The sequence below is a fragment of the Amblyomma maculatum genome, chromosome 1, assembly GCF_055883805.1.
Source record: "Amblyomma maculatum isolate TAMU_Amacu chromosome 1, ASM5588380v1, whole genome shotgun sequence".
Classification (NCBI taxonomy): Eukaryota; Metazoa; Arthropoda; class Arachnida; order Ixodida; family Ixodidae; genus Amblyomma; species Amblyomma maculatum.
Genome location: NC_139344.1, coordinates 255729917 through 255796418, shown reverse-complemented (window position 1 = coordinate 255796418; position 66502 = coordinate 255729917). Strand labels below are relative to the sequence as shown.

At 46.8% G+C, this 66502-nt stretch overlaps 1 protein-coding gene across 1 annotated transcript; it reads right to left on the bottom strand.

The window, feature by feature from the left end:
• Positions 1-10533: 10533 nt before the first annotated feature.
• On the bottom strand, positions 10534-43671 carry LOC146206273 (uncharacterized). The gene is made up of 9 exons (XM_084608689.1): positions 43467-43671; positions 38046-38105; positions 33203-33297; positions 29652-29787; positions 24062-24251; positions 22201-22255; positions 18019-18127; positions 10999-11018; positions 10534-10674 (listed from the first exon to the last, which is right to left on the bottom strand). Exons 2-9 carry the CDS (start codon positions 38080-38082, stop codon positions 10534-10536), a joined length of 783 nt encoding a protein of 260 aa, XP_084464815.1. The 5' UTR covers positions 38083-38105; positions 43467-43671.
• Positions 43672-66502: the final 22831 nt, after the last annotated feature.

Below are 66502 nucleotides of genomic sequence, written 5' to 3'. Positions count from 1 at the left end.
AATTCATAAGGGTTTTTGTACTTTTTTCTGTATTCTGCTTTTCTAAATCTGTCGGCAATGTACTCTTTACTATGTATTTCGTTATTTATTTTCAGTGTTGCTTCATAAATTTTCTTACAATAATATTATTCTTTATGTTGCCTATCGAAATCTATTACCATGGGAGGTCCCACCTGCGGTTTTGTACCATGGAACCTATCGCGGTATATTCTTGTAAGTTGTCTTTTGATTCAAAAATAAACTTTCAACTTTATTCTTAAGCCGCGCACATTGCATCACAGCAGAAGCGAAGCCCAGAATAATTTATTGGCTTGTCAATACTATTGACGTAATTTAAATCCTAACAACGAAGCGAAGATGGTTTGGTTTGGTATGTGGGGTTTAACGTCCCAAAGCGACTCAGGCTATGAGAGACGCCGTAGTGGAGGACTCCGGAAATTTCGACCACCTGGGGTTCTTTAACGTGCACTGACTTCGCACAGCACACGGGCGCGTTGTTTTTCGCCTCCATCGAAAAGCGGCCGCCGAGGCCGGGATTCGATCCCGCGTCCATGGGCACAGTTGTCGAGCGCCGTAACCACTGCGCCACCCCGGCGGGGCCAACGAAGCGAAGAAAAGGTTAAGTTACTCTTTATGCTGAAATATGGTGGAATGAGCTGCACATCATTCAGCCATTAAGTCATGGTTATTGAATGGAATGCGCTGGTTAAGCACAGTTTTCTCACTTTGCATACCGTAAATATATGGCAGGGAAAGCGAAACCAGCGTACGATTGGGCGAATGGGAGAAAAATATAAATAAAATTCATAGGATATTCTTAACCTTTTAATGAAGGAAATGCCACAGCGCCCCGTACCGCTTGTATATAGCACAAATCACTAACGTGCAAACGACTGAGTGGACCAATGGGGTAAGCAAGCGAACAAAAGTACGTGAATGAAAACACCGGAATAAATGCTGCCGTGATTTAAGGCATTTTGCCTCACGCAAGCCCAACAGCCATTAATATTTGCACATTTGCACGAACCCGGACTACACGAACGACTGCACAATCCCCGAAACGCGTAACCAATTGCGCCCGCCATGCCCCCTTTACACATCTTGTCCGGGTTGTAGACATGCAGGTATGACGTAGGGTTTGGCACGCTGAAAAGTTCACCGAATGGCCTGCGGCCGCCGGCGCTTCCGTTAACATAACAAGTCGTCGGCGCACAGCATCTTGGCTTGCGCCGACGGCGGGAAACTGAGGAACTAGTTAGGTAATGAAAATATTACGTTCTAAAATACGATTCAATAAACTAGGCATGTGCATGGTCCGTACGCGCAGAAACCACCACCCTTCATGTCTTATCGTCGAAACCACGAAAAGTCTCAGTGCGCCATGGCAATACGGTGATATGTGCACAATAATATTTTCTAAGAATCTGTAATTAAAGAAATTTCTTGCTCGCATTTTTAACTAGCATCAATCATCCCATCCAGTTACAAAAGTTCCTTACAACGCTTAGTAATCTGTTTGCGTTCATCATCAGATTTGTATGCTGCTTTGGCGCACCACATAAAACTCGTCGATTTCTAATGTAAATTCAAGAAACTGTTAACCATAATTTTGTACCTCCGTTGTTTTGTATTGCATAAATTATGCTTGCAGTTCTTTTTCCATTGTTGTGAAATTCTATTCCCTTCTTTACTGTACCCTGTACCCTGAGGATAAAAGAAACCAAGAAATGAGAAAAGAAGCAAAGAAAGAGAAGTAATGGTATAGAGGAACTGAGAGGGTGGAGGGTGGTCAGTAGGAGCTAGCAGAACCCAATTAGAGGACCTCTAATATATGGAAGGAATAAAGTAAGGAGCAAACGATGGATTAAACGAGTGCGCGTGGAGAGGGCGAACAGATGAGCGGGCCACTGATGCGCGAACCAAGGAAGCAAAGTCAACGAACCGAAATGTCGGATCGTGTAGCAGGTTCAAATTTCACGCGAAAAATTCTTCGCCTTCTGCGCTTTTATTTAGGCATTCACGAGGCCACAGATTAACAAACCTGCGCCTAATACTGGACCTAGACAAAAATAATGTGAAAAAATATTTCCCTCTCAACATCTGCCCTAGTTTACGAGAAAATGGCCCTCAAGAAGCGTGTATTCTCCATGAAAAAGCATTGTCTCCCACTACGTCACAGATTGGCCTATGGAGCTCCAGGCAAGGAGGATAGCCTTCCACCATGTGGAGCGCCTCCACAATGCCCCTGATGGCCGTCCCCTCCTGCATCGCCTCCTGGGTTGTCCTCGCTCGCGCATGGGCCACCTGGCGGGTGAGTTCGAGCAGCTGGTGGGCTGCGCCGATGAGGCCCATCCTCTTCCGACCTGGGCCGGCCGTACTTGGTCCGGCTGTCGCTGCCTGGGGCTGGGACCAGGCGGACCACGGCTGCTGCGTGCCTTCAGCAGGAGGTCGCCTGCCTCCTGGAGGAGGACATCGTTGGGGCGGTTCAGGTCTTCACCGACGGCTCGGTCCTCCCTGGGCCCTGTCCGTCGGCTGCGGCTGCCTGTACCGTTCCGGCCCTCGGCATCTCCAGGCAGGCTAGGCTGTCATTCGTGGCCTCCTCCACCACCGCCGATCTGGCTTCCCTCCACCTGGCAGCGGACATCCTGGCGGAGCTTGCGGACATCTGGAAAACAGTCATCCTCATGGACTCCCGCTCCGCCCTCCAACTCCTGCAGAAGCCAGACGGCGCCCCCACCAACCTATGGTGCGCAGTCTGGCGGCGCGGCTTACCGCCATCGCGCTTGGGCACTGCCCTGACCCTCTGCTGGGTTACGGGCCACACTGGAGTGGCTGGCAACGAGACAGCCGACTCTGTGGCCAAGGCTGCCCACAAGCCTGCCACCCATCAGCGCCGCGGTGGGGCCTCTGGACGTGGCGAGAGACCTCATCCGGCGCCACCTCTTCCTGGACCATGCGGACTCTAGAGTGGCGGGCGGGCATCGCCCCTGTCCGCTCCCCACCAAGGGCCTTTCCTTCACCGACCACTCCTTCCTCCTTCGACTCCGAGTCGGCTCCGCTCGGACAGCCTCTGTACTTCACCGGTTCAGCCTCACCCCCTCTCCGGCATGTCTGCAGTGCGGGCACCCAGATGAAACGCTGGATCATTTTCTCTGTGAGCGTCCATCTTTCGCGCTGCAGCGTTCCGCCCTTCCCTCAGGCTATCGCCCCCTTTTTTCCCTCTTCCACCTCAGAAGAGGTTCTCTTTCCTCGTGGGCCCATCTCGCACAATCCCTTCCAGCTGCTCCTCGGCTTCCTGGCGGCAACCGGCCTCGTCGACCTTCTGTACACGCCCTGGGGGGCATGATACCTTGACTGTGGCTGCGTAGCGCAAGCGACCCTTTCTCTCTCCTCTTTCCTCCCCTCCCCCCTTCTCCAACTTTCTGCACGTCGGCAGTGGCGGTGTCGATTCCGTCGGCAGTCAACCGGCCAATGCACTTCCCCTTCAATTTCAAGTCCAGCCACGAAGAAGAAGACGAAGGCTAAAGTCCCTTGATAATTTGAAAGTAGCGACACTCTCCTCCGCGCCGCGCTTTCCTCCTCGATTCTCCTCGCGCGGCGGCGGCGAGCGCTGCGCACGACACGCTTTTTCCCCCTGACGCCAGCCGGCCGGCCGCAGCAGTGAGTGAAGCGCGAGCTTTTGGGCCAGGTCTCGCAATTCTCGCAATTTTTGAAAAATTGCGAGAAAAGCATTGAGAATGCCTATAGTAAAGTTCATGAATTGATTGGTTTCTTCTTAGAACTGTTTGAATGGGGAATACTGATAAACAAAGCTTTCAGGCGAGTTCTGTGCTACAGACACTTTTTAAGTCTCATGATAAGGTTTTACTTTGTGCACTTAATCTAGTACTGCCTCTGTCTTTGTGTTTGTTTTTTTTAGAGCGTGAAATCTGTCACCGCGGTAAAACTTCAGAAAACGATCCAGGCTGGTGCTTTGAGCTTCAAGATTAGAGAAGGTTAAAGCAGGACTTAGTCTATTTCGCTACTGCCAAGCTATCTCTCTAAGCATAGTATATGTCACGTGATCAACCATGAGATTGGACTATTGGTTAATTGTACATGTATTTCAATCAATTACTGGGCCAAATTAATTGATAGTTAGTAAATTGCAATTAAAATCTAAATTTTAGCTGCAACACCGAACCGTATACCGTTGGAAAGCTTAGGCCAAGTGTAATGGCACTGTGCTAGTTAGCGATCCGCGATAATCTGCGTTCATTAGTTAATTTTGTATAAAATCAAATTTTGAGCTGTTCCTTGCTGCTTCGAGGCAAGGAACAGGTTTGCCACGGCAGTCTTGATATGATGCTGATGGAGGAATTAAATAATTTTATGAGTACGTGGCCCCTCACTGACTTCGCGTGTGGTTAAAAGACAGCAGGGTACACTGGGAGAAGTGGTGGGCCCTATTGCCGATACACTGAAGTTCTGGGGCAAGCATGCTGTGGTCTCATGCGCTGTGTAAAAGAGCTTGATTTCATTGAACGCAACAATCAAATAAAAAAATTACAAGGTGCACATAGGTCTTCAACGTGCGGAAATGAGAAAGCATATAACTGCCAATTCATTAACTATCGCTATCCTATCTATCACTATATCTACTAATGCCAGAGACCTATCGTAACTGTCACTATCCGCAACAAACACTATCACCTCACTATCCGGGCCTATTACTATAATTTACTATTATTATCCGTAACAGTCACCATCATTACCTATCACTATTCATAACCATCACTATTTAATCTGATGCCATCCCATGACCCATTGATATACTTCAATTTTCATTGACTTACGTTGTCAGTCATATCTCTATTATCTCATAATATCTGACCAGACAACTATACATTGACTTTTACTTCTTATACTTTCTTGTTTTCTCATAAATGGAGGTGGGAAAAGAGCAAGCCACAGAAATAACTGACTACTATCAGCGCGAGGTTCATGTCTCTGTCGAGGAGGCTTCCTTCACTTCAGGACAGGTCGGTGAGAGAAAATTGATGGAACTGCGTTTGGTCTGTTTTTTTTTTTTTTTTTTCGAGTTCGTGTAATATTGGCGGCTCAAACTGGTCTTCAGTGAAATGTAGCTAGAACATAGAGCGATGAGATAATTACTCAGGCTAGGTGAAAAAAAAAAAAAAAATGTTGCATACAATTGAAATGAGTAATATGTTACAGTGTTAAGAATTGTTGCTCGCAAAATGTTCCCCTATTTTTACATAATAACTATAATCATCATTGATTGTTTAAGTTTCGTAAATACAGAAAATTGATGCAATGATTCCGGCTGATTTGACATCGATGGGATAACTTTTCTCGCAATAAATGAATACGCGGAATCGCGCTTTTAGAGCTCCAGCTTTCAAAGCGAAGGTAACCTGCCAACGCCTAGTAGTCATGGTCAAAGTGAAGCGTGTGTGATCATATGAACACCTCCTGCACATTGGCCGTATCCCTGATAAAACGAACGCATATTTTTTAACCCACGCGTGCGTCGAAGCATGGCAAGACACATTCAAGAATTGAAAAAAAAAAAAAAATGCCATACGACCTAACTAGTGCAGATTACCCGCAATACCTCGGGTTTACTTGCCAAAGAGTTTTTCAGGGCCAGCATTCGATGCTCCCGAGTAACCGACGCACACTACAAGTAAAAGCTGGAAAGGCTAGCTCCTCTACAAGCCCGAATTTTGATTTTTAGTGAAGGAGGCCAGGGATCCTAGCATAATCGCGACAAATGCAATCGAGAGACTGTAATTTTCCAGTTATTTCTGACAGCAAAAAGCAGATTATAGCGCCCTGTTTCTTACTGTACAGAAGTCGAAGCGTGTTAAATGATGGAGCCTTGGAGCCTAGCAGAATATTCAGCATGCTGCAGAGGACAACCTTATTTTTATACAATGAACATGCTGCCGCCGCAAAAATATTGAGCAGCAAGCAGGAATAAAAAACGCAGCGTCTGGTGACGCGTTATTACGGGGAGTGAGAAAGGCACTCGACGTCGCTAACAACTCTGTTGTTTCTAGTAATAAACGTCTTTCGACTAATCTTGTGAATCCATTCACCGGTGCGCAAGCCGTCACGCTTGCCTTGAGATATCATGAATAACGCATAACCATCTTCAGGTCGCTTGCTGCAGTTGTACGCACAACAGCATGGCATAGAGCTTGCACGCTGCAATAAAAGCACAGCGCGCAATATTCGCTCGCCGAGAATAGGGGAAAAATGGCGCGAAGGAAAAAGAAAACACAAGGAAAACGCTGGACGCGCGTTGGTGTCCAATGGCAACTTCAGGGAGACCAATCGTCGCTCAGGAAATCGGGCGGAGAGCCGGCCTTCAGCGAAGGGGCGCGCAAGGGGCGAGGAGGAGGCGAGGAGGTAGCGCGGCGGCGGCAAAGTTCAATCGTTGGCGTAACTTTCAAAGTATCAAGGGGTTTTAACGAAGGCCGCTGAGAACTGCCATCTCGTAAGGCTTAGACGAACTAGGGGGCTTTATCCACGGCCGAACTCGAGGGAAAGCGCTCTCCTCTTCTCTTGACACCGGCCGTGCTTTATTTGACACTGGCGCGTCCCGCTGTGTCCCCACCTATATATCTTGCACCATGGTCAAGGTCAGTGGGTGCTGACCGTTGCACTTTTGTCAAGACTCTGAGCGGCACCTCACGGCGATCGTGCAAAACAGGCTCGCGGCGATGAAGTATGCGCTCGGCGGGAAGAGAACTTGAAGTGCGCGCAGACCACGGAGGAAGGAAAGGCGCAGACCCGCAGCGCGCGCCCATTGATGCGTAGTAACGCCCTCTCCTAACCTCTTCGCACTTCGCCCATAAGGGGCGCTGGTAGCCTTGAATAAATTTGCTTGAACGGCAGTTTCGGAGCCGATGCCAGGCATGGAAGATAGAGGCGCCCTTGTCTGGCACAACCTGCTTTCATATTCTCACGTATTAAAAATCTGCCGTCAAATGCTAGGACGTGCTTTACCCTATTATCGATTGCCTTTTAGCTCTTTAATATCGGCCCATGGTTTGCACCAGAAATGTTGTTTTCTTACATTATCAGTGGATATATCCTTGCACATAGGTTGCTTGAGCAGTCTCACCAATGAAGCGCTGTCTGGAATCCATTTTAAAAAGTTTCCTCACGATGTCAAGGTAGTTTAGAAACAAACAGTGCTGATTAACTTCTGTACCATGTGGTGTCCACCAAACAAGCTTGTGACAAGGAACTAAGAGGAGGAGCATTGACATCTCAATGTAGCCGTATGGCTGCGCTTGTGTGGATGCCAATGAGTAATTACTCCCTTATTATGAATATATCAATGACTAGCCGGGTGACTGTCACTCTAGGTCCTCTTTAGGGTCCATCAACCAGACGGTTCAATTACGGAGAAGGTTATTCGGGTACCGGTTGATGTTGGGAACGACGGGCAATTGGCAGTGTTTCATGCCGACGTAGAAGGAAGGCCATTTAGAGCAGTAGGGCTCTTCTACAAGTCTTTATCGGTAGTGCCTTGATGTGGTTAAGAGTAGATCGAAATGAATTCTAAAAATTCGAGCCTCTACAATTAGCGCATTCCCGTGGTCTATTGGTACCCCGGCGAGGTTGCATGACTGGTCTGCCATAGTCTTCGCTGTCCCTTATGAGCTGTGTGCGGAAATTTAGAGCACTACCTAATTGCTTCTCAGCTTACAACGCGAAAAGATGTGTCTCATTCACTATTCTTTGCGTTTCTAAGGCTCTCCATATAAGTATCCGGCTGAAAAAACATGCAACCCCCACTTAGCGGTCGCTTTCTTTCTGCGAGAGATCCTAGGTGGGATTTAATATTCGTTCTTATCCCATTCCGGAATATTAGAACACGAAGTGGTGAACGCCCTCGCAAAAGCTGCTCAAAAGCCCAATTCTACTCTCTTCCAGAGTATTTGCTCCTCATGATTACATTTTATAGGCTCCGTATCCTTCTGGTTGTATCCGCTTACCATGATAACTGTAGGCATTTTAGGAAAACGTAGCGCAAAGAAGACAAGGACAAAAAGAGAAGGAAACACACACGAGCGCTTACTCACAACTGATTTTTTATTCGAAAAGCAAACAGAATATATAGGATACAAGATATTATCAAATACATCTAATAAAGTGGTGAGATTGACAAGAAATTGACAAAAATGTGGAGCAAAGGCAAGTCTGCAAAGATACACACGTGAAAAAAACTACTTGACCACTGATTCTAGGTATGTAATCTCTACTTTTGTTAAGTTAATAGAAGCTTCGCTAACACACTTATCCCCTCCTTTCATGATATGATATGCCTCTATAATTTCTCGTGTGCGTTGATTGCGCGATGTGCCAAGAATGATAGTTTTATCGAAAATGGGGCGGCATTTACACTTCGTGCAAATGCCGTAGTTTTTTTCACGTGTGTATCTTTGCAGACTTGCCTTTGCTCCACATTTTTGTCAATTTCTTGTCAATCTCACCACTTTATTAGATGTATTTGATAATATCTTGTATCCTATATATTCTGTTTGCTTTTCGAATAAAAAATCAGTTGTGAGTAAGCGCTCGTGTGTGTTTCCTTCTCTTTTTGTCCTTGTCTTCTTTGCGCTACGTTTTCCTAAAATGCGAATGCACCAACTCGCCCAATTTAGCATTCTTGTGCATAACTGTAGGGTCGCGGCAGATTCGCCTTTTATGCGTCTCCCAAACTTCACTAGACCGGAGCGCTCCTTTTTCATTCGCATAAGAATTAGTTGTTCCAGCGCCAGAACATGAAAATATTATGGCCTATATATCGCCCAGTCCCAGCTGCTCTTTCAATGGCGACACTAAAACGATCGGTCATGTCATCCAGACTTATGCCAACCTGTTCGGCTCATACCAGCCAACGTGATGTCCGCGTCCCGAACAATCGCACTCATGGTATTGCAGTTATCAAGTGAGTGCGACTTGATTTCTTGAAAAACATCTTGATATCTTTCAACACTTTCTTCATTTCCTCTACGTGACAGATGCAGCTATTGGCGATTTGGTGAGCAGGTGCAGCTCGTACTTAACACTTCACACGTGGCCCTCCAATTCCCCCGAGCGCTGAGTGATATCTAGGCAGGAGAAGCAGAAAAACCTTTTGGGACACTTGAACTCCGCCTGTAAGGCGATAGCGTTAGTGGCTCCCATCTGCAGCGTCTCCTTGGGGTTCTAGTTGGCGTACGTGCACTTTATTACTCGCTTAATCACTAACCCCCATTAATTGGTGCCTTTATTACCTGATACATGCTCGTTAGCACGCAGTCGTAAGTTACCCAGTTGTGAAAAACCACCCGACATAAAGCCCTGCTTCAACTAACCTCCTATCGAACATGCCTGTGTGGTCTTAGCAGCAGCGTGCACTGGTTCGGGATCCAGGGGTCTCGGAGGGTTCGATACCTATCTTACCCTCCCACCTCAAAGGAGCTCGGCCATGCATATGATCTCGTGACGTCACACAGCCCGCAGACCGATCTGGGTCCGGTCATGTCACCTGGCAACTATTACCTACCTGAGGCGTGCCGGTGGCTTTTCAGTCACCCCGCTGACACTGACTCCGACGCCGGACTTCCTTTAGTGAGGTGCCTGTGTAACACTAACGCACTAAAATAGCGCTCGTCGTGAATGTCTGGTATGTACTTCATAGAAAAAGATGGCATTTTTGTTTTCGCAATCAATATACGTTATTTGAGGCGATGCTTTTCGCCCTGCACCGTAATCTAGGCTTTATTGCCCCATTATTTGCTAGTTTATCTAATTGCGTGTTTTCTCATAGGCCAGAAGGAATTCCATTTTGTTTACTGGGTATTCAGGTATACTGTTTGTTGCTACGAAGAGAGAAATGGGGAAAGGAAAGAAACGGAAGGGAGGTTGGAACTTGGAAATTGTCTTGAACTGATCTTCCATCTGTGGAAGCAGAGAGCCCGCATCACATGTCCTGTGTGAAACTGTAGTTTTAAGCCGTGGTTTTTTAATAAAATGAAATTTATTTGCATTCCGTATACACAACGCATGCATACATATTGTCACGCACTTCCCGCGGTCCTTATTGAAGGAAGATGATTTTACAGGAATACAGGAGGAGGAGGAATACAGGAAATACGGAACGCAACAAATACGCAGCGCTAGGAAGTCAGACCAACTATATTTAATTCATATATTTAGTTTGAGCCCGAGTCGGACTCATTTGCAGACGTTACTAAACTTCATGAACAAATATTTCTTAATACAATCGCCTCTAACCCTTAGACATAAAACATAAATTCACATAGAACAGCCTGTACGGAGGAATAAAAATTAAGCACCAGAAACAGGGTCAAACACTGTGCCCCCAAAATTTGTGGTGCGCAAAAAAAAAAAGCAGCAAATACAAGAAATGGCACGCCGCTCCAAGTTCGGAGGCGGCCGTCCTAACAAATATCGGGTTTAACTGTGGTGGCATCTTATTCTCAGCAGGCTGCATCTGCGACACAGCTATGACAGCGTCTGTTGGTCTCTATCCAGCTTCACTGGTGCCTCCTTTGCCGGGCCACTGAGCCCCGACGGGGGCGCCATCTGCGGCTGCAGGCCCGCGCGGAACGATGCAGTTTCATTGCTGAGACGTGGCCTCTTTTCCTGTAGGCAGCGAACGGCAGCCAGCAACACCGGAGGTACCTACATGTCACAAGCTTCTAGTATAGCGGAGACGTACTGGCGTAGACGTAAAACGCTTTACCTGACACCGGATGCGTACGCGTAGCGGACCGGCTCGGATTTACCCATGTTTCTGTGCGTGCACAGGAGGCGTCTAATAAGCTGTTGTGCGTCGGTAATGCTAATACGTCTCCGCTGTGCTAAAAACATTAATTAACAACTCAGGACTGTTACGTACAGTGCGCGGCTTTAGCGCCAAACGAGCTACGATTAGGGACAAAGTATGAATACGGGGTACAAACTCACCATCAACGGACGCGATGACGCTGGAATAGCACACGAATAACATATCGAATGGGGACCAGTATGCGGAACAGATAATGTTTGGAACTAGACTCACACTGAAAGGGCAATCCGCCGGGCTAATTGGCACATGACAAGAATTAACGTCGCAGAAAACTGTCTTTTTCTTCTCTCTTCCGATAGCTTTGCTTTTATTTTTGTCGGCTGTCACTGTTTTCTAAAAAAATAAAGAATTCCTAGTATACGAAAGCTGCCTTTTCAGTTTTTTTTTTATTTTCACACAAAGTGGGCACAAAGTGATAACATCTCATCAATGTCATAATCGTCTGAAGTGCTTTAAACTTTCCGACCAATGCTGTCAGTTCGCTTGTTTCTATGCGTGGAAGCTTCGTGGCAGCCATTTTGCAAAAAATATCCATTTCGCAAAATGTTTCAAGCGAAAGCTTCACTACGCTAGGTAGAGCAGCGAGTAGCGTGACTGATTATTTGGCCTGCAAGTGACCTTGACAGATATTGCGTCATTACTTTGTTAAAACCAATTTACAAATGAAGCGAAACTTCACTACGCTTAGAGCCGGCCTTTTCGTGGCACTTAATTTGGCCTTCAAGTAACCTTGATCTAATAAAGTGTGGGTGTCGACGATTCTGTTGTGTCCACCCAAATGTATACCGCACCTTCCTTTCCTCAAAACCTCACATAAGCGGAGAGACAGCCCAATGTTGGTGCGATGTCAGCGCAGGTTAAAGGTCCTCAGGTGGCCAAAATTACTCTGTAGCCCTCCACTAGGGGACCTCTTTTAACGCTCACCGCTTTTACTCCTACGTTCCTCCCTTCCCTGAAGTCTGACAGATACTGTGCTTTTCTTTTCTTATAAACCAATTTACAATTTACAGGAAAACAATATGAAAACAAGACATTGACATAGTTACGTGTAGGTAACAGCCATACCTTACTGGTCTTACTGATTGGTTTCCGATTGAGAAAGGGGTGAGGCAAGGCTGCATACTGTCGCCTTGCCTATTTAACCTATATGCAGAGTGCATCATGAGGAAGGCCGGTCTGGACGAGTCTTCAGCTGGAGTGAAGATCGCTGGAAAACGCATCAACAACCTTAGATATGCGGATGATACCACTTTAATGGCAGAAAGTGAATTGGATCTCAAGAGACTTCTGATGCGCGTACAAGAAGAGAGTGAGAAGTTTGGGCTTAAACTGAACATTAAAAAGACGAAGATCATGGCGTCTTGCCCTATCAAGTCCTGGAGCATCAATGGACAAGAAGTGGAAGCTGTGACAGATTTTCTGTTCTTGGGCGCCAAGATTACCTCGGAAGGAGACTGCAGCCATGAAATTAGGAGACGCCTGCTTCTGGGAAAGAGAGCAATGGTTAGGCTTGACCGCCTAGTAAAGAGCAGAGACATTAGTCTGCCAACCAAGATCCGTATAACCCGTGCTATGGTCTTTCCAGTTGTGATGTATGGATGCGAGAGTTGGACTGTGAAAAAGGCTGACCGCCGAAGAATTGACGCGTTTGAATTGTGGTGCTGGCGAAGACTCTTAAGAGTTCCTTGGACTGCCAGAAGATCAAATCAGTCGATATTGTCGACCATAAACCCTGACTGCTCATTGGAGGGTCAAATTCTAAAGTTAAAGCTCAGCTACTTTGGTCATCTGATGAGAAGAGAGGAGTCGCTGGAGAAAGATTTGATGTTGGGAAAGGTTGAGGGTCGCCGGAGAAGGGGTAGGCAGCGAACGCGATGGTTAGATGGCATTCTCGAGGCATTGCAGATGAAGCTATGTGATATTAAGAAGATAGTGAGAGACCGGAAAGCGTGGCGTGACATGGTCCATAGGGTCACGAAGAGTCGGACGCGACTGAACGCCTGAACTGAACTGAACAGCCATACCGTGGCGTCCACCCAAAAGCATAAGGCGCCTTCGTTTCTTTAAAACCTAAGTTAAAGAAAAAAGAAATATGAACAAATCACGCATTGAAAAAGCGGTGTTACAGAGGCTGTCGCTATGAGTCCATTAAAACTGATTGCTGGGCTCGTTGGTGCATAGTTACATAAAGGAAAGGTTAATAGCGCAAAAACACACTCACTCTTGTGTGTCTATTTGTGCCTATTTGTGAGTGTCTTTTTGCGCTGTTAACCTTTCCGTTATGTCGCTATGAGATTCACAGCTTTCGCTTTATCATTCGGTTCAAGCCATGCGTAAAGCACCCAAATGTTTTAGCCCACGCGTATAGCGAGATATTCTCCTCGAAACTTATAACTGAATATATTTGCGTACGCAATGTCGTGACCAGGCATGCGCCAGACCTTTCCCTGGTATGACGCTGCTGATGCGCGTGTCGTTGCTTTAATGTCGACTGAATAAAGTGACAAGGAAGCAGTTATTATCTTTGCTTCTCCCGACGCTTTGATTGCGTATAATGAAACGCAGAGTGTAGCCTTTTGGTTGTCTTCATTGTTCACACTCCTCTCTTCATGTAATTCTTTTTTTTGAGTAGTGTTTTTTTTAAGTAGCGCTTTGAGTTCACCAGAAACCGGGATACCAAAGTAGTGCAAATAATTACGTCGCTGTGTACAGACTCCAAGCGTATGAAGCATTTCGTGACTGCATGATTACCATAAGCTATTGTTTTGCGAAAAGCATCCGCGCTTGAAGAAGCCAGAGTGTACCCGGGTCCAAATCGGTCGTTTTTTCAGGGGGCTGAAAGGCGAAATGCATCCAGAGTGTACCCGGGTCCAAATTGGTCGTTTTTTTTTTTTTTTTTTTTCAGGGGGGTGAAAGGCGAAATGCATCAGTGTACTTGCCCCGCCGGGGTGGTGCAGTGGTAAGACGCCCGACTACTGTGCCGGAGTTCCCGGGTTCGAACCCGACCGCGGCGTCTGCGTTTCGATGGAGGCGAAACGAAGAGGCGTCTTGTGCTGTGCGATGTCAGCGCACGTTAAGGATCCCCAGGTGGTCGAAATTACTCCGTAGCCATCCACTACGGCTCCTCTTTCTCTATTTCCACTTTCATTCCCACCTTCCTCCCTTCCCTTACGGCGCGGTTCGGGTGTCCACAGAGCAAGTGTGACAGTTACTGCGCCTTTCCCTTCCTGTGAACCAATTTAACTTATTTATCAGTGTACTATATGTGGTAAGTGCACGTTCCCCCCCCCCCCCCCCTCCCCCCCCCCTATTTCCCATAGTCTGAGACGCTCAAGGAAGTTAAACACCACATACCATAGCCAAAAATCTGGAGGTGATGTCGACCAGTCTGGGACATAATCGTGTTAGGAGCCCTTTTGCATTCTTATGTTAAAATCAGACAGTGTTTTTAAATCGATGACTCCGGAGGACTGTGCAACGCTTCAATTAAGCCCACTCAGCTCCAGTCCGCATTGATATGCTGGGTTAAACGTCCCAAAGTAGCACGTGAAGTATAGAGGCACCGTAGAGCGGAGCGCTCAGGATTAATTTCGACCGCTTGGTGCCCTTCAACGAGTGTGTACATCCCACAGCCTGCAAGCGTTTTAGCTAAACCACACCATTGAAATGGAACGGCTGGTCGCAACTTTTACTTGATCCGGCGTCCGTGGGATAACCTGCTTATAACGCTATAATCCAATCCACAGTCAGCGCACTGAGTGAACAACTGATTTTGGTCCGCCAGCCGAAGCCTAAGCTACAGCGCTTGACAAAGGTAGAAATGGCAACGCGTTACGCCATTGACCATATTAGCCCTGCGGCTATGCTATAATTATATACTGTGTTTCCAATCAGAACAACTGTCCTTACCAGTTAAAAAAAAAAAAATTAAAGACGATTTTTCGTGCTTAGGACAAATACGAGTTACGTGCTCTACTGCCGGTTTTCACTTTGGTTTCGGATTACACTCATTAGCATGCAGCCATCGGTTAGCACATTATACGAAAGGCCACCCGAGATAGTTATAAGGCTCCCCTTTGATCACGTGGCATAGGAGAAGCGCGTCTTACTCGAGATCCAAGTGCCCCCCCCCGGTGGGTTCGATTACCATTTAAAGAGTCTTGCCCAAGTTGGCAACCTCTGCCACTTCGGCGATGGTATGCCAGCTGGCGGCCTCACACAAACTGCCAACGAGTCAGTGCACGGCCTCGTCACCAGCAAATTATCACCTGCCAGATGCATGTTCTTGAGGAGGAGCGGAAAAATACTAGCGAAATATGGAGGACGGTTTTTGTGCTACCGCCCTTAAAAAGGTAAAGCTTACTCCCATGCTAGGCTTATATTTTCATCGAGGCTACCATCAACGATTTTAAGCATATGGCTGCTATTCTGCTATCTCAGCGAACTGAGGCCCGTATGCATGAGGGTTCTCTCTGGAGGCAAAGAATGCCGGCTCTAACTGTATGAAGGACGCAGTCCCATGTCAGCACTACGCCAGCATGTACGTATGTGCAAAGTCAGGTACAGATCAGGAGTATAAAGGCCTTTGCGCAGCTGCATAAGTGCGGATGTGACGACACGTGAGAAAGGGACATTGGCATATCGAAAACTGGGAAGCAGCTAGGACACGGAAATCATGTGGAACCGCGCGTGCTGCATTCCAATGCGTTAAATATCCTCCTCATCAGCGCGTTGTCTCAAATGCTCCAAATGTCAGAGCGGCAACTTCTAATCGGAAAATAAAGAACTACGCTTAGTATTAGTGAGGAAGGCGCGCAATTTACCTTGGGGCAGTCAGCCATCCTGTCCGACATTGCGCTGCGAAATGCGCAAGAACAGTGTTCAGCGTGGCACTTGCTTAAGGGGTCCGTCGACACGGCAAAATAATAATAATAATAATAATAATAATAATAATAATAATAATAATAATAATAATAATAATAATAATAATAATAATAATAATAATAATAATAATAATAATAATAATAATAATAATAATAATAATAATAATAATAATAATAATAATCAATCAATCAATCAATCTTTATTTAATGTGCGCAGGAACAACCATGTGGTCTTTGTGGTGCAGCACAAATAAAAAAAAAGAAACAAAAATGAAAAAGCACAAACATGTTTACACACACACAGAGAACACAAAAAAAATAAATAAATAAATAATACATGAAATGAAACAGACGAAAAGTATCACGGAAAGTAAGCAAACAATGAGTAGCATCACTTATATACACAGTGAGAGAATTTTTTAGCACACCAGGAAATAAAGAAAAAAAAAAGAACGGTAGATAGAAGAGAAAAAAAGAACAACAACAAATAACTGACATTGATTATAGTAATATAGAAATATACATAAAATAAACAACCCTTCCAGGCGCAACAAGTGCATGGTACTTAAAACACAGGGTAGAAGTACAGAACAATACAATAAAGAAGTAAAATTAAACAAGGGACAGTAAGATTCGAATATAAAGTTTAAAGTTGAAATACAAGTAAGAAACGGATAAAAAGTAGTTCATGATACAGACAGCATTGAACAGGAGAAAAAGCAAAAAGTGAAGTAAATACAATTTAAGGCTAGAAAGTGGGAGTTATATGTGATAAACTACTATTTAGAATACAACGCTACGAACATCCAATGTAAATGAACAGAGCGAGTTTTGGAAGATGTCAAGGTGAGGACAAAAAGAGTTAAATAACCACTTCATCCTGTCCAGAGGGGAGTGGGAATGAAGAGGAGAAACCTGAAATGGTCTGAATTCCCTCATGCTCTTTCGCGGAACGCGCAGTAGGATGTACTCTAAGAGCTGAGGGCACATAATGTGGCCATGAAGGAGTTTGTACAGAAATATGATATCAAGTCTGATACGACGGCAGTGAAGGGAAGGAAGATTCAGTTGGGCGCTCCTGGTGGAGCGAGAGTGGGAAGTTGCGCAAGGAAAGCGATAATGAAATAATAATAATAATAATAATAATAATAATAATAATAATAATAATAATAATAATAATAATAATAATAATAATAATAATAATAATAATAATAATAATAATAATAATAATAATAATAATAATAATAATAATAATAATCAATCAATCAATCTTTATCAATCAATCAATCAATCTTTATTTAATGTGCGCAGGAACAACCATGTGGTCTTTGTGCTGCAGCACAAAAAAAAATGAAAAAGCACAAACATGTTTACACACACAGAGAGAACACAAAAAAAAGAAATAAATAATACATGAAATGAAACTGAGACGAAAAGTATCACGGAAATTAAGCAAACAATGAGTATCATCACTTATATACACAGTGAGAGAATTTTTTAGCACATCAGGAAATAAAGAAAAAAAAAAGAACGGTAGGTAGAAGAGAAAAAAAAAACAAACAGATAACTGACATTGATTATAGTAATATAGAATAATAATAATAATAATAATAATAATCAATCAATCTTTATCAATCAATCAATCTTTATTTAATGTGCGCAGGAACAACCATGTGGTCTTTGTGCTGCAGCACAAATAAAAAAAAAAGAAACAAAAATGAAAAAGCACAAACATGTTTACACACACAGAGAGAACACAAAAAAAGAAATAAATAATACATGAAATGACAGACGAAAAGTATCACGGAAAGTAAGCAAACAATGAGTAGCATCACTTATATACACAGTGAGAGAATTTTTTAGCACACCAGGAAATAAAGAAAAAAAAAAGAACGGTAGATAGAAGAAAAAAAAACAACAAATAACTGACATTGATTAAATAATAATAATAATAATAATAATAATAATAATAATAATAATAATAATAATAATAATAATAATAATAATAATAATAATAATAATAATAATAATAATAATAATAATAATAATAATGTTCTTAAGTTTCTCTGCGCAGCTCCCTCCACATGGCCTATTGCATCTCCCTTCTGCTGCAATCCTATTCGATATACCCTTACGAAATATCGTTCATAATCTGAATCACGATACGTATGTCAGCTTCCTCTTCTCCATTTCAGAGAGCCGCAAACGGAGCTCAATCTAGTTCCCCTCAGAGAATGACTGCGTGGGCGCACTCACGGGCTGGTGCATACCTATCGTTGCAGCTGAACCCCCAGAAGTTGTCCCTGCCATAGCGAGCTGGTGTCTTGAAGAAACGCTTCTGCTTGAGGGTGGTCCGCACTTTTCTCTGCGAAGGTGCACCGTAGTGCACGGGAAAGGGTAACAAGGACATTAAAACAAAAGATGGCGGCTGTTTTCTCAAGCGCGAGTTATATAAAGGAATACCAAAGAAGCGCGTAATCAATATCTGCATACCCTACAACTCCCTCCCGTCCTCCTCCGCCAAACGAATTGTAGGGTTTGCGCCTTTGTAATCAACATCCCTTGTATGTGTTCAAATTAGTCCCGCAGTGCATATAATAACGCTTTGTGGCGCAGGAAGAGGGCATCGATTAAGAGGAGGATAAGGAAAAGGTTGAATCAATAAACATCCCGGGTACAATATAGGGACAACTGCTGCAAAGTACATCTTCTGTACTTTTCCCCTTGCCGCGTTTTCTTCCTCCTGAACTATCGCAACCGATGCAGGTTAGCAAGTGAGTGGTTTTAGCCAGTTAAGTTCAGTTCAGTTCAGTTCAGTCTTTCAGTCATGTCCGACATTTCTTGACCCTATGAACCATACACGCCAAGCTTTCCGGTCTCCCACTGTCTTCCTAAGCTTCACATAGCTTCAACTGCAGCGCCTCGAGGATGCCATCTAACCATCGCGTTCGCTTCCTACCCCTTCTCCTGTGACCCTCAATCTTTCCCAGCATCAAAGTTTTCTCCAACGACTCCTCTCTTCTCATCAAATGACCGGAGTAGCTGAGCTGTAACTTCAGAATTTGATCCTCCAATGAGCAGTCAGGGTTTATGGTCGACAATATCGACTGATTTGATCATCTGGCAGACCAAGCAACTCTCAAGAGCACCACAATTCAAAAGCGTCAATTCTTCGGCGGTCAGCCTTCTTCACAGTCCAATTCTTGCATCCATACATCACAACTAGAAAGACCAAAGCACGAGTTATACCGATCTTCGTTGAAAGTCTGATGTCTCTGCTCTTTACTAGGCGGTCATGGCTAGCCATGACTCTCTTTCCCAGAAGCAGGCGCCTCCCAATTTCATGGCTGCAGTCACCTTCCGGGGTAATCTTGGAGCCCAAGAAGAGAAAATCTGTCACGGCTTCCACTTCTTGTTCCTGTATGTTCCAGGACTTGATAAGGCATGATGCCATGATCTTAGTCTATTTAATGTTCAGTTTAAGCCCAAACCTCTCACTCTCTTCTTTCACGCGCGTCAGAAGTCTCTTAAATTCCACTTTACTTTCTGCCATTAAAGTGGTACCATCCGCATATCTAAGGTGTTTGATCCGTTGCCTAGCAATCTTCACTCTAGCTGAAGACTCATCCAGACCGGCTTTCCTCATGATGCACTCGGCATATAGGTTAAATAGGCAGGGCGACAGTATGCAGCCTTGTCTCACTCTTTTCTCAATCGAGAATCAATCAGTAAGACCATGCTCAGTTCTGACTGTTGGCCTCTTGTTCTTTACACTGGTTCCTGTGGCGACAGATGAGGTGAATCGGAACTCCCATCTCTTGGAGAGCTTGCCACAATCTGCTGTGATCTACGCAGTCAAATGCTTTCGCATAATCAATAAAGCAGAAGTAGATGGGTTTCTGGAACTCTCTTGCTTTTTTTATGATCCAGCGAAGGTTGGCAATCCGGTCTCTAGTTCCTCTGCCATTGCGAACCCAGCTTTCACGTCCGGAAGCTCCGGATCCACATACTGCTGCAGCCTACCTTGGAGGAATTTCAACATCACCTTGCTAGCATGCGAAATAAGCGCGATCGTGCGGTAGTTGGAACAATCTTTGGCACTGCCTTTCTTTGGAAGGTGACGTAAACTGACCTCCTCCAATCCTGTGGCTACTGCAGGGTCGTCCAAATTTACTGACGATATATACAGAATGTTAACAGCGTCATCGTTAAGGGTTTGAAGCAACTCAGCTGGAATGCCATCAATTCCGCCAGGTTTGTTCATAGCAAGGCCTGGCCAAGGCCCACTCAACTTCACTCTTCAGGATGTCCGGCTCGAGATCAATGATGACAACCTTCTTATGTTGGGTTTGCACATCCGGGTTCTTCTTGCACAATTCTTGAAGCGAAAAGCTCACTCATCAATGGCCTCCAAACAGCTGTGCCTTTTTCAAGAGCAGATAGTTGTATCAATAATGCTGCAGCAGCTTACTGGGCCCAGCCAGATGCCCGACACATTTGTCTAGAAGGCTCGATCGAACATAGAAATTTTATGTTCCGCGTGATATTCCGCGTCATCAAGCATGCTTGCTGCATAGACTTCGTTTAAACGTGGCTTTCACGCGCAAGTACTTGCATTTAACTGGACAGGTGGACTCGCCGGAATGTTCAACTTGTGGCATCCCAGAGACTGTGGACCATTTATTATCGGTGTGCCCAGCGTATGCGTGCGAAAGAAGTGTGCTATAGCCACTTCCTTGAAGCGTTTGGGCAAGAGGCCTTTGTCGGAGGAACTGCTGCTGGGAACTTGGCAGGACAAGGGGAAGAGTTTACAGGCAGTGCGTGCTCTTTGCCGTTTTTTGTGCGCCAGCGGAGTCGATTCGCGCTTGTAAAGCAACAAACATACTGTGCCTGTATATGTATTTAATATGCCTTCTCCAACATGGCAACCCATCATGATCTTCTTTCTTCTCTCCTTCCCCTAACCCAGTGCAGAGTACCAGGCCAGATTTGAATTATTTCGGCCAACCTCTCTGCCTTTTCCTTTCAGTAAAGTCATCTATCTATCTATTCTGCGTATTCTTGCCACCTCTTCGTTATCTCGGAGGCTTCAGTGAGGTCCATGCCTTTTTTGTCCTTTATTACGCCCCGGTTAGCGCAGAAACTTCCTTTGATATCTTTGATTGTCTTATACAGATCTCTTGTGTTCCTAAATTGGTTGTTGTCCTCAACTTCTAGACACTGTATGTTCCTGAAGGCATTCTAATCTCTCCTTGCTGTTCTCTGAAAATCAGCATTTAGAACCTTGTATCTATCTCTTTCACCCATAAATTTTGCCATCCTCCTTTCCTCAGCTAATTGCAAAGCCTTTTCAGACAACCAGTTTGCTTCCTTGATGGAAAATAGCGCGAAAAAGTACACGAAGGACGGAAGGAAGACACGGACAAGCGCTATTTTCCTTTTTCGCGCTATTTTCCATCATGAATGTATAACCAACGTGCCCAACTTTCGGCATTGCTTCCTTGCATTTATTTTCCTTTGGAACTACCTTAGTAGCAACTTCTTGTATTACGAACATATATCCACATCTCTTCTAGATCTAATTCTTGAAATCGATTCCTCATTTACACGGCATATTCTGATGGAATCTGATAAAGATCTTATCTAAATGGCTTTCTAGTTTTCTGCGCTTTCTTCAATCGAAGCCTAAATTTGGCAACAAGAAGCTGATGATCGGTGCCACAATCGGTCCCAGGCCTTGTTTTTATTGCTTGGATAGCGCTTCTCCATCTCTGTCGGCAAATAATATAATCAATGTGATTCCTGTACAGACCGTCCGGTGAATTAGTCCATGTGTACAGGCGCCTTTTCTGCTGTTAAAAATGTGTATTCACTATGGTCAGGTTATTTTCTTGACAAAACTCTACTAGCCTCTGCACAGCTTCATTTGGGTCACCAAGACCGAACTTCCCTGTAATTCCGGATATTCCTTCACTCCTTACCTTAGCTTTCCAGTCTCCTATGAGAAAAAGGACGTCCGAGTGCGGTCTAGAAGGCATTGCAGGTCAGCATAAAAACTTTTAACATCAGCTTCTTCAGCAGTGGTGGTTGGTGCATAGACTTGAATAACTGCTATGTTGAAAGGGTGACCTTGGATCCGAAGTGAAATCATTCGGTTGTTTTTCAAGTTGTAACCGAGCACTGCTTTGCCCATTCTTCTGTTTACTATGACAGCGACTCCATTTCTTCTCCTGGATTCGTGTCCACAATAAAAGACATAATTGTCGCCGGAATTACATACTCCAATTCCGGTTCCCTTGAGCTCGCTGATACCCAAGATATAAATGTTCAACCTGTCCATTTCTGAGTGGTTTTAGACGTGCTGTCAAACATTCGTTTTGTTCAATCAGGTCCCTTGCGATTATTCGTCCTGATTCTCTTGATCTGAATTACACTTACCTTCCACTTGGACTTAGCTTCTTTGCCCATGTGTCGATAGTATCCATATTTGTTCCTGAGCATTGCAGGGTCATGGAAGAGAGAGAGAAGAAACTCATTGTCATCAAATAAGGAGCAGGAATTCGAAGGAGCTTCAGTGACGGACTTTAGTGATTCGATGCTCTTGACAATCTTGACAAATGCATATTGTTTATAGGATGTGTTCAATTATTCGCGTCGACGTTCGCAGCGTGGTCAGAGCCTAAAAAAAAAAAATAATAGTCAGGGACACCTAGGCTCCTGCTTTAAGGCTATTTAAAGCTCACATCGGCGGCTTCACTTGCGGATTCTCTTTCGCATTCATGCACCTTGCTACTCGCTTAACTTCACTAATCCCTTAATTCGTGCTTTTATATCGCACATATACTCATCATCATGCATTCATACGCTACCACAATCCATCGGCCAATCAGTGGTCGTCCCTGTCATTTGCATACCAACTATAGCATGTGCCAGAGACACACTCGTGTTTTTGGTCGACAGCAATTGGCGAAATCGGCGATTGCGGTTCTAAATGCTAGCGGACTAAAAAAAAAAAAAATGCAATTTGGCCTGACATGCGCAAGTTCCTTGAAAGTTTCCAGAGGTCGCAATTCTAATTATTTTCTTTTTCTAATCCTCAAACTGAAGTCCACGCCGAAGGAACACGGGGTACGAATTGAAGGCCACCGCACCGCAGATTACCACGGTGCAATGAAAAATAGGTTCAGTTCCGTTCAGTCGTGTCCGACTCTTCCTGACCCTATGGACCATATCACGCCACGCTTTCCGTTCTCTCACTATCTTCCTAACATCACATAATTCATCTACATTAACTGAAAAGGTATTACAAGCTAGGAAAGACCGATCAACTTGTGCAATGGTTGTATCATGCTGCATAAACCGCTAAAGTAAGCGAAAGCTCACGAGAAGCGCTCTCTGGTATACCTAACAATTGTGTCTTAATGTCACTACTGCGCCATCCTTTCACCTCTCCTCATTAGCAGGTAGCATAGGAGCAGCCTTAACATCCAGAAGCGACAAAGTTCGAAGAAGGCCGTTATGGAAGGCTTGAGATTAGTTTAGACTAAAGAGGGTTCTTTAGGGCGCTATGACATCCACACGGGTGTATAATCACTCCGCCTCCCCACCAAAATGCGGCATGGATTCGATCCCGCGACCTAAGGAAAAAGGGGGGGGGGGGGCGGGAGTCAGCATTGTTACTGAGAAACCACAGCGCGTATCCTACTGGCTCGCGTAGCGTGCGCGAACTGGTTCACGAAGCCTGTTCGGACATTTGACGTCAGGGTAACGTAGGGACCCGTGCGTGTTCTTTGGATCACAACGCCGGCTGCGGGTAGCGGCTCGGTCGCGGAACGCCTCGTGCAGTGGATAGCTCGCGCTCTGTGTACAAATACAGGCATGGTCGCTCTCAAATGTTTTCGCATTGAAATGTGAATGCTGTAAAGACAGGTTTTGAAAGCGGATCCCTGAGACCGAAACACAATACCTGAGGCTGGACCCTGGATGCCTGACGCCAAGAGGGAATAAAGTTATGAATTTTTAGATTATATTTACGTAGCAATAACTCATCCCTGTGTTGCTGAACAACCGTCATCGCAACTTCAAATAATCGAGAAGTACATTTCTTTTAAAAATTTCGGCTGGTCCTTGGGAGCAAACGAAAATTTACCATTATCTTTCAAATGCGGTAACGATTGCACTCGCGCGGCGGAAGACACTTTGGTAATCGAGTATCGGTGGCAATACAGGATCTTCGCGATCATAGGCGCGACAGCTCCGCAACTCCGCGTGCTAAGAAAGAGAGAGGGCAGAGACTCACTGCAGGGCCTCACAGATGTGCACCAGGCGAAGCATTTTTTGAGGGCTCTCGCGAATAGCATCCGCGACTTGGTCTGCCAGCTTATCCAGCGGTTTCCATAAAATCAAGCCCGGAGGAAGAAAGGTGGTGCGCGTGTCGCCAGGGCTGTTCACCTGCCGTCGGACAAAGGCGTTGGGTCGCGACCCGGATCCTGCAGGGGTGATCCAGCCACACAGCGAGTCGTAATAGTAAGATCAATAAAAGTCTTTGACGCTTTGTAATTAATGCGCCCGAACGACAACAATTACACGCCAGCACTTGCTAACATCTTGAACATCAAAGCATGTGCGCCCTTAATTGCACAGCGTTTTCTGAGTGGCTCCTATGAACGTGCATGCACAAACCTGCCGCTGACCCACCAATATGTCCAGTGGCTGCCCGCCCCTCATGTACAACCCATATCTATAGGACCATTTGAAAAATAAATAAATAAATTTGAGTGACAAAAATGACGCAGTGGCAGCTCTGTAAGACTAATGAAGAACGATGAGGCAGAAGCCGAGTGTGTGTGTGTTGGTTTGGACACAGTGCGCTTAGAGCTCGGACCATCAGTCTTTGTAAATAAACCCCTCTCTTACAATTGAAGGCGGTTGCGGGGTACCTGAACCCAGCCAGACTCTGCAAAGTACACCGCCACCGTCACCGAGAACTTCTCACCTGGAAGTTACCAGTGCCAGTGACCTCCGCTGTGACCACGCAAGACCACGTGCCAGCGTCTCCGGTGCTTTGCATCCTCTCTGCTGGGCCCATACACCAACGTGATCCCCCCCTCTACAGCGGCACCGATGATCAATATTTCGAAGACTGGATTGCATCCTACGAGCGCGTGAGTGCGCATAACAAGTAGAACGACGTGCTTAAAGTGACCAACGTTATTTTCTAACTGGACCGTCTTCAAGACACGCTTTACGGACATCCTCGGTCGCCAGGAGGAACGGAAGCTTCTAGCCGAGCGCCGCTTGCGCGAACATGCGCAGCACCATGGAGAGACATTTACAAGTTATGCCGAGGACATATGTGACCTTTGTCACTGTGTCAAAGCATCGATGCCTGATACCGATAAAATTAGGCATATATCCTCAAAGGAATCGATGAGTGCGCATTTCAATTGCTTTTGCCTGAAGATCCCCGAACTGTCACCGATATAATCGCTCTGTGCGATTACACCAGCTACGACGACAACGCATCGTTGCTAGACGACCAGATGAGCCCCTGTAAAGTTTATCTACTCGCATTGATTCCACTCTACTTCATCACATCGAAGAATTTGTGTGTGAGGACATTTAACGACAGCTTCATTTGTTCCCTAATCTCAGGAGACGTCCTCAACGCAGTACGCCATGTCACTCGGGATCAAGTTGCCGAAGCTGTTCACCGCGTTTACAAGCCAAGCCAAAGCACAGTGACTGCGCCACTCACGAATGTCGCAGTTTTCACTTCTGCTCACTAGCCTACCGGACACCTGCGTGCCACCTGTCGGGCCATTGTCCCCAGCCGTCAGCTAATGGCGTACTGGAGACAACCGCCCTGCCTGAAGTACGCCATTTCCACCGCTAGGACCCCGCTTCTTACACTGCTGGACTATTTTCGTCCCTTCGACGTTCAGCATGCTTCTTGTGCCGCAGTGTGGCTGTCACTCATGCCGCACTGCGGCAGCACCCTTATTATGTTTCCTCCTTCGAGCGTCGTGTCAGGAGCAGGTCTACGATATGCCGTGTCATTTAGCAGAATACTAGACCCTGGGCTTCACCCGTTGTCTTGGTCAAAAAGGACGGCTAGCGTCATTTATTTGTCGATTACCGTCGACTAAACAAGATAGTCATAAAGGCGTTTACCCGCTTCCTAGCATTGACAATGCCCTTGACTGCTTTTATGGCGCGCAATTCCTTTCATCGTTGGCCTTGCACTCCCGCTACTGGCAGTTTTCAATGGCCGACTATGACCATTCGAAAACAGCCTTTGTGACTCCAGGAGGCTGACTTGAATTCAACGTCATGCCATTCGGATTGTGCAACGCCCGGTGACTTTGAGCGCATGATGGAGACGGTAATGTGAGATTTGACATCGAAGACGACTTTGCTACCTTGATGATATTTTCGTCTCGTCCTCCGACTTCGCGACGCATCTGATTTGACTCTTTGAAATGCCTCTTCGATGCTGGCCTGCAGTTTAATTTGAAGGGTGTCGCTTCGCCGCACACCAGTTGACTATTTTGTGTCATGTGATATCCAAATATGGCGTGGTTCCTGACCCAGCCAAATTACTTTCTGTCGCTCACTTCTCTAAGCCGACAACTATGAAAGAACTTCGCAGATTTGTTGGCCTCTGTCCTTATCGTCCGGAATTTCGCGTCCATCGTTGCGCCAGTGACCCGAGTCTGAACAATGACCCGGCTCTTTCTGGGTGGTCTTTGAACAGCGACAAAGCCTTAGCCACCATTCGAGCTTTTCTTCCCTCTCAGAATATGCCATTATGACCGCAACTCTCCCACTGTGGTGCACACAGATGCCAGTAGTATGAGACTCGGCGCACTGCTCGCTAAACGTAAGGCAGGGGTGATAAATATGTCGTCGCGTCCGCTAGCCGAACTCTCACAAAAGTGCGCGCCCACTACACTGTTACTGAAAAAAAAAAAAGTGGCCATCGTTTGGGCACTTCATAAAGTTCGTTCTTATACAGCCGACCATTCGCCGTTGTCACGGACCATCAGTGAAGGATCCCTCTGGCAACCTTTCTAGCAGGTCATTGCGCCTCCAAAGATTTGACATCCGCGTTGTCTACCGGTCTGGCAGTCAACATGCAGATGCAGATGTTCTTTCCCGCTCTCCTATACCCATGATCACCTACACCTTTTTGTCCTCGGAAGCCACCTTGTTTTCTCTTCCTCTAGACCTCATGATATCCCAGATACGCAAAGATGGTAACAAGCAGAGATGGGCGCCGTGTCCCTGTATGGCGACGTGAACTTTGTGCAGCCTGCTGTGCAAAAAGCAAACGCTGTTTTGAATGTTTCGAAACACGCGTGCCCTGAGCCACGTCATTGGACAGCTGGCACCATTTTACGAAAAGTAAAAGAGCTGCCTGAAAAGCGCGACAAAAATGGATACGGCAATGTTATACGTGGCTAACCGTAATTGCTTCTTGTTTTTGTCATTTTGGACTGTCAAGAATCTACGCTGACAAAAATACTAGTATTTATTTATCGGAGGAAGAGCACTTAACTGTGAAATAATGGCCATCATCCTTGTTACGAAGGTATTCAGCCTTGCATGGACTTTCGAATGTTAGTGTTCCTGTTCGGGGACAGGGCGTCTCAAAGCCGCCTTTGCCAGCACATTTCTTTTCTGAGTATTCGAGGATCCAGTGGCTGATGACAGAAACCAAGTCAGGCTAGTGAGCAGCAGCCCCGAAGTCACCGTGTCGGTGGCAACATCGCCACCACTTGCTGCGGTCACATCGTCGACACGTTCTGCCGCGGTCAATCACCTTGTCGGGTCGCCAATCATTCCGGGAAGCCATTCATTCATGTGAAATTACCCGCCTGGCGTTCGCCCGGGTGCCCACAAGGAAATTTTCCCTATTGTTGGCATGCAGCTTTTCGCCGAATGGTGGTGTTGGTGACGTTTCAAGAATTAAGACCAGTGTGGAAGTAACCTTTACCAGGGACGGATTTCTCGGAATCCTGGACGGCGTTTGTCAGCTGAAGATCGCCATCACTACCAAGGAAGTTCACCCTTGCCACATGAAGGTGTGCGAGGAGGCTCAAGTACCATCGTCCATCGTCGGCAGTGAGTGGCACCACGAATGCTCGCAAGTGTCTCCCTGATTTTACCGCCCGACATGAACTCTTTTTCCCTAGCTCTCTAGGTGGGGACAACAACAACAAGTGAGCTCTGTACTCTCTTCTTGATCTGTACATACTTCGCTATGTAAAAAGTGTACATGAACATATTTGCTTCGCCTTTTCTCCCTGCCGCTCCCCGTCCGATGTCTCGTCCTCTTGGTCACGCTACAAAGAAGTCTTGGCTCCCAACACCGATCGCATCAGTGTCTCTTTCTTTGTGGGCCTTGCTGTACAGAAAAGCAATAACAGACGCCGTTTTGAATGTGAATGTTTCTTATAATGTTTCGAATGTTTATATATATATATATATATATATATATATATATATATATATATATATATATATATATATATATATATATATATATATATATATATATATATATATATATATATATATATAGTTTAAATGAGCTGACAGCCCACGAGTCCAAGGCGTACGTTGGGGAATTTTTAATTTTTTTTAAGTTGTACTTGACAACAATTCTTATGGTGATTATCGGGATACAAAATAATAAATGAAAAGTGGAAGGAAAACAACGCGTCGTTGGGAGTCGAGCCTACGACCTACGAATATCGCGTCCAGTGCTCTTCCAACTGAGCTACGTCGACAGCTGCCCAAGCTTTCGCTTCCTTGAGTATTTATGTTGATCAACCGAAGCTTGTGAGCGCCCTCCAGCGCCACCTTTGTCGCTAGCGGTGGATGTGGCACATCTTTATATTTACATACATACATACATACATACATACATACATACATACATACATACATACATACATACATACATACATACATACATACATACATACATACATACATACATACATATATACATACATACATGCCAAGTAGGGTGCTGTCCTTCCCTTTGTTATTTTCGCTTACAATACCGTCACGACGACCACTACAGGGTTTTCGCCATTCCGAATGTACTGCGCCGTTTCTCAGTCCGCGAAGCATGCTCCAGAGGGAAGATTACTGCCGCTTGGGCCGATCATTCAGGGCGGAGAACCAAATTCGTCCAGGTAAGCCCGTTTCAACCCGGCTGGCTTGATTGGTTGTGAGTTCGTGCAGCATGCCCGCAGTTGTCCCACAAACTGTTGGCCAAGTACCAGTGCCCGTGCCGAGTTATTCAACAGAAGTCGACAGCAAACTACATCGTCGAGCCTGACACCTCCTCCGATCTGTACCTCCACCGGAGTGAGATTGTTCACGTTCAGCGCCTGAAGTACTTCTTCGACTCGGCCGTATTGGCTACCCCTAGAGTCTCCAGGATGGCTCCCTCTTCTCCCGGGGGGGATTGCAGTGACGAAAATGATGCGCTGGCAGTTCTGTGGGGCTAGTGAAGAACGAGGAGGCAGAAGCCGATGGTGTCTGTTGGGTTGGTCACATCGCACTGAGCGCTCGGACCATAAGACCCTGTAATTACCCCCCCCCCCCCCCTTACAATATAAATATGATAGCACTTTCTTTTGTGGTGCTGCGAGGGTTCTAAACCATGCTTAGAACCACCTTTTTTTTTTCCTAGCCCGCAAAAAAGTCGAGGTCACCGCGTCTATAGCACATGAAATATCGAAAACTTCATCCAGCTCTTACAACCAAACTCTATGTTATGTCTGAGGGAAAAGAGAGAAAAACCACAATATGCGCAGGTGGTGCTGACTAACAGCAACTGCTCGTAGATAGATAAAATAAGCAGAACTCACCGCTGAGCGTCCCCGCAGTCCCAGTCTGGGGTGCAGCGCTGACGTACTCGGTTCCTGTAGACAGTTGAGAAGTGTTCACATCGAACTGGATCCTGGACACGTAGGCTTTGGCGCTCGCCTCCAACTTTTCGATGTCCTGCAATGCGAACTGCTTGATTTCCAATGAGCTCTGCTGAAGCTCTGGCGTAGAACGCTTCACGGAAACAGCCCAAGCAGCCGGTCAGCAGTATCGCTCAATATCACTTGTAACTATCGAGACAAGTTTGCAACTGATCTTCCTCTATAAGGGAATAGATAGCCCGGGGGAAGTTTTCCGCCCTAACCACCCAGAAGGGAAAGACCGGGTCACCTTTGGAGTGCTTTACAGTGCACACATTTTGCATAAAGCGGGAGGACGGGTATTAGTCGGAACGTTGCAATTCAGGCTGGGCTCTACTGTACGATAGGAACGTTTCACTGATCCCTGATGCTGGTTACCTACAGTCGGCCCCCTCCTGAACTGTACGGTAGGCAACCGGGAATTGCCGGGTTAACCCCTTTGCCGTTCCTTTCTTTACTATTTATCTCTCTTGACATAATGAATAAACAGCGCTACAGACTAGGACGAAGATCAAGAAGCAAACAGGACGGGCGCTGTCACCTTCTTTGCTTCTTGATCTTCGTTCTAGTCGAGAGCTGTTTATTCATTATGTCATCATACCAACTCGCCCAGATGTCTCTTCTATTACAGTAAATCTTTTCTATGTTGGGCACTGCAATACAATTGGGAAATTTGAGTTATAAAACTGCGGTATACGCAGCTTAACGCCGAAGTTAGAACTTTCCTTATGGGTTAAGACCCGGAGAGAGGGATGGAAGGAGAGGAGAGAAAGGGCTTACAGGTAGCATCTGCGAAGAGAGAACACAGGGTGTGAAGGGAACGTGGAAAGATGGAGAGTGTAGGGACGGTATGTCGCGAAGTCACTATCTGTCGCGCGAGTATGACGCTACCAGGAACAACGCAGTGTCCGGCACTGGCACATCTGGGGCGCTTCAAGGAAATGCCAGAGATGCAGCGGGTAAGTTTAACTGGAGTTCTTGCGTGGAATGCGAACACTCTCTCGAAGTGAATGATACGTTTGCAGGACTCTGCTATTGCTTTCACATGCCAGCCGCTCGGCGATAAATTTATTATTCTGTAATCTATTCTAAGTCTACCCCCCTCCCCACCTTGTGATGGTTCAGTGGTTGGGGCGCTTCACCCAGTTTCCTTCATAATGCTTTTGTGATATCTGTGTTTCTTCTAAGTATCAAGAATCGGCTGTCTGCGATATATGCTGGAGATCATTTAGAACGTATATCCCGCCCAACATGGGTTCTTATTTGTACGACTACTTTTGAGGAGAAAAAAAAAAATACTTGGGAGGAACGCGGTTGCATTAATGAACTTTGTTGCCTTTCCCGCTTAATTGTCATTTGCTACCATGTACATATCATGCCACTGACTCAGACAGTGACTTGCTTGGCCTGTACAGTCCTTTCTCTTTCTCTGTTTATTCACAAAGCCATTTGCTTTCGAGTGTAACGCCGCCTTGTACGCAATTAAAAATTGTTAGCTAGCATGCTCGCATACTCATAGTTTGCAGTTAGCATCACTATATCTCTTTAAGGCACGCCACTCAAATGCCACAGCTCATTTACTATCTATCCCTTTCTAACATAAATGAACCAACGAAACTTCGTGGCTTACGAGAGGTCACGAAAAGACTTCGGGCCTTTTCCTAGGCCAAGATGGTACAATGGCTCAGGCATTTTAAAACCCCTTTGATTAGTTGATGTAAATATAGCATAATAAGGCTCATGGAATGAAATCCTGTGCGAGAGATCTGTGCCCGAGATCTGTCATCTGCGCGCCACATTCCGCGAGATGTGTTTTCCTTGTCTAGCAATCCTGTCATCTGCAATCCCACACTTGAACGCGCGCCAAGGAATGCCATGATTGATTGATTGAAAACATCTTTATTTATTCAGTATTCTCAGAACATGTGGGTGGGCCGCCTAGTCCGGTAGTCCATTGGCTGCTGCTGCTGCGCTGGCCCTCCCCACCAGCCAGTGCTGACGGTCAGGATCATCGCTGAGCAGAATAGCCTCCCACTGCTCCTCCGAGGGGTTGGGAATGGGGTCAACTAAGGGATTAAATTGGCATGCCTACACCATATGGTAGAGGTTAGCTACCTCTCCACAGTGTGGGCACTGCGGAGAGTATAGTGTAGGGTACCACAGGTGTAATTTAGCTGGTGTTGGGTATGTGTTGGTTTGTAGTCTCCTAAGGATGTTCTCTTCTAACTTATTGAGGGATTTGTGTGGTGTTGGGTACTCCTTTCTGGCTGTTCTGTATGGCGCGAGGTTGTCAGCATACACTGCTAAACCTATCAGGTCACGGCACCCTTTATGGTCATCAGGGGGAGACGCCCGGTATAGAAGAGCTCGGGCATGCCTGTGAGCTATCGCTAAAACGCATACTTTCAAGCGACCACTAGGTTTAGCATCGATGACCGTCAAGGCGTCCAGTATTCTTGGCAATGATAAAGTTGCAGCATTGAAACATGTGGGCGTTTGTAATAAGCGAGTGATTACTCACTGGCATCCACCTAAGCGCAGCCATACGGCTACTGAGGATGCTTTCTTAGAGCCGTGCCTTACGAGTTTGTGCCTCCGCGTTAAGCAGTACGGGGAAGATTTCTCTTTGAACGTTTACAAGCTTCTGTTTTAAAAACTTATACGAGAGTTGAGTCTTTGCACTCTATGCAGGTGGATATTAAAGTAGGACGGATGTCATGTACGTAACAGTGCTTGATTTGATTAATTAAATAATATTACGTAACGTTTTCATTTATGATTTTAAGGGCGAATATTGCGAGATATAAGACCGTCAACATCAAAGATGAGCCCCGTTTTTAAATTTTAGACAATGTGGCCGTAATTATTGAACATCAAAAAGACGCTTTTGAGAGCTCGGTGAGTTGGCTTTCACGCACCGAAGATTCATACAATGCAGTCTATTACACTTTTTACGCAACACATACAGACTCCGTTTGTGTATTTCATGCAATGTTGAAGGAGTTAACTTGATTTTAGCGACGTTGTAATAGGAATAAAAACGTCAGTAGGAAATTATAAAGAACTGTGTAGCCAATTTAACGAGTTTTTTAAATGCGCATTTTGAAGTACGATATATTAAGAAATTTAAGCACTGGTCTCCCCTTTGATGTTGACCCTCTTTAATTTTAAAATTTAACATTGCCCCCTAAAACATAAGTAAGGAAGTTGATAGGTGGCTCCAGTTAATGATTTAACCATCAAGCCCAATCCCGTACATGTAGTACATGGTGTCTACCATGCTGGAAACCCACCTGCAAAGACCGCGCTGATGCACCTCTCGTAATGCAGCTCTGTAAACGATAAAAAAAAAAAAAAAATCACTGGCCAGTAGCGGAAGCTCCTCGCGGAGCCAATTCGGCCGACTTCAAATTGTGTTCTGTGGCGACTATTCCAGCATTGCAGCCGCTCACCTCTTCCACTGTCTCCTCGCACACTCTAGCCTGGGGGCGTCCTCGTCTGGAGTATCTTTTCTTGCGCTCTTTTCTTTTAGGTCCTGCCCTAGAGCCTGCGAGGGTGCCATGTTTCCTTGTGAAAAACTTCTTACTACCGACGATCGAGAGTTATACCCCGGTCAGACGAGCAAGTTTAGTGTCCCTTTCAACGAGTGCACTCGCCTTTAGTGTCATTCGCATCGTGTCACACGATGGACTTTAATGACACTCGCTGCCGAACACACTCAGCGCAAAGTGAGTTTGGGGAACACACTGCACTTTGTCCGGCAGGCGAGTGTGTAGTCTCGACAGCAGGACACTTCATATTACTCATAGATTTTTTGACAATTACAATGTTTTAAAATGTTTGTCGTAATTTCATGAGCGTTTCTATTAATAGGCAAGAGATTTAAGCTGTCACCAACTAAAAACGATGCGTACACTTGAATAGCTACCCTCGTTCTCAGTGCTTGGGCTAAGGCGAAGGCGTTCGTCTGCTGCTGCACTTCGATGGTATGCGGTATCTCAAGCTACAGTAACGAAGTTGGAGTTATTTGTATACCCAGTCTCTAGAAAGTCGCCACTTGACACGGCAGCATTTCGCTCAAGCGCCGGCCGAAGACAGTACCGCTTTCGCTCCCGCAAGCCGCCAGCGTCAAGCCAGCACCTTTACGGTGCACCCGGCCCCGCTGTCACCGGCTTCAGAAAAGTGTGCGAGAATTTGTTTTTCCCATAAATAATAATCCCTGGAGTAAAGAAATGTCAGAAATTAAGACTTTTGGGCGATCGTTGACACGTACCGAGTCGCCAGTAGGAGTAATTGCTGCGATACAAGAAAATTTCTGCACTCAACTTCATAGCCATCGTCGCCGGCGGCGCGGCACAGCTCACCCTTATAGTACATGCATACGCTAGCTACGCTCCTAAGGCATCGTCGGTTCGAATTGCACATTTTTCTCATTATTCTCATTTCTCTCAAGGCAGTGCCACAAGTGGGCCATATATCCTATTAAGCTGGCCATACGAAAGCGCCACCCACTACTCAATGCGAAGCAAACTATAGGCCTAGCGACGACCACGGAGGAGCGCACTTGCCCCGCGCACTTTGCCGTTCACGGCGCTCACGGGCGGCACTACAGCGGAAGCATCCGGTACTGTGAACGCTGCGAACTTCTCGCCTACTTTCGTGATGCTGCGGAAATTGGACCTTTTTCGACGTTGTGTACAACTACACGCCAAGCAAACGCTGTGAAGACGTGACGATGCTGCCGTGCGTGGGTGCTGCGCCGCTGGACATGCTTAGAAGCGCCGTCAAACATGATTTCGTGTGAAAAAATGCACGCTGCTCTGAATCATACAACTCGATCGTGCACTTTTCGCGCTCGAACACCAGTGACTCCTTTCCATACATAGGCGCTACCGGCATTTTCTCGGTTAACGATGCAAATCAAAGTCGCAATTGCTACGTTCACTATCTAAACCGCAGTTAGCAGCGTGAGGCCGGTTTTGCATGTAAACAGCAGTAACCATGCATGTAGCGAAAAGCGCGTGCTACATCGAGATGCTTTTTAAGTGAAAACCATGTACTCAAATGCACAAATAAACTGAATATTACCTTAGGGTAATTGTGCTTGCAATAAAATTGAATTTTAAGGTATTTTCATGAAAACTAATTATTCATAGCGCTGCCGCATCCGCATCGGCACTGCCGTCATTTTAAAATGACACTTGATTCTGCCGTGTGACAGTGAGCACCGAAAGTGTCACTCTTCCTATGTAAGTGCACTTCGTGAAAGTGTCACTAAACTTGCCCGTGTGACTGGGGTATTAGTCGTTTACGCAACCAGTGAATTACCTTGCATGCACACCCAAGTCGGAGGGGGTGAAGGGGAAAGAGAGTGGTATGCACTCTTTTTATTTCCTTGAAGGCACCTCTGTATAAAAATTGTAAAGAAGCTTTTTTTTTTTTGCATTCATGACTGCCCTTTCTCTAACCTTAACACCCCCTTCCACTCCCGAAATGTGCCCCCCGCTCCTTAATTTCAATTATCAGGGAAGCGCCAGGTGCATTCCTCGCTACACAAGCTGAGCCCTGTGCCGTGCCTATTCTCAACCTTCAGGGACATTCGTGGTCAACCTCTCTGCTTTAGGATATTTTTCGCTATAGGCTCCGTACAGTAAAGTTTGCGCGCGACGCCTGTGCCACCTACCGCAGTTCCAACGAAACTCTGAGAAAGCGCTGCGGCTCCAGCGCACGCTTTCAGACGCAGTTCAACGGCGGCAAGAAATGGTAGTGGTGGTCTCGGCAAAAAATATTCGAGCAGAACAAAAAGAAATCGTCAGTATTGATACGCCATGGATTGTCATAGGTGCGAAGGGTAGTCGGGCATTGAATTCTTGATTCCCAGGCAGGCCGTAGAGAGACCGGCACTGTTTTCAGTAGGTTCTTTCCTATCAAGTACGGGTGATTGTTAGCTGAACAAAAATATGTAGGTACATAGCAGAATTAAGGCTGTAGATGGAGCACAATTTTCGGGAACTCTAATTGGAAAGCACAAAACTTGCTATCTTTTTACATCTGAACTCTACCTTCTAGATTCCATGACAAAAAAAAAATTATTTCCTTAGCCATTACACCGCAAAATGCTTGTCAATAAGCAACTAGGTAACATCGTGCTGAAAATCTTATTTACGTCCGAGTTACGCAAGCATCTGAAATACGTCAGAATTAAGAGAGGTTCTTTTTGTCCGCTAGTAGCACTACCACGCGACTCGGTCAGTCGAGATTAGACCTGAAATAAAGTTCTTTTTTCTTTTTAGAACACCCGTCCCGTAACCACATATATATCAAGCGTCGCACACTTTTTCTGCTCATCAGAAATTATCCGACTTTTTGCCAGGGATCTCGAACTCGCGAATCGCGGGCCGTGAAGCTGCGTTCTGCAGACCGGCGGCTCTAAGCATTTTAGCCTACGTTCCGAAAGCGGTACCACCAGCCTTGATCTGCAACTAAAAGAAACTCAAAGGCTTTGGACCCAGACGGCAAAAGTTTTTTTTTTGTTTTGTTTTCGAATGACAACAGGCATTCACCGCTTAATCGGCATGAACTTTCAATGGTACATCACTCTGCCCCAAAGAGCCATAGAGCTAATACGAAGACTTCAACACAAGTCTTTGAATACAAATACGAGTGAATACATGCACCATACTGCCCCTTCTTTATTTCATTTCTAACTGTGCATTTTTTTGCGTTGAGGGTAAGTATAGTACTTATTAACCAATACCTTTCACCGAGAAATGCGGAAGCAAACCTGAGAATCACGTCGCTTTTCTTTTCCATTAAGGCGTGTTATGGGAACGAGAAGGGTTTTTTTCATTTTATTGTTATTTATTGTACTGTTTCCTGTTGTTTTTTCGTTGTTGTTCTTTTCTTATTTTCTTGTTATTTTCCGTCTCCTGGCCTGCGAGGGACAAAACTTGTTCAATGCGGCCCGCACAGTAAATACGAGTTTTAGACCCCTGTTGTATTCCCTTAATGGCTCGAAGCTTACAGATTGTCACTAGCCACAATAAAAAAGCTAGTGCATGTCATTTACACACAATCGCACCCTCTGGTTGAGAACAAACGACGTTGGGTGGACACTGGCTGCCTATCGTCTTCCCTGTATCATCGGCCACGGCCTTCCTCGAGGGGGAGCGCGCTCCCCTAGATATCGACCGTGCTTCGGCCTGCTCAGTAACGCGGAATTCGCCACGGCGGCGCTGAGTGCGGCGCTCCTCCGCAGCGCCCCCTGTTCACTGTACGGAGCCTTTTGCACAGGCATGGACGGCGTCGATGCTTGCCCCATTGCAATCTGATACGCGGAGCTTTCTAGACATGGTCCGCGCACCACCAAGGAAGATTACTAGAGCCAGCGCCGCTGCCAACTGCCGCCGAACCCGCACTGAGCTCAGCGATGCCACGTGACCAACGCTCCTTCCAACTGTCAGCTACCGCTTGCATCGGCCAGCGCATCTGACATCTCGGTCATATGATGTGGTTTTATGAGGACACAACCCTCTAATTCATCGAATACTACGTAATAGAGACGGAGGCTGTTTCCCACCGCTGAGGCTTCTAATGATTTCGCAGTTAAATCACTAGCTTCAGAAGTAAAGCAATGAGACGCCACATGTGAGACGACGTACGCGAAACGCCGTCCGGCCACTAGGGAGGCAGTTCTTGCTTGCGTGCAACTCCCGGGAACCAGCGCGCCCGCTGTTTTCCGCAGTGAACGCGGCAACGTTACAGGAATTACTTTCAATGCTTCCGTCAGTGCCCATTTCATAGCTTTCGCCCCGTCACATCCACTTGCTGCCCGAGGCACATCCAGGATGTGCCTCGGGGCATTTTTAGTCTTTAGCTAGCGTTAGTTCCGACGCCTAGTAAGCCATGTGTATAGAATTTTCTGAAAAAGCCTTCCGAGAAAAAAAAAAAAATATTAGTGAACTATTTTACGGCGTCCGCCACTTTCTTCTGCAAGTAGCTTTGAACAGTGGTTATGTACGCGACACTCCACACCAGACCATTTCTTTACGCCGTCTATAGAATGTGACTGATATGTTCGAAAGGAACTTAGCCCACAAATTGAATAAATATAGGCCGACGCCTTGGGCCTTAGCGACAAGCCTATAAAAACATTATGCGAACAAAGAGTACCAGATGGCCGATCCCAGATAAAATGCCTGGCACTGTTCGGTTAAGGTGCAGAGCACTGTGAACTTCTTGGCCCAGAGAGGACAACCTATATAAGATAGCAAAATATTATTGGGCGCCACTTACCGTATTCTGGGTTCACATTTCTGGGCATCTCGTTCATACAGGCCGGCCCGTTCGGCGAAGCTGCAAAATTGAGCATTAATATCCCAATCGCAAGTGGGGGCGCAAACAGGAAACGAACCTGAGACGGGCCAATGAGTTCCAACTCCAGATGCGATGTAATGATAAAATGGAAATACACGAAGCAGTGAGTACAGTCTTGGATGTGACCACAAAAGGATTAATAAGCTTGCAGATGGGAAACTTTGTCTGAGAACACCGAGACGCATAGAGAGCAAACGGAAATTTAACCGTTCATAAACTATCATTAATTAATAGCAACAGGGACTGAGGAGACGATAGAGGAACACTTACAGACAAGGAGTAAGGCCAACAACCGGCGCGCTACTTGCTTCCGTGCTGCAGTCTGCTGCGGTACGTCTCCGCTCCTTTTTAAGAATTGTCAGCGTGTCCAGCTGCTGTCCTGGAACGCACGTCTACTGCGGTGGAACTCGCGTCTCAAGACTTCTTATATCGGCTGCGGGTTCAGCGGTACTAATGCAGTGTGTGCGTCTTCTACCTCTCTCTCTTGCCCGCGGTCGTTTTAAATTGTTTGCTTCGCGTGCCTTTGAACACGACGCCCAGCTTTCCTTTGCTCGGCGAAGAGAAATGGAACGAGGTTGTCGTCTGCAAAACTAAACTTTGCTTGGTTTTGCAGATGCGGGCAAGAGAAACATGCATTGTGACAATTACCGTCTCTCCTCACTGTGCAGCTCCATCTCTGTGGTTCAGAGATTAGGACGGTCGCTTCTGTGCCGGCGGACTCCGGCTCAAACGCGACCGCAGCTGGCGCATTTCGACGGAGGTGGAACTCAAGGCGCCCGTGTACTGCGCGATGTGAGTGCATGTTAAAGAACCACAGATGGTCGACTTTTTTCGAACCCACTACTACTGCGTCCCTTACAGATAGTTGCTTAACGTTAGCGCCGTAAGCTATAAACCATATTCGCTATGAGGCAGCTTGCATGCTTTAAACCAACGCCTCCTAAACATAAGGCCTGCGCCTCATGTGTTATGACGTCAGCCACGTCATCACTGGCTGGCCAAGGCCGCCGCGCTGCTTCGAACGCTTCTACTGAGCAAGTCTTCTGCATGCTGTGTCGAAAGCTTGCCAGTCTCTGGATGAAATCTTCCAAGGAATAATTATTAAGGCGAAAGCCTTTAATGGCTCATGCTGTCGTGGACAAAATGTGTCCCACTTTTGCGGCGGCTCTGATTGGCCGAGACGAGATGACGTCATAGAGGTCTCGACAATCGCAGAGCACCACCACAGTATGCGCGCATGCGTGCTTTATATGGCGAAATGCCAATCAATGGTCAATTACTAATTGATTACTAATTAAAATCAGTACTATTAAGCAATTCGTTGTTAACTAAGGAATTATTATTTATTATTTGCCTGCTAAAGAACTAATAAATTATTAATTACTAATTAGTGCCAGTTGCCTAGCAGAATGCGGCACTCAGGCTTTCACCTTTCACTACTTTAGTCGCTAAAGTCCCTCGTAATTTTTAGTTATAGGCTGCTGCTTGTTGTAAGCGCTGTTTGTGAGGAAACACGCTTTGATTCTGCTAATGCGCTGCCCCATACATTTTGTGACATGGAATAATTCACATTAAGACAAGCGTAGCGCAATTGGACACTACATAAATAACAGTGACGGTGATAAATAACTTTATTTTGAAGTCAATGTCTTCAATATGCGCTCTTTTGTGTCGATATTTGCAACATCAGTCGTGTTGTTGCGTTCCCTCTTGTTCACTCAAAAACTTAATAGCGTCCTTTCTGTTTTCGCAGACAGTTTGCTCGGTCTTTCAGAGATTTACTATCAGGTCACTAAAGCCATCAGGTGGACCTTTGTCATCTCAAATTTGCCGCAACCTATTTAATATCTCAAGAAGGACATTGATAGCACTGACCTCGACTGGCACAACTGAATCCCCTAAACGTTTCACTGAGTTGCCGTGAAACACGCAGTGACACGAAGGTCTGAGAAAACAATCAGAGGGCTGTAAAACCGGCACGATTTAATTTACAATTTTCAAGGACACGGTACAGTCTGGGTAAATAATAACAGTGCATTGAACTGAAACACATTTCAATTTTAGATGCTCTATCATTTCATCATCCATCATTCCATGATTTCATGCAGTTTATGAAAATTTACTCTGCATTTGTTCATCTTGATAGCTGACTGCAGAAGCTTATATAGGTATATAGCACGAGCAAGACGTGCCTCCCGACGCATTTTTTTTTTCTCATCTGGGGAGTCCGCCGCTGGCAGGACAAATTATTTCGAGAGACCCGAGGTGCAGCCATGGAATTGGGATGATACTGATTTGAGACATGGACAAGGCGCTTTTAGTGGGACTTTGGGCACCTTTCGGTCCGAGGATTGGTGTACGATGAAGTATACTCGAGACAGGATACACTGAAGTGTTAAGCGCGCTCCTGCATTACAATAGCAAAAGTGCGACGCACACACTATATATATTGGAGATGACAAGGTCGATGACATAAATGAAGAGTCTGTGTGTGTACTGAAGAAACACTTTATTTGACTGACTTGCGCCCACAAAAGAGCTAAGCGATTCGGCGGCGGCGATGGCAACAATCGGGCTCGGTGGTCGTCGAACAAAGAATGCCCGTTACACTTTTCAGCACTGAATTTAAAGGCGGCGAGGAAAGATCTAGATAAAGCCGCATACGGTGCTAGCATGACCTGGAACATTGTAGAAAACACACGTGAGCGGCTGGAATCTTCGAGATTCGTCCCGACGCATCATACGCGACAAAGAAAAGGATAAAGCTTCGTCTCGCGACAACGAGCATGAACAATACGGAATACAGAATCGATAAGCGCGCTAGAATCACAACGATAAGGCCGCATGCCAGCGGCTGTCGAATAAGAACAAATAAAGATTTAAATAGTTCGCGGCAATATTATCAACGCACTACTAAGTAATATCGTAGGAGAGATAATTTTTTTTTGTTATGTCTTCTTTACACACAGTGCATTTGTGGCAACAGTAGAGAAAATTGATTCGTTCCTTGTTGTTGGCAATGTGCACTAAATCTTTTCGAGGAATCACACAAAGCCACTTATTGTAGAGCTTCTCATCCTTTGAGAATGAAAACACTTTAACCGTGTTCCCCGTCTTGTAGTTCCTGGACACAGAGGCACATAACACTTGTTACGCATGCCGAAGCCTGCATGCTGAGCGCGCGCGAGAAAAACAGCACGTGAAGAACCGACTGGCTCGACGAACTTGCAGCGTGCAGAAAGAGGAAAAATTTGGGGGACGCTGGAGCTCTGCCGCTGAGACGCCGCTTCTTGAATTTTGATGCGTCCCAGTGCACGTTCGGCGTATCGCGACCGGTACGCAGGCGGATGGTGACGTCATCAGACAGGGCGCAGGCCTTAAGTAGTATTGGAGGCGTTGGCTAAACTTTCGCGCTGTAGCGTTATGCACGAATATGCTCCATTTAAAAACAAATTTGCAGTCTTTTTTTTTTCTTTCTTTCTTCTTTTTTTTTTTTTTTTTTAAGAGCCGCGTCGTGAGTGAAGTGATGCATATAGGGCTGAAAGGAAAAGCTAAAAGGATTCAACGTTCCTGAGTCAAATGTCGAGCGATATCTCTTTTGATATAACATAGAATGTAGTTTTCGATATTTATTTTACTGAGTCATTTCTCGCTTGTGAAAGTAGTGAACTAACGTGCTTTCTATGTTTATTATCAGATTGACAACACACGTGCGTCCGTGTGCGCAGTTAGTATACTGCCGTCATGTGCCGTTCCCATCGCAGTAGTAAAACCGGAAATTGGTCTAGAGGAAAGGAGAGCGCAGTACCTCTCAAACTTCTGGGTGGACATCTGAACCGCGTAGTAAGGGAAGCGAGGGAAGTAGGGAGTGAAAAAAAGAAAAGAGGAAGTGGAGCCGTAGTGGAGGACTCCGGGACAATTTCGACTAACTGAGGATCTTTAACCTGCACTGACATCACATCCTCTACAGCTGCGTTCGAACCAGACGGAGGCGTCCGCGTTTAGATGAAGAAACTGAAAGGCGCCCGTATGCTGTGCGATGTCAGTGAACGTTGAAGATGCTCCGATGTCAGAGAACGTTAAAGATTCAGCAACCCTTCACTACGGCACCTATTTCTCTATTTTCTTAGACTCCCGCCTTAATGCTTTCCCTTACAGCGTGGTTCAGTGTGCACTCAGAAGTGCGACAGGTGCTGAGCCTTTACTATCTTATAAATCATATTCCATTTTGTGAGACAATGTGGCTGCGATCGCTCCACTCCTATTTGAGTGGGCACCAACCACCCTATGAGAAGGGCGTTCGAATGCAGGCTTCCTTGACTATACCGTCTCCACTCCTCCTCTCCACAGCAGCTGGCGCGCGCGCACGTACATGACTAGTAACACCCGTAACTCTTTAGAGGGCAAGTTGCGAAGGGTCATGATGGGAGAGAGCAATTAATTTTTGTATTTAGTTCTGGCGTTCCTTCAGCGCGTTGCACAATTACCGGTGCGCTGCAGAATGCTCCTCCCAGCTGAACCTCTGAATCCTCGCAGCTCAAATTTCGCACAGAAATGGCATTTTGCCCTTGGTATTTTTTAATACCAAATTTGTTGGTAGTACCTGCCCGATTCGATAAGAAGAAGTCGGATTGGATGTTAATGCGGCGGCTGCGATGCCGGTGCAATCGCAGCGGCTCGTCTTGCATCGCCGCCTCCGCATACGAAGGTAACATTTGACTTCTTCTGATCGAATCAGGCAAAATTAAGTACGCCCAACAAATTTGGTATTAAAAATACTAACGGCAAAATGCCGTTTCCGTGCGAAATTTGAGCTGCGAGGATTCAGAGGTTTAGCTGAGAGAAGCCTTCTACAGCACGCCGGTAATTGTGCAACACGTTGTATGAACGAGATTATGAGCTTGCTAATAATGCGTTGCGTTATATTTCTTACAATAGGCTCCGTGCACGGGAACGCATCCCATAGGAATGCATGTACCCAGAAAGCTTGAACCCTTTTTTATGATTGTGCACTGCAATTACAATGACGGCCCTTTGTGAAAAAAAATCCCACTACACCCTAAAACGTACTGCACAATTATGAAACCCCATTTCGAAGGTGATGCAGTTTTAAAACATCCAGATACGTGCGCGTGGGGATCGCCGCTGGCCACCGGCGCCGCCCGAAAGCGTACCTCACAGAGACAGGACATTCAGTTTTTCTCCTAATTCACCGCATAGGCAGCCAATCGGTCACCGTTCCGTGTATATTTTGAAGAACACGGTGGCAAAATATGCACCGACATTTAGAAGGTGCATTTTTAGAACGCACGATAAGTGTGTGCTGTGAGCCAGACTTACCCTTGACAAGAGCTCTGTGAGCTGGTGTTTCTCCGAATCGCAGGAGCTTCTCCAGGAGTCCAATACGCTGCTACTTGCGCTCCACTGGTTAATGGTACGGTCGTTGAAATTGGGCAGCCTAGATGCTCTGCGCAAAAGGCAGATCGCAAAGGGCTTGACAGACGAACGAGAACAAATTGCGCACCGTTGGAGGCGACGACGCAGACAATACACCCTGTTGCTGAGGCTGCTCGCGCACAGTGGGCGGAAGCGGCCGGCCGCTGAGGTTCGCGCGCAGTCGGCGGAAGTGGTCGGGGTGTCGTCTACGCCGTCGTCTGCACGGTGAGAGCCGCCGCATCGGCCAGCTATCGTATGCGCCATCCTCCGCAAAAATGCGCCGTGTTTCTTCGCCTTTCACGCCGTTTGAGAGCTGCTTTTCGCTTTGAGAATCTAGGCACCAGTGGAGCGCCACATACACTTTTCGTGGGGTTTTAAAAATATAGATTCTAAATGCCATTGCATACCTTCAAAGCACATGCTAACTGTGAACGAACGGCTGCCTACATGAGTCCACGATGAACCGACAGAACAGTTCGAAAAATTTTCTTTGAACATCTCTGTGCATTGCGATCCTACCCGGTGCCAGTTGGGCGACTCCTATTCGCATGCATCGCAGTGTTTTAAGAAAACGACGCCTTCGAAATGAGGCTTCATAAGTTTTCAATATATTTAGGGTATACTGGGCTTTTCTTCATGCAGGCCGATATCGTATTTGCGGTGTGAAATAAGAAAAATGCTTTTAAGGCTTTTATACGCATGTAATCCCATGGGACACTATCCCACTCTGGACGCAGAAGTGGCCACCAGTGTCGCTAAACGCGGCGCCCACCGTTGCGCGCCAGGCGGTGTGCACGGAGTCAATCGGTTATAGTGTCTATAGCCTGTCGGCAGCTCACGACTCATTTTCTATCCTCCTTTTTTTATGTCATGGCACTGTTCGTTGCAAATAGGTAGTTGTGTTCTTTGTTTACCTTTGTATTTTTATGTTATTGTATGTTTATACTTTTTTTTTACGTCATTGCTTTTTTTTCTCGAAATAGATTTTTTTTTTGTTTTAGCATCTAGCTCCTTTTCTTTTATCTTCAATTAGCTTAAGCCCAGCAAAGCTTTGCTAGACCGCGCTCCCTCTCTCGTTAGTTAACATTTTCTCTTGTCATCTTCTCAGAGGATCAATAAAAGGTAAAAAAAAAGAGAAAGGTTACCACGCTCAGAACGACGGAAGAGCGCAACTGTTTTTTCCTTTACGGTCGGCCATAATATTGATGCCGTCGTTTCGTTTGGGTAGTTGGGAGATTAGGAGATCCATGGGGCTGTGAATCCTGTAATATGCTGCATTAAATATTAATTGCGCTATCCACGTCTCCTGTCTAAGACTTAAACAAAGAAAGCTTTCAGCTGAGCGGAAGAGATGAGACGCGCGGAGTGATGCATCACCGCAGGCATATCGCAGAATGCCTACTAACATACAAAACTAGCCACCGTCAAAGGATCGAAATGGCATACTACTCTAGGTAATTTCATCGCGGAAGCAGAGATTGCGCACTAAGGTTGCTAAAGAGCCACAGTGCGAATTACACTCACTTGCTACGCGTATTGGGAAAGCAGAAGCTTCACTGCCGTTTTATCATTTCACTCATCCGCAGGCTCAGATAGAGCGTATTTCCGCTTTTGCATACCTGGGTCCGAAATACGCTCCAATAACATCACAAAAGCTGTCTCAAATATGTAACAAACCGATCGGCTAGCCGCGCTTCTATTGGCAGATTCTGACAGGAGGATAGCTGGAAGCTGGGCTAGTTATTTCTTGTTCGGCATGAGTGAAATTCGCGCACAGAATAGGACACAACGTGAGCCCTCACGTTGTGTCCTGTTCTGTTCTCCTGTACAGCGCGCGAATTTCACTTATGCGTTGAAGCAGTGGTAGCGGCACTGAGTCAACGCTCGAGCTCATCCATTCGGGCATTGCACTTAATCCTTTTAAGTGCGAACGCAAAACCTTACGAGGTATCAGCGGCTCACCATTCGATCCCTGCGTCGTCGACTTCCCTGAGACCAGTTCATGGCTGAAGTGGCAGGCGCTGCCAACTGGGGCTTCCAGGGCCCTTTGATCCAGAATTAGACACGCTGTCCCTATAGGCCACGCAATCACATTCGTACAGCGTGGTTACAAGAGGGGCTTTTTATCTATGTCGATAGCTCACGGCAACTTCGGCAACATATATCACTCTCCTCCTCACTATCTTCTCTCCGGCAGGGATGAGGGGAAGTTATCGGTAACATAATTTTAGAGCGCCGCTCTTTGGCGCTCGTTCGTGCGTTTCTCGGCGTCGCCGTTGTCCCTCGTAACTGGCTTCGCAGCCGAGGTGGACTTCGCATGGACATGACTTGGTCGGCGCTGCAAAAGAGGAACTATTTGGTCTATCGGAAAAACAATAGTATACGATCGGGATAGAGCGTCAAGGAAAGGTGTGCAAGTGACAAAATGGTTGATATGGTTTAATTAGGTAATTATATAGAGCAATTGGTTCACCGAAAAGGAAAGGCGCAATGTCTGTCACACCGGTTCTGTGGACACCTTAACCACGATGTAAAGGAAGGGAGGAAGATGGGAGTGAAAGCGGAAAGAGTGAAAAGGGTGTCGTAGTCGAGGGCTTCGTAATAATTTCGGCCAGCTGGGGATCTTTAACGTGCACTGACACCGCACAGCACACTGACGCTTCTCGCTTCGTCTCCATCGAAACTGAATTAGAGCCAGTTAAGTGTTCACAGAAAAGGAAAGGCCCAGTATCAGCCACTCGCGGAAGAGGAACTAGTTGGTATGGAATATGTGTGAAAAATAAAAAGTTGTCTGTAATTGTACCTACACGTGTTGCTTGAATTCTATGCCTCAATTTATCGAGAAGCTGAAACAGCTGATGAGCTGTTCTGAGATTTCGCATTAAGAAGTAACGTAATCGTCGACAATTTTCGTCTTGCACTTACCTAGATAAACTGCGCCAATCTCGTGCTTTCCTAAGTTTTACTAGGTTTACGCAGGTTAATCTCTGCAATTCTTTTCCTGTACCAGTATGATGCTTTTTAAAACTCCATGCTCATATTAAGTTGTGTTTATCTATAATTTTATTTATTCCTTTGATATTTCCTGCGCCTCTCTCCTATAATTCTTCTATCGGAATCCTTTCCATAGGGAGAGTATGGCTAATGTGGTACTCAAAGAAGAAGTGCCCCTACCCTTGTGTGCAGTCCCCGTGGTGGTCTCTCATACCTTTAGAAACTATTAACGTTTATGATTCGTCCCGCAGCATCACGGGCGATGAAAGAAAAGCATGGATCATAGAAACACGGTATAGAGGAAGCCGCAAGTCAGCATATATAAACGTGGGCTAAATTTTTCTATTTTTTTTCAATGAAGATCTCTCTCTCTCTCTCCCTCAGTGCGAAGCGTGCTGCTGTCTGGCTCAGCTACAACGCTCCCATCGGCTCACGCTCGCAGATGATTTATAGCGATGCTCCGAAGAGTGACAAAGTGCCAGACACGTTTTGTGTATTCTGGAACGGAACAGTATATGTAAATTCACTAATTTCGATAGATCAATGATCAAAACCATTCTGGATGGTTTTCCCGCGGAGTAGTGTGCGTCACTATAATGCGTTCTTGTCATTATGAAATGCTTTGTGGTAGGCTTCTTCTACAATGATCTGCAGGTCATCTGTAGGTAGAGCGTTTGAGATAACACCACAGCCGATACGTGTGCCGATATATTATTTTCTTTTGGTGTTTGAACCAGTCGTACTTACGACCGTGGGTCAAGCAACGAACTTAAGCTGAAATTTAGCTCTCGTCCTTGTTTTGTCCTTTCTTCCCGGTCTACGCAGTTGCATCGCCAACTTGCCCAAACTTCTGTAGAGCGTCCTTCTTATTCAATGCTTGCACTGCCAAGGAGAAAAAGTGACGTTGATGACGTTCATTACTTTGAGTCGTTGATTAGGCATTGCCTTTTGAGACACTACCTTTTGAAGCTCCTTTAAACCTTAGGCAATGCTGTTCACAGCACGAAAATATACTGTAGCTTTGCATCGCGACTCAATCGAATGGTTTTGCTTCCAACAGGTAGAAAATGCAGCGCTTTCTCCAAGATATAACCATGCTGCAGGCTCCATATTTTGCATCTCGCTAGAATTATGGAGGCACTATAGCTTCGCGGAAATGCTCCCTTGAACCTTAGAGATTTATAGCGTCAATGATGACATGAATGCTCCAATACTGTTCAGAAACCAACCTTACAACCTGGTTTTGGGGGCTGGACCAATTCTATCTCGGAACTACAAGTGACATTGTGGCCATGTATACGATGCCTGGCATTTTACATACATCATTTTTACAGTCATCGTAGAAGTTCACGAATAGGTCGCTAACACACGCATAAGGAGACGAGCCCAGTGTTGGTAGTCTGGGACACTAGCGTTTAAGCTGCATGATAGCGGCAAACCTGTTTGCGTTTGTTCAGGATTCGCCATGAGAAAAGAATGAAGAAACATTCCTCATCAACCAATATGTATTTATTTCCTTGCTCACCGTATGTGTTGAGGTGGAAGTGATTACTTTTGATAGTGTGCTCCTGAGGGAACAGTCCATTCCTTGCAATCAGATGAGCACTCATGCCGCAACCTGTAGCAGGCGCCCTTTGAAACCACAGCGCATCTGTCCATCGGACGACACACAGCAGTTCTGACAATGACAATCAAGGAAAATGAGGAAAACTGAGGGAAGATGCTCAGCTGATTATATAACTTCCTGAATGGTAATACTTATAATACTTATACTCCTTCACTATACGTATATAGTGAAGGAACCCTGCAGCCGCCTTACTTCGACCCCAACGTCGTGTTAGAAGGCGACTGCAGTGGCCGGTACGCACTGACGCAGATTGTAGTGGCGCACGTGCTCGTCTTCATTGCCACCGCGGAAATCCTGCAGCCGCCTTACTTCGACCCCAACGTAGTGGTGGCAGGCGACTTCGAGGGTCGGTACGCACTCACGCCGATTGTAGTGGCGCGCGTGTTCGTCATCTTCATGGCCACAGCGGGAACCCTGCAGCCGCCTTACTTCGACCCCGATGTCGTGGTGGCAGGTCAATCTGGCGGCCGAGACGCACCCATGACAGATGGAATCGTACACAAGTTCCTCCTCGTATATAGTGAAGGAACCCTGCAGCCGCCTTACTTCGACCCCAACGTCGTGGTGACAGGCGACTTCGAGGGTCGGTACGCACTCACGCCGATTGTAGTGGCGCGCGTGTTTGTCTTCATGGCCACCGCGGAAATCCTGCAGCCGCCTTACTTCGACTCCAACGTCGTGGTGGCAGGCGACTTCGAGGGTCGGTACGCACTCACGCCGATTGTAGTGGCGCGCGTGTTCGTCGTCTTCATGGCCAAAGCGGGAACCCTGCAGCCGCCTTACTTCGACCCCGATGTCGTGGTGGCAGGTCAATCTGGCGGCCGACACGCACCCATGCCAGATGGAATCGAACACAAGTTCCTCCACGTATATAGTGAAGGAACCCTGCAGCCGCCTTACTTCGACCCCAACGTCGTGTTGGAAGGCGACAGCAGTGGCCGGTACGCACTGACGCCGATTGTAGTGGCGCACGTCTTCATCGTCTTCATAGCCACCGCGGGAATCCTGCAGCCGCCTTACATCGACCTCAACGTCATGGTGGAAGGCAACTTCGGGAGTCGGTACGCACTCACGCCGATTGTAGTGGCGCGCGTGTTCGTCGTCTTCATGGCTACCGCGGGAATCCTGCAGCGGCCTTACTTCGACCCCGACGTTGTGGTGGCAGGCGAATCTGGCGGCCTTTACGCACTCATGCCAGATGGAATTGAACACAAGTTCCTCCTCATATTTAGCGAGGGAGTTCCGCAGCCGCATTACTTCGACCCCAACGTCGTGGTGGAAGGCAACTTCGGGGGTCGGTACGCACTCACGCCGATTGTAGTGGCGCACTTGTTCGTCGTCTTCATGGCCACAGCGGGAATCCTGCAGCCGACTTACTTCGACCCCAATGTTATGGTGGTAGGCGACTTCGGGGGTCGGTACGCACTCACGCCAGATGGAGTAGCGTAGGTGTCCTTCGTCTTTAAGTCCATCGAGGGAGTCGTGCAACCGCCTTGCTTCGACCCCAACGTCCTTGTGGCAGGCCACTTTGGTGGCCGGGACGCACTCATGGCAGATGGAGTGGCGAGCACGTTCTTCCACGTCTTTAGTGAGAGAATCCTGCAGCTGCCCCTTGGCTGGTACGAGTCGAGCAGCAGACAGGACGAGGCCGAGTAGGAGGTCCGTAGGCTGATCCTCGTGTCTTCCGATGCTACAGAAGCCTGATGACGAAAGCTCTCTCGTTGCGCTGAAGATATGCTCTGTTGCTGGTAAAAGGCGATCTACCGAATGGACGATGCCCAGCAGCATATCCGCAGGTTCTCCCTCCTGCAGTTTGAACTTAAGCATAATGAGCACATCAACGATAAGCTCCATGGCTTGGAAGAAGAATACGGCGCGCTCTTGGGTGAGTTCACGAGGCAGCTGAGCGGGTTCTTCGCAGGCGGCAATACTTGCTAGCTTCAAAGTACCTTGAAGGTCAAGGCGATGATTTATTTTAGGAAGGGAAGAATACGCGGCAACGTGGTCGTCGAAAAGGAGGAGGGAAAGGTCGTAAAATGCACTCCGAGTATTCTGGGCTTGTGCAGCAGCTACTTTGAAGCGTTCGGTGTTGGAGGTGATGTTGGGACCGGTGTTTGCTTCGCTTTCTACCACTCGTTGTTGCCAGCCAATGTACTGCTTAACATCAGGTCTAGGTGTCTCGAGCTGTACAATCCTGGCAAGAAGGTGATTCTGGGCAAAATCGAGACGGCGTTGCAGTGCTTGGATGTAGTGGATAACGTTATGCATCGTACAGGAGGTAGGAGGGGTGCCTGCTTTCCTGGTACACCAAGGACTCATCCTGAGCAGGGCTGGTGACATGTTCTTCAGTACCGCCTCAAAGAACGCGAATAAGCTCCTCCACGATGATGGCGCTCGTTCCCGGTCATACCTGTACGAGATAGGGCGCTCCATGGAGACGGTAGGCAGAAATGCAGTTCGCAGTAGACGGAAGATGCTTCTCCTGGTGCTGCTACCCGAGAGCTCACGCACCGCGGTGGTGGTGTCCAACGGGAAGGGCTGCGCAGTTGTGCCTTACGTTCACGTTTCCTCTCCTCAGCAGGGGGTACGTCGCAGCTGTCTGCGGTCTCGGTCCAGCAGTGCGCTCCTTCTGTGGTTGCTGCACTGTGAAGAAGCTAAGCCTGAAGCCTTGCCGGTCTGTTGCGATTCCCAGAGACTGCTCAGCGTAAGCAAAATATTCGCTGCTGTGACTAGCTCCAGCGGCAGTTCGACAACACGAGCGCCGCGTGATGCGCGAGAATGAGGCGCAATTCATTCATTCCTTTTTTTCATCGGGCTGCAAGTGCAGCGGGTCAGTTTCTTTTTTCTATAATTTAAGTAATAAAACTTTTTCAATATAACTGTTTGGCATTTTGTATGTTCTAATAAGAATCCGACGACCTCTGGTCATCCGAGAGCATTGAATTGTGCAATACGCGCTTTCAAAACGGCTGATATGGTGATGATGTAGATTGCCATTAGGATGATGCTTTTGACGACGACTATGTCGCGGCTGCGGCCTTTCATCGACGTAGCGTTGCGATGTAGACTAAAAAACTCTCACAAAGTCGTGAAAGTCTACAAAAATAAATTACTTTTAGATGAGAAACAGAGCTCTTTATACGGCAAACTGCTGAAAAAATGCTGCTATACGCCGCGCCGTGTCGCAGTCAACTTCTGATAAAGCCCTTCATCTCTAGCCTCCTCTCGTCTCCTCTGATTCCACGCTAGCTTTTATTTGTCATATACTGCTGCGAAATCTCCTCTCTCTTTCTGTCCTCTGTGATCAATGCCTCGGTTGCTGGATCTTGCTCTTGCATGTTTTCTACTATTTTAGTTTTTTTCCCCCAAGAAGTCGGCACATCCACGTAGGTCGTAAATTCTTGTTGTTGCGCGGACTTCATTTTTTTTCCCGAATCCACGATGGCGGCAGGATCTTGTTTCACCTTCTTTCGAAGGCTTTTGTAGCCGTTATCTGGCACCGCTTGATTTCCGCGCGGTACTTTCCTAACCCCCCCCCCCCCCCCCCACCCCCCCCCCGTTTTTTTTTTCTTGTCGAACGCAAGTGACATGCACAAAAATCATAGTGCGCATTGGTCACCAAAAGAGGCTACACGACGAGCATTACGAAACGCGCTTTGCCCGTGTTTTGTCGCTGTGGAGAGTTTCATTCAAATTTCGCCCTCACAAACCGACTTCTCAAAGTTGTGACCTCACTAAACCTCATTGCAAAAACCAGTGCCACTGGGTGCCAGCGCCCCAGCGCCATACCTGATTATGGTCCCAGTATGTCGCTGGAAACTGGGCGCACTGGGACGCGGCATACTGGGACGCTCCGGACTGGCGGCGCTGTTCGCCCGGAGAAAAAAAGGCGTGAGATAAAAATTAAAAAGTAACGAAACAAGTTAGGTACATAAAAAAAAAACCTAAAACAGGTAAAAAAAAAAATGAGCGCACCAAGCGCGCTTCGAACTCCGTCCCTAGGCACATATCAATTACTAGCTCAAAGCTGAGCATTTCGGCAGATTTGCCTGTCTGGTTGGGTTGATAACTAAATAAAATTTGAAATTTCTCCAACCAACACTTTTATTTTATAAAACCCGACGTTTCGGAGCCGGCTCGGCTCCTTCTTCAGGGGTGCATGACGCAGGGCTGCGTGCAGCTATAAGTAAATGAATGGTCGAGGGGGAGAAGAAGGTGGGGGGGGGGGGGGGGGAGAATGGGGAGGGGGGTGAGATGTGTGTGAAAGAAATGAGAAGGAAGGAGGGGGGTTTAGACGAGTGAGGGTGCCGCAGGTGCAGGAGTGCTCGCTGGCGACTTTTTTCTTTTCTTCTGTGAAGTGGCCAGGAGAGAGCGAAGACCTTGCAAGTATACAGCAGGGAGGTTGCCTATTATCCGGTTGATGTTATTTGCGGTCGACTGTATGTGCCATGACTCGAGGAGGCGTCTTTTTTACGGTAATTGGTCTCGGTCTCCAGGATGAATGTTTCTTCGAAATTTGTTCTGTGGTCGGAATCTTCTGAATGTTCAGCTACGGGGTTGCGTTCTCTTGAAAAATTTCGTACATCGTTCTTGTGTTGTTGAATTCTTTCTTTTAGGTATTTTGTTTCGCCAATGTAGCTAGCATCACAGTCAGCGCAGGGAATTTTGTAGACAATGCCTTGGGCTCTTTCTCTTGGTGGTCGATCTTTGGGGAAGGGTAGCAGGCTCCCCAAAGAGTTTGAAGGCTTGTGCGCCACTCGAATTCCCTCTTTTCTTAGAATGCGGGCGATGGTTTCGCTGGCGCCTCGGACATAGGGGACAGTGACGTACTTTGAGATGTAGTTGTTTGCTGCTGGTTATTTTCTTCCCGGGGGCTGTCGTTGCGTTTTTGGCGGCGAATGATTTTCCGGATAAATTTTTTTGGGTAGCCGTTCATGGTTAGTTCCTTGAATATTAAGCGTTTTTCGTTTGCTTTGTCGGGCTCTATGGTGCAATGTGTTTCCACTCTTTGTAATAAGGTCTTCACAACTGACGCTTTATGGCTTGTCGGGTGGTTCGAAGTGAAATGCAGATATCGCCCTGTGTGGGTGGGTTTTCGGCTCACCACGCTAACCACTCAGCCACGACGAGAACTGGAATTATTTGAAACATTTTTGCATTTTATGTCATGACCTGCATTTATAAGGTTTGGACTTCATGTTTCGCAGTCTACAGGCCATTGCTACCGCTCTAACAATTACATCTTCTTGATCATTGGAGCTTGCTGTCTGCTCTCACGACTTGCAACGAATGTTCTGGGTGCCTATGCACGCTATTTTGTGCACTGGAATCATTTTAACATGTGGAGTTTGACATCGCTGGCAAATTTACCAACGCCGGCTCTTCGGTGGTGCTCTGCTACCGTGGGCGTAATTTTCGCTAAACACGGAGCTTTAGTACAAACCTTCAAGGAAAAAAGTGCGACCAAGCTTCAATACCCGCAAGCGCAGAACCGATGACCCTATATTGCGTGTAACTAAACCTTATTTGTATGTAAACATTTCGGGAAGCGTTGCGATGGCCGAGGGCTCGGCTGCTTCATACGCTGAGAAAGAAGGAGCTCAAAAGCTTGAGAAACACGCCAAATATTATGCATTACAAGCGCTGTATGTTGTTGTTTTTTCTCTCATGGGCCCATCGCTCGGTAAACTACTCTCTTCCTCGATTTATTTTTTCTTTGTGCTGTTTATACTGGGCCGTGGTGTAGGCTACGCTCGCCTGCGATTGAGCCCGCATTGAACATTTTGGCAGTAATCATTGTGTTAGAGTGCCCTTAAGATCAGGTCTGAAGTTGGTTATGCATGGTAGCCCACATTATTTTATTCTAGCTTTAGTTGTGCGTTAATCATCAGTGTGTCATGAGATAGAGGCGCAGCGGTCATGGTCTTTCTTGAAACGCTCGAAAGGACCTATCGAAACATGAAAACTCTAGAAAAAAGATACTGCCTTTGTTTTCTTACAAATGCGCAACGACCTTGCAGCAAAAAGCGCTTGCTTGAACCATATTTTTCATATGCGCCCCGATGGTCGATTGCGAGTACGCTGTTGCCCTGTTGGCCCCTGAGGGATGCTACTCTGGATGACGCCGCAGGCCGCACCGGCTATACTGGGGCACTGGGACCAGTGCGGCCCCAGCGCACATACAGCGCTTCTCCTAGTGCATCGCGGATGCCAGCGACACACCCAGCGTCAAAAGGCTAATCCCAGCGTTTTTCTCCGATTGCACCAGTGCAGCCAGTGTCTTCCCGTTACTGCTCCAGTGAATATCGCAGACCTCCAGCGTGCCCAGCAGATCCAGTGCAAAACCAGCGCGAAAATCTTTTTGCAATAGGGATATACTCACGTCTGATGATAAAGTCTAAGTCGTTACTGAAATCATATTTACATACAGGAACAGAAAATTTATAGGGTTGGTCCGCTAGGAACCTTTAAACCCAGATAGGAAAAAAACAACAACAACAGGCAACCTTTAATGCCTTAAAGCAAGAACATTTTAATAACAAATTTTCGCAATGCGTAGAAAGCTTAGTATTCTCATATCAACGTGTAAGCAACAGTACCTTACATTGCTACATTGCTTAGAAATAACGCGAAACTAGACTGGGATGAAATGAGAACACAAGGACGAGGGATGACTGTCAGCTCAAGTTTATCGCTCGAACCACGGCAATACATTACTCTGGTTCAAAGAATATAAAATAACTAAAATACACACGCGTGGGAGATATTGCAAATAACTTTTGATTGCGACTACAACGACGTCATTTCGCAGCCGCCAGAAACCTTGATTCTCTTTCCGTTATTTCTATCGAGGGACGTCTCCAGCTTGGAACCTTTATCCTTGCGACATCAGTGGTTTTAAGAAATACACGGGTGCGCTGATTCTTTTACTTGTTTAAACCTTTAGTCTCCTCAAAATATGGCTTGCCTCGCGAAACGATTGAAGTGGTGGAAATCTCAAGGGCAAATGATGCATGCGTCGGGAGTCCCTCGGTACCAATAACTGGGATAGAATTAAGCTTTCTAGCCAATGTAAAATTATGCCGCTGTTATCGTCATGAACAGCTGTGAGCAGTATGTTACATGTGTCAATAGTTATGTTTATTTTGTTGCTAAAACCAGCCGTATTTACTGCCGTGGGTCAAGTAACGAAATTCAGCGGAAATTCAGCGCTCATCCTTGATTTCAGCTTTAGTTCAAGTCTAGTTTCTGGTCGTTTCAACGCTGTTCCATCGGCAATTCGCTCGAGTTAGCTTGAGCGTCCTTCTTATCCAATACTGTCAAGGAGAGAGAGTCACTCTGATTACGTCGCTAACACAGACGAGACAAAAGACATGAGCCACAAACGTTTTCTCTTTTGTGGCTCATGTCAACGTCGTGGTGTCAGGCGACTTCGGGGGTCGGTACGCACTCACGCCGATTGTAGTGGCTCGCGTGTTCGTCGTCTTCATGACCACAGCGGGAATCCTACAGCCGCCATACTTCAACCCCTACGTTGTGGTGGTAGGCGACTTCGGCTGCCGGGACACACTCATGGCAGATGGAGCGCACACAAGTCCTTCCTCATCTTCAGCGAGGCAGTCCTGTTGCCGCTCTCTTGCTCGTAAGAGTCGAGCTGCAGATTGGGCGAGGCTGAGCAGCAGGTCCGCTAGCTCACTGTCGTGCCTTTCGATGCTACAGAAACCTGATGACGAAAGCTCCCTCGTTGCACTAAGAATATGCTCTGTTCCTGGTAAGAGGCGTTGAGCTACCGAATGGACGATACCCTGCAGCACAGGTTTTTGTTCCTGTTATTTAAACTTGAGCTCGATGGTCGCATCAATGGTAAGTTCCTTGGCTTCGATTATAGCACACTCTTGGGCTAGCTCACGAGGTAGCTAAGTGAGTTCTTCACCGATGGCAACACTTGCTGGCTCCAATGCACCTGGTGCGGCAAGGTGATTATTACTCTTAGGTGGGAAACAAGCGGTAACATGGTCGTCGAGAACCGGGAACGAAAAGTCGTAACATCACTCAGACGATTCTGGGCTTCTGCAGCAAATACCGCGTTTGATTTCGGTGGCGATGTTACGACCACTGTTTGCTCAGGTTTCTACCAATTGTTTCTGCCAACCAACCGGCTTCTCCTAAACAGTAGGACTAGGTGTGTCACCCTTTTTAAAAAGAAAGCGTTTCTGTGCAAAAATGAGACGGCGTTCCAGTGATTGGACGTTGTGAGTAACATTAAGCATTGCACAGGAGATTGGAGGGGGCCTGGTTTCCTGGCATGTCAAGGACTCATCCTGAACAGGGCTAGTAACGTCTTCAGCATCCCCTCAAAGAGCGTAAGTAAACACCTCCACGATGATGGCGCCAGATACTGTTCATTCCTGGACGAGATAAGCTGCTTCATGTAGACAGTAGACAAAATCGCACTTTCCAGTAGTCCGGAGATGCTTCGCCTGGTGCCTGCTACCTTTGGGTCAAGCGCCGCAATGGTGTCCAAAGAGAAAGGCTGTGCAGGTGGGCCAGGTGTCCACGTTGTCCTCTCCTCAGCAGGTGGTACGTCGCAGCTATTTTCGGTCCCACAGTGTGGTGCTCTGTGAGGAAAAGCCATGCGGGTCTGTTACGATTTCTAGAGATTTCTTTGGCGGGAGAAAAATATTTGCTTGGTTTGGTGACGCCAACGGCAGTTCGAGGATGCGAGCGCTGCGTGGTGCGCTGGAAGAGGGCGCGCGTCATTTACCTTTTGCCATCGCCACACGCCACATGTACATGCGGCGCTCACTCAATCGATTGGAAGCGGCTCGCCGTAAGAGAACAAGCGTCTACTTTCATGAAGCGAACTTGGCACACGGCAGATGTGCCCCTTGTTGGCAAGGAAACAGCAAGGAGTAACTTTGCAGTTCGTCGCTGCCAATCAAAGACGAGTGGTACAACCGAAAGCGCTCTCAAAGTACACGCACCGAACGCCAATCGCCCCGTTACGAGCAGTGGGTAATCATTCTTGAGCCAAGGTGTAACATCCTTTTAGATGTAGGTAGAACGAGAGAAAGAAGATGGCTACACGGTATGAACAATAATTTCAGAGATATCATTACTGAGTGCGCGGTAGAAGTAGGAGGTAGGATAGTTAGAGAGGATACCGGTAAGCTGTCTAAGGAGACGAAAGATTTGATTAAGAAACGCCAGAGTATGAAAGCTTCCAATCCAACAGACCAGATCGAATTGGCCGAGATATCAAAGCTAATCAATAAGCGCAAGGTGGCCGATATTAGGAAGTATAACATGGAGAAAATTGAGCATGCTGTAAAGAACGGGGGAAGCCTTAAAGCGGTAAAGAAGAAATTGGGCATAGGCAAAAACCAGATGTATGCGATAAGGGACAAGGCGGGCAACGTCATCACTAATATGGAAAAGATAGTCAAAGTAGCCGAGGAGTTCTATACAGATCTCTACAGTAGCCAAAGTAGTCAGGACCGTAATGAGATTGGCGGTAGGGAAAAACAGTCAGAAGTTCCACCAGTGACGAAGGACGAGGTCAAGAAAGCACTAGAAACTATGAAAAGGGGGAAATCAGCTGGAGAGGATTAGATAACTACAGATTTGCTGAAGGACGGGGGGGATATCGTGCTAGAAAACCTGGCCACCCTGTATACGCAGTGCCTGGTGTCATCGACGGTACCGGAACCATGGAAGAATGCAAACATTATCCTCATTCACAAGAAAGGGGACTCTAAGGACCTTAAAAATTACAGACCAATCAGCTTACTGTCTGTTACGTATAAGGTATTTACTAAGGTAATCGCTAATAGAATCAGGACAACCTTAGACTGCAATCAAGCAAAGGATCAAGCAGGGTTTCGGAAACGGTACTCTACTATCGATCATATCCATACCATCAATCAGGTGATAGAAAAATGCTCGGAATATAACCAGCCCTTATACATAGCATTCATTGATTACGAAAAAGCATTTGACTCAGTTGAAACCTCGGCGGTGATGCAGGCATTGCGAAATCAGGGGGTAGACGAGCCGTACGTGAAAGTGCTGGAAGATATATATAGTGGCTGCACAGCAACCATAGTTCTGCATAAAGAAAGTAACAAAATTCCCATAAAGAGAGGTGTTAGGCAAGGAGACACAATCTCCCCAGTACTATTCACAGCTTGTTTAGAGGAAGTGTTAAGAGACTTGGAATGGGAGCAGTTAGGGATAAGGGTAGATGGAGAATACCTATGTAATCTGCGATTTGCTGATGACATCGCCTTGGTAAGCAACTCGGGGGATGAACTGCAAATAATGATTGATGACCTAGACAGGAAAAGTAGAAAGGTAGGCTTGAAAATCAATATGCAGAAGACTAAGGTAATGTTCAACAGCCTCGGGAAGGAACAGCAGTTTACATTAGGCAGCGAAATACTGGAAGTAGTAGGCGAATATGTCTACTTAGGACAGGTAGTAACCGCAGACCCGGACCACGAAAAGGAAATAACAAGAATACGATTGGGATGGAGCGCATTTGGCAAGCACTCGCAGATTATGACTAGCAGCTTACCGGTATCGCTCAAGAGGAAAGTATACAACAGTTGCATCTTACCTGTACTCACCTATGGGGCTGAAACGTGGAGGCTAACCAAGAGAGTTCTACTTAAGTTTGTGGGCGATTCCTCTGCCCGAGGGATGCGCACGACAAACCACCTAGCCCGCATCAAGAGGCTAGTCACAAAGGCTAAACACTTCATAAAACTAACATATGCACAAAAAAATTAAAACACAAACCGCCCGACACTAACAAACACGCACATGACCCAAAACAAAATAAAACACTGTACAAACACTACTATACTACACTCCGTGTCATCTGTACGCACGATAGCCCTAAACTCAAAATGGCGTCGCGCCTAACATACAAAGGACCGGCCCGTCGTGTTGTCGTGCGCTGCCACGTTGGCAGAAAAATCGTCCACATGGGTGCTAATTCAGCCCCACGTTGGGCGCCAGTTGTGGGCGATTTTTCTGCCAACGTGGCAGCGCACGACAACACGACGGGCCGGTCCTTTGTATGTTAGGCGCGACGCCATTTTGAGTTTAGGGCTATCGTGCGTACAGATGACACGGAGTGTAGTATAGTAGTGTTTGTACAGTGTTTTATTTTGTTTTGGGTCATGTGCGTGTTTGTTAGTGTCGGGCGGTTTGTGTTTTAATTTTTTTGTGCATATGTTAGTTTTATGAAGTGTTTAGCCTTTGTGACTAGCCTCTTGATGCGGGCTAGGTGGTTTGTCGTGCGCATCCCTCGGGCAGAGGAATCGCCCACAACTGGCGCCCAACGTGGGGCTGAATTAGCACCCATGTGGACGATTTTTCTGCCCGAGGGATGCGCACGACAAACCACCTAGCCCGCATCAAGAGGCTAGTCACAAAGGCTAAACACTTCATAAAACTAACATATGCACAAAAAAATTAAAACACAAACCGCCCGACACTAACAAACACGCACATGACCCAAAACAAAATAAAACACTGTACAAACACTACTATACTACACTCCGTGTCATCTGTACGCACGATAGCCCTAAACTCAAAATGGCGTCGCGCCTAACATACAAAGGACCGGCCCGTCGTGTTGTCGTGCGCTGCCACGTTGGCAGAAAAATCGCCCACAAGTTGAGGACAACCCAGAGGGCTATGGAACGAAAAATGGTAGGGGTAACATTAAGAGATAGAAAGCGTGCAGAGTGGGTCAGAGAAATAGCTCAAGTTACCGACATTCTAGTAGAAATTAAGAAGAAGAAATGGACATGGGCAGGACATGTAGTGCGAAGAGAGGATAACCGATGGTCGCTGAGGGTAACAAACTGGATTCCAAGGGAAGGAAAGCGTAGCAGGGGGCGGCAGAAAGTTAGGTGGGCGGATGAGATTAAGAAGTTCGCAGGGGTCAAGTGGATGCAGCTAGCACAGAACCGGGTTAAGTGGAGAAATATGGGAGAGGCCTTCGCCCTGCAGTGGGTATAATCAGGCTGATGATGATGATGATGACACGATATGAAAGAGGACCGAACAAGGGTAAGGGGGGAGGGGGAAGCTTCAGAACGCAGGTCGAACCAACGTTTCGACAAGTGGACTTGTCTTCGTCTGGGCCAAGTCCACTTGTCGAAACATTGGCTCGACAAGCGAACTGAGGCTCGCCCCCCCCCCCCCCCCCCCTCTTGCTTTTTCATATCCTTTTAGATGGCAATTCAAAGCATCGCACCGAGAAAAACATTGAGCATGCTGCTAAGCGAGAATCAAATTATCGGACTTTGGAAAAATGCTGGTCACATCAGTCATCGTACTCAGGGATGTTCGTGTTAGGAGTCACTCTAATTAGTGCCGATAATTAGCGATATTAATTAACTACGCGTTGCTGTACTGTGTTAGCAGACAGTCTAATAAATTAAGAGAACTAATTTATTGAGGTCGCATTAGGAAATTAGGTGGAATGTCAGTCCGCAAGTCCGCAAGAAGAACGCGCCTGTGCGAACTCTGCTATTGCGATGCGTGTCCGTTTTATCGCTCAGTCCAGCTTCGACTGCCTCTCTCGGTATTCACATTTCACACTTTCACATCTGTTTTTCCCACGATGGAATCCCTGGTACCGACGCGTACACCAGTCACATACACGCAGACACACACAGCTGTACACGTCAGAGACGGCTCGCTCTCTGTCCTGATGTGATCTGGCTCAGCGGTATCGTAGGATGCGGCGACGGCGGTGAGAAAGTTTGTTTTAGCCTTGACTGGGCGCGGTGTCGGATGGCGGTGTGGTAGACGATACCTAAACGGGCGCTTTGGTCGACGTAGTCGGCGTAGCGCTCACAACTGTAATCCACACACTGTGTGAGGTTAAGGGGTAGAGCAAGGCTAGCTCCGTTTATCCTGAACGAGCGTTACTTGGTGGCGCAGAGGTATCTTGCCTGGCTCTCACCCGAAGGTTTCGATTTCACCTCTTGACCATCCTTTTTTTTTTTTTTTTTCGTTTTAAATGGCAGCACTTCTCGTAACGTCCTCATTGCAACAGGACGACTCTCGATCAATTAGACTTTCTTGAGACGGGCACCGTCGGCTCGATTTTCACCACAGCGGGCCGTTTAATGCCGTCGCGTTAAAATCTTCGGCGTCCGCCCGACGTATAGGGTTGTCAACCCTTAGAGTGAACACGAGCGCGCGTAGTACGTAGCTCTCTTTGGAGCGCCAGCGTGTCAGACCCGGTCACTGCGTGGTAGGCCTTGCATAGCATCTCCTCTAGATATATTAGTGCATGTGCAATTTTGATTCGATATGCGGATGTGTTGTTCGAAGTCGTAACTGCTTGTGAAAACGAGCAACTGCTTGCTCGCATGTTTTCCCTAAAAATGGACGACCCTGTACCTTTAGCCCCAGTCATTTCTAAATGCACCATTTAAAGCTAGTCGCGTAATTTCATATTTACCTGCTGCCCATGTGTAGTCTCCGACATTGTGAGGAGCATACCTATAGCTGCAACATAGTGAGCCTTCGCAGACGCCTGGCCCCGAATCTGCTGGCTCGATGATTGGGTGTGTCTTCAGGGCTGGTCGGCGTTTGTTTGCGATGCCGGGGGGCGTTCGCGGTGAACTTCCTGCCGTCTCCACGGAGCTGCCTGACGCTACTGGAATGCGGCGTCACCATGTACGCTTTCGGAGGCCTCCTCAGCCACCGGTGTGGCAGGAAGCGCAAGTTCACCACGGTCGAGGACACGCTCGCATTCGTGGATGAGCGCAAGACTTGGGTCCACCGGACGCCCATGCCCAACGCGCGCCACACCACCGTCGCAGCCGCGGACGGTGAGCATATGGGATTGCCCCAGCCGTCTTGTGGGCTATGACAGCTCTGAGCTGGGGCCCGAAGCAATGAGAGAAGGAACACTTTTCTGTACTCTAACGGTATTCAGCAGCATTGGTAGCTACGGTACATGATGTAAAAACCATACACAAAAAAAAATGTAGGAGGGCTTCGCTGGTGTTAGCTGGGACGACTTGCACAGGCGGCACTGAAGTTTCCCAAGTTCGCTGCCACTTAGGCGTCATAGCTATAGTCATAATATACGCATGCGGTCACAATGGTTCTAACGAGCAGGCCAGCCTCTTAAGCTGTAGACGTGGAAAACAACGTTACCATTTCCCTTGCTTTCGCATTGTTGTCTCGTCCGCTTGCCCCAATCAGTAGAAAATAGACAACTGTATACGCATCCGTTCAATGCTGTCTACTCCAGAACCACCAGCCAAAGGCTACTTTACTATGGACCCCTCTATCGTGCGAAGGTAGACTTGGGTTACATAATTCGAACCTGAGGGTCAAACCCAGACCATAATGCAGAGTACACTTTTCCTCAGTCACAAATCCGCACCATGTCTGATCACTCGTCATGGTTTTTTTTTTGCTTTTTGTTTTTTACTCTTTTTATTGGCAACTCTCCTGGCTTTTTAGAAGCTCAGTGTCTGTTGACTAGCTCGATGGTGTTTGCGCGTTAGGAGACCCCGTCGCTGCCTGGTATTTTGTCTGGTCTGGTATCTGGATCTAACAGGCGGTATTCCCTCAGTGCTTATCCAGACGGCGTGATCTTCATCATCGGGGGCCGGCAAGCGGAGGGACCGGACTACCACTTCGACAACATCTTGGCCCACGACACCAAGCTGGACAAGTGGATGACGCTCGGAAACCTGCCGAGAAACGTGACGGACTACTACTGTGTGTTGGCACCCCCTGGAGAGCCGTCGGACCATTTGCGAGAACTACTGACGAGCCGCGGAGACCACAGGTTGCATGCCCACCAAGATGGCCGAAAGATTCCTGGTTATAGCTCCGGATGTCAAGTCCTACTCCCAGGGAGACATCGCTGTCCAACAGCAGAACAAATAGTGCACCTCTTTAGAGCTACACGTAAATTTAGCTGATTAAAGCTGTCTTCTTTACGGCCTCGAGCCGTCGTGCGGAGCACACACTGAGTCTTACGTGAATGAAGTCCTTCCAAGGTCACGCATCACAGCAGCTATGGTTGCAAGATAAGAGAACCGAGATAGGCGGCGATAAGATAAAAACAGGACGAAGTGGAGGGAGAAAATTGCAGCACACTAGTGTCCCCTCATTTTCTCCCACTTCTTCCTTGACAGGACGGGGGAAAAAAATAAAAACTGTCACAGCAGTAGCGCAGACTGATGGGCGAGTTGGTGTGTCACTCTAGGATCAGGCAGTGCACCAGCACAAACACGAGGGAGGAAGAGACAAGACACTGTGCTGTGTCTTGCCCCTTCCTCGTGTTTGTGCTGGTGCGCTGCCTCATCCTAGAAAGTCGCACCAGATTTCAATGTTTTCGCTTTCACTCTTCGCTGTCGGCACTGCGTCCGGCTGTCGTGTTTGATGTTATAGATGACACGTGCGCCGCCGGACGTATGTTGTCATCGCTATCTCGTTTCTAGCTTTGTGTCTTTATGTCACCCTTGCATAAACGAGCGGCTGCAGCTCAAAAGCGGGCGGCCGGGAGATAACAAATCAAAATTGGGGAGACACGTGAGCTCCACCATTAAGGATTGGGGCTCCCGTTTGGCGAATGTCCTTACAGATCACTTTTTTTTTAATTTAGGCCTGTCTAATATCCCCATACTCATTAGCATTCACAAAATCTGCCACATTATATGAAAAACTACCCCGCATTGCACTGTATAAAGCCCCGCTTTACCCATGCCATACGAGCGTGCCGGTGTGGCTTAGGAGCAGCGCGTCCTAATTCGAGATCCAAGGTCCCTAGAGGGCTGGATTGCGACCGCAGCCTCCCACCTCGAAGCCTGAGCTGACAGCGCGTTTAAAAGCAGTGCGCGACGCGGCCGCTGTCGAGTTGCAACTCTGCGATGCGGAGGGAGCTCGTTACGCTCTTGAAGCTCGGCGTAGGACGTTGTGCTTGCAACCAAGCCAAGAGCCAGTCTGGATTGTAGCAAGAACGAGGTGCCGCAGGCCACGAAGGGCTCGCAGCCGCATTTGTTGCGCATGGTGACTATATGCATAGAAGGCAGACCAACTTTCGGAACTGCCGTATACATGTTTTATGTCAGGAGTGCCGCGCTGGAGCGAGATTTTAGGAGCGTCACTACGAAGCAGCCGCCGCTGTTCTCTTACTGTTTAACTAAACCGCTGTGTAGTTTAGGCTATTTTTCACGTGATACAACCAATACGGCGTTCATTGTGGCACTAGGCAACCTACCGCATGCATCGCTTGGGCATGCCGAACCAATCCACTGCTACTACCAATTTCACAAACTATGCAAGTGCAGTGGGCTCGGTGCGCTAGTTCAGACTCGGACAGGCAGCAGTGTCTGGTCCTACGGGATCAGCGGTCACCGAAGACCAGTGGGGTTGGAAAATAGGGATATTGATATCGATGTTTATTTCCAGCATATTGTTGGGGGCGCGCAGGTCATAAACCGATTGAGAAACAGCTTGAAGGGGCCTGAGGCGCGCACAAAGTAGCAACATGCAAAGCATTTCTGCGAATGAATATCTGAGACAAAAATAGTCGTTTTTTATTCAGTGTACATGTTAGGATCACAAGCACAACAAACACACATCACATATATCGTTGAAAGTATGTTTCACAAACGAAAGTCAGTATCATGCAAATTTAATACTGTTCAAATAAGCTTAGAGAATGAAGACCGTCAACAATTAGGTATAAATAATTCGCTTGTCTTCGGGAAGCAGTCGTCAAGTCTGTACCTTTTACAACTTTATTGAAAGTGATCTGTGTTTTAGGGACTGCAACATGCAGTCAGTGCGTCTGTGAAGAATGAGCCACATGTCGCAGCTGCGAGTACGGTGGTCACCATGGTACGCTGTCAAGTTCGATATGAATTCATAAAATGTTTTAGGCATGTTGTTGGTAAAGAAAAATGAGTAATTAAGATGGAAGTCATAAATTCCTTCAACACTCATCTGGTATCGAGAAAAGCAGTCCTTTAGACAGCTTTAGGTAAGGTAAATTGACGATTTAACGCAACGCATTCTTTCGCTGAAGCAATATAATGTTCCTCTGCGTGGTGGTGCCCCACACCAATGTACAATAGTAGATGGAAGATGAAAACAGGCACTACCGACTTTGCTTTTTTTTTTCCTCTGAAGTAAATGTTTCAACTAATGCTTTCACTATGGCACCTCTTCCGTCATTCTTCCACTCGCTTGTTAATCTGTTTCCTACCGGTGTGGTTGGGTGTCCCCCGGCGGAATGCTTCTGCACTGTTCCTCTTCTCAAAGCCAATTTTCAACCGGTAAACACGGTCTTCTTTCGCTGCTGAATAACTTTCTTTAACCCATTGACCAATCACATCCAGCTGGGCCTTGGTCATGTTGGCACCGGTGAGGGCGCCTTCTCCAAGCCGCGTTATCTGTGAGCTTCTCAATCAGGTGTGCTGAACAGTGGGCGCTTCTGCGGCAAGACTTTTGGAGCGTTGAGTTTTCCAGTGCGCAAAGGGAACAATCCATAGTCGCCCTTCGCCTTGCAGGACCGTGCCACTGAGGTCCGTGCGATGGCGCAGTCGCTCGATTTTATAGGAATATGTGTCGCTTTTTATCCCGTACAAGGGCTTTCCTAACCGAACAAAAACGAGATACTTCAGGCATCGCATTGTCGTTGACGTCATTGGTGCATCTTTCTTAAAAGCCACCAGGGCTCATGGGGAGTGTCTATCCTTAACCTTCTAGAAGTAGCTTCTGCCCCCTATAACCTTCCACATAATACACTTCGGGCAAGTAAGTCATTTCCTAAACGCCTTCCACAAAGTTGATTTCATAACAATCCATGTGGGTCACACATTCAGCTCACGAAAGTCAGTCGTCGCAGGGGTCCGACAGAGGCCTAATGAGCTCCTTTTCTTGTCAACCGATCAATGGCAGAATTACCAGGTTCCATTCCAGCAAATTCTACTTTTCTGGTCTAGGTACATGCACGATATAGATTTATAGGCGTCTTGCCACCGCGTGTGAGTCTAAAGAACGCGCTCAACATTGATTGAGGCCTTCTTTACCTCTTTGGCTTGCAAAATATCTTTTATTACAGGGCTCCGAGCTCAAGGACTCCCACCTCAAAATTAAGTAGTTCGCCTCTCCAGTGGTGGCAAGAGCTTCGCTATGTCGGGCCTCTCATCGACTTCGCCAAGAGTTATTTTCAATCCGCTTTTTCCACTCCCATATCTTTAGTCAAACAAGATCCGCCGAACCATAGTCTACCCTCAATGTCTCGGCTCTGTCGTGACGC

Coding starts and splice junctions, on each gene's coding strand:
- LOC146206273 (XM_084608689.1), bottom strand. CDS start 38,082: ATGAACGAGATGCCCAGAAATGTGAACCCAGAATACG. Junction 11,019..18,018: donor CGATAGGTATGCACCAGCCC/GTGAGTGCGCCC, acceptor GTGCTATTCCAG/CGTCATCGCGTCCGTTGATG. Junction 10,675..10,998: donor CGTCATCGCGTCCGTTGATG/GTGAGTTTGTAC, acceptor CGCTGCCTACAG/GAAAAGAGGCCACGTCTCAG.